This window comes from Nicotiana tabacum, chromosome 19, assembly GCF_000715075.1.
Source record: "Nicotiana tabacum cultivar K326 chromosome 19, ASM71507v2, whole genome shotgun sequence".
Classification (NCBI taxonomy): Eukaryota; Viridiplantae; Streptophyta; class Magnoliopsida; order Solanales; family Solanaceae; genus Nicotiana; species Nicotiana tabacum.
This window is the reverse complement of record NC_134098.1, coordinates 38606639-38678727: the sequence shown is the minus strand read 5'-3', so window position 1 is coordinate 38678727 and position 72089 is coordinate 38606639. Positions and strand designations below refer to the sequence as shown.

Below are 72089 nucleotides of genomic sequence, written 5' to 3'. Positions count from 1 at the left end.
CAGGTAAACAATCTTAAAATGTGTAGCATTTTTGGTAAGTTTTTTAATGTCATATGCATTTAATGAAATTATTTGCATACGGATGCAGTCAATTTACCTGTGGTCATTTCTACTCAACCTACTTGACCTACTTAACGTGTCGTCGATGGGAACCTCACTAAGGTTGATGAGGTACAAGATTTTTCCATTGGCATGAAGAACAAAAAAGATGTGGTTTAAAATACCAACGTTGAGCCAAGCTTGGATGCGGATATGGTGACTCTGGATGAGAATGAAACTGAATTCCCTTATCCAACTATGGATGTTGTAACGACCCGACCGGTTGTTTACTCCAAAAGTACGAGTTATAACATTTTTAATTCGTTTAGCCTCCAATCCTCACGATACTTCCGTAACACCTGTCTTAACTCATCATTTTATTTGTAAAGGTCCTTAAACTCTCAGGCTTATATTGATTCAATTAAGACGCATTCCAACATGAAAGAACAGGATGTAACATCGTTCCCCCCTTAGGAATATCCGTCCTCATAGGGGTGGGCATAGTTTGGGCAAACCCGAAATCCAAACCGAAATCCGAATTTTTTGGATTTTTGGTTTTGATTTTCGAATTACGGATTGGATTTTGGATTTAATTTTTAAAGTTTTTGAATTTCGGATTGGATATTGGATTTGGTACTTCGAATTTTTGGATATCCGAAAATCCAAAAAATTTATTCTTTATATTTAGTCCATTATCCATATGCCAATAGCAATAAGTTAAATACCCTACCCATAGATATTATCTTATTTATTGAATATTAATTACTAAGTTTTATTCAGAATACTTTTTATTTGGACATGGTTTTACTATTGCTACTCCTTATCGATCGTATTAATGTCTCTGTTGTATTTTCTTGATAATAATTTCATTACTTGAATGTTTTATTTGGATGATTGCGGTAAAAATGAGGAACTTTTTAGGCAATTTAATATGAGTCCTTCATTTGGATATTTATTTTTGTAAAAAGAAGAAATATCTCAACTTATAAGCTCAAAACCCAAAATTTAAAATATTTAAGCCGATTAATCCGAATCCGAATCCGAACTTAACAAATCTGATCTAATTCAAACTTAATTGGATTGGATTTGGATTGCCATTTCTTCAATCCGAAAACTGAAAAGCCAAACTGAAATTTTTATACCCAATCTGAATTGTCCGAACGCCCACCCCTACGTCCTCGACTTTTAACTTTTAAAGGCTTGTGAAAATCCCGTCAGAGTCTCCTTTGTGCACTGGACTAAAATCAACCTGCATGCAGCCAAAAAATATACTATACATGAAACACAGGGCCAATGTCTATAAATAGCAACACTTGGCCTCACATGACCGTCAATCATAAGTACTACAAGTCAAAAATAAGAGCTTACCTCAAGACCTACTGGTTTGAATCAGGTTGTGCTATAATATCCCATCTCGAGACATATCTTCAATTGAAATAGGCGGGGGTATTTAGATTTTATCTCCTCTATGGCCTCTCACATCATTTCCTCGACGTTCTTATTTCTCCATAATACCTTCACGGAGGCTACCTTTTGGTCCTCAACCTAAAGATCTGTCGATCTGAGATAGCCACTAAAATATCCTCATAGGATAGATCCTTTATAATCTGAATGTCATTTATTGGGACAACCCGAGAAGGGCATCCAATGCACTTCCGTAGCATGAAAAATGACTGAATCTAACTCCAGGGGCAATTCAAGCTCATAAGCTACTCTGCATATCCGTCGAATGACTCTGTAAGGCCCTATATATCTCAGACTAAGCTTTCCCTTCTTACCGGATCTCATGACGCTTTTCGTAGGCTACATATTTAGGAATACCAAGTCGCCTATGACTTTACATACGTTCGTACTTTAGGAATTTTTATTCTACGACCTTGGCCATCATACACTTTTTATCTGATGCTCTTGAAACCAAATACAATTCTCACCTTGGCTCTCACAGTTCTTGCTTTACTTTTCTTAAGCTTAGTTATCACCTTGGCACTTGTAACATTACTATTTAATCCTTTTACCGCACCTTGTATATATATATATTTCTGCTCCACTTGAGGGGTGAGTGATTTAGGATCGACTTCAACTTCTCAACCTCATAGATCGACTTCAACTTCTCAACCTCATACTCTAGCTTTCTAACTTATCCCGGTCTCATAAAGATTTATACTTGAATTGTCGTCTTATCTCATTCACATTATTAATCTTTTAAGTTGTGGTACTTCTGTAAAAGCTAGCGCATTTCTATTTTTAGCATGGCTTGTACTAACAGACACTTTTGAACTGAACGGTCGATCTGGAGAGCCGTTCGTCCACATTATACTTCATATACTGCGATCTTCTTTGAAGTACCGACCACATAATGTCACTCATCTCAGATCATGTCTTGTTATTCCTGCAGTATTCTAGATTATAACGCTACTATCGTCTGTGTTCTTTAGTCGAATGGTAAAAATGATGCTCCCTCACCCTGATAATGTCTCGGAGTCCTGAAACAGTGGGGGCACATATTTAGCCTACTATCTCCACTCCATCTTTTGTTATCTCTAAGGCTGGTACTCTTCTAACTGTTTTATCGTAGAGCTACTATCGAATATGGTCGTTGTACTATTTCTCTTATACTTTTGTTGTTAAAAGTCATTTTGCAATGTTCCGAGTCACGATTGCTATAATTATTTGGGTCTAATAATCGGACTCCTGATATACTTAGCCGATGTAACTCTCGAGCTTCCTCTTCTCTCTCAGCCTTTAAGTAGGCTAAAGTTATCTTCCAATCTACGGCTCAGGGTATTAGCTATTACATTGGCCTTTCATGGACGCTATGGAACATCCACATTATAATCTTCTAGTAATTCAAGCCTTTGTCTGTGATGTGGACTCAATCCTTTCTTTTAACTTATACCGGAGTCTCTTATAACTGTAAGAATGTCAACATATATGTTGGATGGATAATACCCCAAAATCTTATGCATTCATAACGTAACTAACTCTGTGTCATAGATTACATAATTCCTTTCATGCCTTCTCAATTGTCTTTAAACATAATCAATTACTTTTTCTAGTCGTTCTGCCACTTGTTGCATGAATACTTGGCTTATCTTAGTGCCCATGCAGACTGAAATTTCGTGTAACTTATATGATCTTGAATATTACTTTTGATTTTACTTCCCGTTCATTAGTCACGATAGGAGCCACTTTATTATAGATTGCATACAGTATTCTAATGAGACTTTTGTTACAAGATCATCTATTCTATAACATCGAATTCAGGTTGCTATGCTTAAGTCGAAGCGTTCTTCCTTATTTTCTCAGGTAGTCTTTCGTGGTAGTACTTAGCGGAGACCTTCTGACTCTTGTAAAGCTATGAGCTTATTACATCACATAGCCGATATAACTTTTTGATGTTCTTACTCGCCTATAACTATCCTTAATTACATACCTACATGCCCTTGTACTCGTAGGGTTACTTCTGAACTCAAATTTTGATTGCTTCCCCAGTGGCACTCTCTTTTATTTTTGTAATACTTATACGGTACCTTTAACTACCCTAACCCCTATCTGAATATTTCTCAAGGATTACGATCTTGTATTGGCAAGACTGAATCCCCCTATGTTGGGGTTCACTATGTTTATCTTGGACGATCTATTAATTTATCTATGACCTCTTGTCTAGCCATAACTAGGCTCTTCCTAAATCAACTACTAACTACTCGTTGGTCCATTCTTATATCTATATTCTGCGTAACCCCTCTTCGTTTATGTCTTTTTTTCTTAAATTACCTCTTGCACTGGCTCCTTATGTATCAAGTTTTAATTCACACTTATTTATCAATTAACATCCTGCTGGGAACCCTTACTATCTATTCGCGGCGTCGTGCTTGCAAAATGTTCTAGAGTTGTAACATATATATAGAAATCTGAATAAATGTAATCTCATTCCTCTTGCCTTTTTACCACATTCTTCCTTTTCCATGCTATATTTAACTGAACCACTTAACTCTGACTTTATACCATATCACACTATCTTCCCCTCTTTGGAAGTACTAACATTTAATGCTCTGAAGTTTTACCTGTAGATGTTTTACTTCTTCATCTTCATCATCCTTTCACATTTTCAATGACCCTTGATCGCCTTGAGGTAATTCTTTTATACCAGGGATAACTAAACTTCTTACGCACGAGGGTGACACCTAGTGTAAATGGCACACTTAGTCCCTTAAGCTTAACTCTGCTCACATCACGTGCTAAAGGGAAGCATTTTCCTGAATGACCTTTAAAGCTTATTCTTCTATTGTCCATTTTATTATTGCCAGAACATAGTCTCTGAAATTCCCACGATGTCGGTTTATCTTGTTTACTAGCCCATACTGATTTTTATTACACTTGGGTGTAACTTAGCCTTCGAGTAATCACGTTGGAATCACCAACTTATTTCTCAAAATGAGGATATAATTTTATGGCTTATACTCTTTTATATTCTCAAGGCTTGTCTCCCCTTTCTTTTCTTTCACTTGACTATAGACTCTGTCATCCTGTCATTTGATTTACCGTTATCACCCATTTATCACATCTTACTCATAATACTTCATTTACTCTTTTATTGTTCTGCTGCTAATGTTTCTGTCTATTACATTATTCTGAAAACATCAACAAAATATTCTTTCGCTTTTAGATCCCCTTGCTCCATCTCACTGGCCCTTCTGATCGCCTAACATTCTCTATTTACTAGGGATGAGAGTCATACTAAGGTACATATTTATGTCTTCTAGGATTTCAGTGCTGATCTTCTGAATTTTTTAAACATTCTAGTATTTATATTTGACTGTACTATTCTAGAGTGAACTACCTGGGTGTCTCACGTTTGCAATATCCTTCAGAAATGTTGGCTAATGCTAACAATTCATCCACCATTTTAGGTTATTATAACCCTAGGTGGATCCTGACATCCCATCCTCTTTTTAAACAACATATGTTAGCTCCCATAGGGCATAAATGAGATAGGTGTAGCCAATTGTACATACCTCTATTAATATTTAAAGTAACTCGCAATGCTTATATTCCTCTGCCTGAATTGTAAATACTGATAATATTCACTAATTGGATACCTCGTCCCCTTCTTCACCTTACTTCTTTTACCTGTTCAAACTTATACTTTTACCTTTTGATACTCCCATGGCCTGTTATTCACGGGATGTGTTAGATATTCCCATCTTAGGGTCTTAAGCAGGAAATTTGCACATATCGTATGCACGATCTGATAGGGCCTCAAATTGGGCCACATCGTCAAGAACTCTCTCTCTACACTAGTGCCCTTACTTGCTACTATATTAGCCTTTTGGCTAGCTGTAATCTTTCTAATTGCAAGCATCTCTGTATGACTAGCAAACATAAGTCCTGACTCAAATTCTTATGGCTCCATTCTATAGCACGATCTAAGATAAGAAGGAAAGACAACCATCCTAAATACCCTACAGTCTTCTATTTATAAGTGTCGTGTACAACACACATATAAATAAGACTATACTAGATATGACTTGTAGACTCTCTAGGACAAAACTGTTGTGATACCAAGTTTGTCATATCCCAAACCGGAGGGGCACGACGGGCAATCGGGCCTACCTCATCGAGCACCAACATAATGTGAATCCATAACCATGCTATCATACATAGATGCGCCGAAAAGGCCGCCATGATATAATCTGATTAAAACATGAAATAAAACTCGACAAAGAAAGGCCCAAAATGATATACAAGCTTATATACATGAGACATATGGGCCTATAAGGATGTCATGACCATCAATACACATAAGATCCATCTACAAGCCTCTAAGGAGTACATAAACATCATAAGGTCGGGATAGGGCCTCGCCATACCCAAATATGTACATCTATGCAAGCATCATACCTACCAGCTCACTAGACAACCCTGGAAGAAAGGAGTGTGACAACCTTCAGCTGAGTTGAGTCAACTATTGTAAAGTATCGTCTGAATCGCTATCACTATCTGCGAGCATGAAACGCAGCACCCCGACAAGGGGTCGTTAGTACAAAATATATATTGAATATGTAAGGCATGTATGCATATAAATAAAATATGGAATGTGAAGGAAGAGTACAGAAGTCAACTAGAAACTCATAACAAGCCTCTGAGGGCATACACTGTCACAATCATGGATATATATGCATGTCTGTAAAAATCAAGCCATTCAATGGGGCCATATAATATAGTATCAAGCCGCTCTGTGGGGCAAATCATATCATATTATAATGTACCCGGCCTCAAAGAGGACTCGATCGTACCAGGCCTTAATAGGACTCAGTCGTACTCGGCCACAATGGGCTCAGTAATACCCAACTGATCAGTGGTTGCACAATAGGTACCGTACCCTTCCGATTATAGCGTGGCTCGATAGAGTAAAATAGATACATATATAAGTGCAATGCAAGACCGACCACTAGCAATATCACGAATCCAGAAGAATGCCATCGGAAGGAAATACACAAGAACATGATCAATCTTTTGTCTGGGAAGACGTAGGACTATTCGATCTTGTGATATGAAGATTATTTCAAAGGGAATATTTACATCAAGACATGCTAAGAAATAAAGTAGCCTTACATACCTCTGTCATTTACTTAACGACTCAACGTATACCTTCCCGAAGACTTCAATCTATATTAAGACAGTAAAACTTGTAGTTAATGCCATAGAAAGACTTACAAACATGCTTCTAATCTAGTAGGCACTTATAGCAAATCAGACAGCATTTCCCCTATAAAACTCCACTTCCATCCAACTCAAACCAGCACCAAAACCATAGGAACAATAATGTATCCAAGATATTCCAACAAAATCAGATCAAAACCTAGCTCAAAACCCTTGCAAAATAGTACCCACGCACAAACACCTTAATCTTCACTTCCAATCTCAAATTTCATACGTTTCTTTCATCAATTCACTTGATTAACATATAGACATGCATAACAGCAGAAACTATATCATAATCTGTCACGACCCAAAATCTAACCCGTCGTGATGGCACCTCACCCAACCCGCTAGGTAAGCCAAATAACAATAAAACACAATATAGTGATAATGATAAGAGTCAAAAATAAAATAATTGAATTTTTATACAACTGCCCAAGGACTAGTAGTACAAGTCATGAGCCACTAAGACTTAGATTTACAAAATTGAAATGAAATAAATATAATATATGTTTGAAATGTACATGAACATAATTCGAATCTAAAGCTACCAAGGACAAGTGATAGCCATAACTGGAACACAAGTACATCTTCAATGCCAGCCCTCGCCATACACAGCAGCAAAAATTCCAAGATCTGCACGCAAGGTGCAGAAGTGTAGTATGAGTACAATAGACCCCATGTACTCAATAAGTATCCAAACTAACCTTAGCGAGATAAAAAAAAGCAAGAACTATAAATGATACTCACCAACACATGTACATATCATAATTTCAACAAGTATAGGACCACTATATGAGTAAATCAGGAAAATCTCAGGTATAACCGCTTTGATGCTCAAAATTCTTTGTTTTAAAGTGTTTTACTCAGTCAACAATCCAGCATATAAAGAAGATATGCAAGTATAACAAGCAATAATCAAGGAAATTGAAAATAAGGGTGAAATGTAATAACTAAATAATAGTCTGTTGTGGCACGCAACCCGATCCAATGACCATAAGCCAATAAGGCCTGCTGCGGCATGCAACCCGATCCAATAACAGAAACCAGCTCTCCAGATCTCACATCAACCAGAAACCCGTCTGGTTTCTCACAATTCGCGTGTACACCATCAAGAGAGAAACATGAGAGGGTGACCCTAGGGGGATGGATCCTTATCCACACGCAAGCACGTCCAATTCAACATGCTACCAGCCTGACGTAGTCACACGCTCAATATCATAATCCGACTAATGTGGTCACATGCTCAATGTGATGGATCCGCTCGGCGTGGTCACAGGCTATGGCACAGACATATCAACACAATCTGCCCGGCGTAGTTATACGTATAACAACACAATCCGCACGGCGTAGTTATACGCATAACAACACAATCCGCCCAGCATGGTCACAAGCATAACAACACAATCCACCCGGCGTGGTCCTTGGCATAACAACACAATCCGCCTGGCGTGATCACGGGCATCCAGTCCAAATCACATCACACAGAAACAAGTATACAAGAACACATGCATATGATGAATAATTATCATATTTCATGCTTTTGGACTGCTATAATAACATGCTAAAGTGTAGGCATGTGCAAAGTGTGCTATCATATCTCAAATCGGTAATGTTATTATAGAAATAGCAATTACCAAGTTTATTCAGGGAATTGGCTTTTCATAATCTCAAACATGGCTCAAATAGTTCACAACAATGAAACAAATATGAGAAACATTATAACTTAAAGCTTAACAGTCAACTCTAGGCATATCATAGCCTAAGCACTACCCCGAGCATTGATAAACACCCCGGTGCTCGCACATGGGCTCAACCCCACACATATGCGCACCCATAGTGCGTAGCTGTCACAAATAATTCAGACACCTAGTGCCTCAACCGAGTTTAGATAAGATACTTACCTCAAACAAGCCAAAACAAATATCGAGCAAGCCAAACGACACTCTAGACATACCATACCGCGTGTATCAACCTCCGAACTGCTCGAAACTAGCCAAAAGCAAATCAAAAACATCAAATAATGCCTAAGGAAATAATCCCAAATGTTAACGGTCGAATCTTTATTCGTTTACTCAAAGTCAACCAAAAAGTCAAACTGGGGCCCGCACCTCGGGACCCGATAAAACTCATAAAATCCGACAACCAATTCAATTACGAGTCTAACCATACTAATTTTACTCAATTACGACTCCGAATCGATGTTCAAAACTCAAACTTTTACTTTAGGAAAGTTTAGACAAAAACCCCGCAATTTTTTTTATAAAATTCATAATCCAAATGCCAAAATTGAAGATATTTTTATGAAATATAATCAAAACCAAGTATAAAATACTTACCTCAAGCCATGTGGTGAAAATCGCCTCCAAAATCGTCCAAATCCGAGCTTCATAACTCAAAATATGATAAAATGACCAAGACTTTCGAAAAAGAGTATTTTAAACACTGCTTTAGAGGTACCCTTCGTGATTGCGGTCACCAACCTCATGATTGCGATTCAAAAATTTTCCAGCACACATTTTATCCTTCGCGATCGCGGTCATTTATCCGCGATCGCGATGAACAAATTTTCATTACCCTTCCCAAACTCTTCTCGGACAGCCTCTAGTGCATCTATCATAATATTTTGTACAAAATACAAAATTCCAAACAGTTCGATTGTTTGAAAACTAGAACAAAGATCTATAACTTTTATTTTTGGATAATCTCCAAATTCCTTATAGATTGCAAAATATATGCTTCTAAAATCGGGTTAGTGACAACAGAATTTTCTTCTACTCGATCGCGAAAAGGCTTCCCCGATCGTGATTCACAGTGCCCAAAACAACAATTTGCTCTCCGCGAAAGCGACCCAAGGTCCATGATCGTGATGCACACCCCTGTGGACAAAAACTAACAACTAAAAATGGCCTAGAAATAGTCCGAAACCACCCCGAAATTCACCCGAGCCCCTCGGGACCCCGTTCGAACATACCAACAAGTCCCAAAATATATTACGGACCTACTCGAAAACTCAAATCACACATAATAACATCAAAACCACGTATCATTGATCAAGATCAATCTCTTAAGCTCATAAACTTTAAACTTTGAACCAAGTGTCCGATTTAAGCTTAACCAATCCAGAATAAATCCAAATTTTGCATACAAGTTTCAAATGATATATTGAACCTATTCCATCTCCCGAAACAACAATCCGAACCCGATAACATCGAAGTCAACTCCCTGTCAAACTTATGAATAGTCCAAACCTTCAAATTTCTAAGTTTCACCAAATAGTGCCGAAATCTTCTAGAAACACCCAAATGCAAATCCGGGCATACGCCCAAGTCCTAAATCACCATCCGGACCTAACGGAACCATCAAAACTCCGTTCCGGGGTCAAATACATAATAGTTAAACTTGATCAACTCTTCCAACTTAAAGCTTCAAACATGAAATTCATTCTTCCAAACTAATTCTGAATCACCCGAAAACCGATACCGACGATACACACAAGTCATAATACAGCATACAGAGCTACTCATGCCCTCAAATCACCGAGCGAAGTATAAATGCTCAAAACTACCGATCGGGTCATTACACAATCAAGTTATTTTTCACAATTTTCAGCCATAATAACATATACATATAGAGCCTTAAAACAATCCAACAAAAGATAACAACATCTCTTCCCCTTTCAAGTGCTATCTTGTAATCATTCACTCCAACATCACAACCAACATGTAATTAACCTTAAACACAACCAAAAGGATGTTACACATACCTTAGAGAGTAGATAAAATTCAAACTCTACGCTTAACTTAGGTCACACCATCATCCTTATTCACATTACAACACCATAGAGGGGTTATTCTTCACCTTTAACTATCTTTGATATTGGGTTATATATGGTGTATTTTTTGAAATTTGTTTGGAGCTTTGGGGGAACTATTTAGGAGGCCATAAAGAGTGTGAGGATGGAAGGAGGTCTAAAAATGAGCAAATCTCATCCCAAAAATAAGATATAAATAGGAGAAGTTTGGCCACCATCCAAGTGGGTCCCATAAGGGTTGCCTGTGTAGTTTTTCAAATATGCGAATATCTCTGTACTCCGATGTGATATCGACAAATAATTTAATGAATTAGAAACTAGACTTGTAAATCTTCAATTTTGTAGGTAGATCACACCATAACTCCAAGTATGTTGAGAGAAACGCTCAGTGACATTAGACCCAAATTTCAATAATATTATGGATGTATCTTGCGATAACTTTTGTCGACTTTTGTTTTATAATTTGTTTGACTTCAAAACTTAATATACGAATATTATATGATTCAAGAACCTTAAAACACATTCTTATTAGCATATTAAGCACTCCTAGTTTTACCCCAAAAGTACGAGTTATAATATCTTTGATTCGTTTAGCCTCCAACCCTCACGATACTTCAGTAATACTTGTCTTAACTCATCATTTCCGTTATAAATGTCTTTAAACTCCCTGGCTTATATTGGTTTACTTAAGAAACATTCCAACATGAAAGTACGGGGTGTAACAGTCGGTAAAAATCATATTTTCTTTATATTCCTATCTTTGTGTTGTGTTTATGTGACCCGTAGTTCGGAAAGTTCCTCTATTCCTGTGGATCGGGCAGTACGCCTCGGCAGTGCTATGAAATAGCATTATGGATCTGTTCGTACAACCTCAAAAGTATATTTGAGATGCATCTATAGATCGGGCAGTACGACTTCAGCAGTGTATACTATTTTTATGGATCGGGTCGTACGACCTCGGCATAATTCGTGCGTAATATCGCTAGGAGTCAGAATATACATGAAATTTCTTCTTGACTTGAGACTTTACATTTGCTTAATGTTCCTTGTCTGTTTGAGATAGCACATGGTATTTGAGGATTTCAAATTATTATTATTATGTTAAAGGATCATGTTAGTTATAGTTACTTATTTCATCACTACTTGTTGTGTTACATGCATGTCTATGTTTCATGTACTTTAATTATTGGACCACTAGTAAGTGTCGATGTCGACCCCTCATCACTACTTCTTCGAGGTTAAACTAGATACTTACTGGGTACATGTCAATTTACTTACTCATACTATACTTATACATTAATTGTGCAGGTACTGAGGCAGGTACTTCAAGCAGTCATACGGGCGCGCATACACACTATGCAGAGACTTAGTGGTGAGTTGCTCTCCATGCTCCGATCTGTAGCACCCGGAGTCTCCTTCTTATTATATTTATCATTTCTGATTATCTTATTTCATACAATAGCTATAGTGGTTTGTATATTCTACTAGATTACTCGTGCACTTGTGACACCGGATTTTGAGAATTTCTAGTGGATGATTATGGTTTTACCTAATATTAACATCATTTCACTTTTATGTTTCATTAATACTTTACAGCTTAGTAAGAACGTAAGTATGTCTCCATAGTTTCTACACTTAATTTCATTTACTTAATGAAACCTATGATTTCAGGAATATAAGAATGGATAATTAAGTTGATGGTTCACCGTTGACTTGACTAACGGCGGTGTTGGGATCCATCACGGCCTATGGTGGGAATTGGGTCGTGACAGATATGGAGATGACAATTGAGGTATAAGAACTAGGTGTTTCTGATAAGGAAATTGAGGTCCCTGCACTGCCCGAGGACGATAAGTTTGTGACCCTAATTGTGGTATTGGTGGTGAAACAAATTGTGATTCTGATAATAAAGTTAATTTTGGAGTTATTGGTGGTGCCAATTCTGGAGTTGAAGTAACAATAGAGCTTGGGGTGAAATTGATGTCTTATGTATTGTGGCTGAGATCGAAGAGCAGGAAGTTGGAAAAAATGTGGGTTTGATGGATCACTAGAATAGTGATGTAATTTGTGTACCTCGTCAGTAACAAATAACTGATTTTTATGTTTTGCATATATATTTACTTTTGTTATTGGATATGGATACAAACAGTTTACCTGCAGAGTTAATATTTGGTGGTTTAACTGCATATAGGTTGGTTATTTTTTGTGGATACAAACAATTTAGAAGCTGTTATAAAATAAAGAATGTAAAGTAAACACAAGTATAGAGAGAAACTGATATACTCCCTCCGTTCCAATTTATATGAACTTGTTTGACTGGGCACAGAGTTTAAGAAAAAATGAAGACTTTTGAAATTTGTGGTCTTAAACAAGTCAAAAAGGGACCCAGAGTATTTGTGTGATTATAAAAGCTTCTCATTAAGGGTAGAATTATAAGTTTAAGCAAAATTATTTTCATATTTAGAAAGGGGTCATTCTTTTTGGAACAGACCAAAAAGGAAATAGGTTCACATAAACTGGAACAGAGGGAGTATTATTCAAACTTCAAACTTATATTCATAATGAACTGAAATCCCATCTATTTATAGAAGAAAGCAAGTTGTTGTATAAGTTGCTTCTGCAAGCTGCTACTATACCAGATATAGATAATCTTCTACCGGAGGTAATGTTTATCCGTAACGGAGTACCGACAGGATAATCTCATTGTACCAGATATGGATAATCTTCTACTAGGGGTGATGTTTATCCATAATGGGGTACCTAAAGGATAAGCTCATTGTACCAGATATGGATAATCTTCTACCGGGTATGATATTTCTCCATAATGGGGTACCGAAAGGATAAACTTATTGTACTATATATATATAATCTTCTACCAGGGATGATGTTTATCCATAACGGGGTACTGAAAGGATAAGCTCATTGTACCAGATATGGATAATCTTCTACCATGGTTGATGTTTATCCATAACGGGGTACTGAAAGGATAAGCTCATTATACCAGATATGGATAATCTTTTACCGGGGGTGATATTTATCCATAATGGGGTACCGAAAGGATAAGCTTCTTTACGAGACTTATTTTCAATAGAGTAATAAATAGATAAACATATTTACGGCGGAGTCTCATAAAGATAAGCTTCTTCAGGAAGCTTATTTACAACGTAGTACTAAATGAACATCCATAATATAATATATTTATAACACTCTCCCTTGGATGCTTATTAAAAGATAATGTGCCTCGTTAAAATCTTACTAAGAAAAACCCCGTGAAAAAAATCCTACTGAAGAAAAAAGAGTACACATATTTAGTAATACGCATAACTAGTTGTCTCATTAAAAACCTTAGTAAGGGAAAAAGAGTGTAGCGAGTATTTTACTTCCCCTGATAAAAACCTTGTTTCAAATATTTGAGTGTCCGCATTCCAATCTTGTATACCATCTTCTCAACAGTTGAAGTTGGCAAAAATTTAGTGAATAAATCTGCCGAATTGTCACTTGAACGGATTTGTTGTACATTAATGTCACCATTTTTCTGAAGATCATGTGTGTAGAATAATTTTGGTGAAATGTGCTTTATTCTATCTCCTTTTATAAATCCTCCCTGTAATTGGGCTATGCATGCAATATTGTGTTCGTATAAAATTGTGGATCTTTTATCACATTCCAAACCACACTTTCCTTGATTAAAATGAATCACTAATCTCAACCATACGCATTCCCTACTTGCTTCATGAATAGCTATTATCTCAGCATGATTTGAAGAAGTAGCAACAATAGATTGCTTTGTGGAGCGCAATGATATGATAGTACCTCCACATGTAAACACGAACCCGGTTTGAGATCGAGCTTTATGTGGATCAGATAAATAACTTGCATCTGCAAAACCAACAAGATCTGCACTACCTTTATTAGAATAAAATAAACCCATATCAAGTGTTTCCTTTAAATATCGCGATATATGCTTAATCCCGTTCCAATGTCTCTGTGTAGGAGAAAAGTTATATCTTGCTAGTAAATTAACATAAAATGCTATGTCAGGTTTTGTAGCATTAGCAAGATACATAAGTGTACCAATTGCACTAAGATAAGGTATTTCGGGACTAAGGAGTTCCTCATCCTCTTCTGGAGGTCAGAACAAATTCTTATTCACGTCAAGTGATCGAACAACCATTGATGTACTCAATGGGTACGTTTTGTCCATGTAAAAGCGTTTTAAAACCATTTCTGTATAGGCAGATTGATGGATAAAGATCCCTTCTGTTAAATGTTCAATTTGCAGACCAAGACAAAGTTTTGTCTTTCCAAGATCTTTCATCTCAAATTCTTTCTTAAGATATTCAGTTGCCTTTTGGAGCTCTTCTGGAGTTCCAACAAGATTTATGTCATAAACATAAACAGTAATTTAACAAATTCTTATGTCATTTTCTTTATAAAAATACATGGACAAATAACATCATTTATGTAACCTTCTTTCATCAAATATGCACTGAGGCAATTATATCACATGCGCCCAGATTGATTTAAACCGTATAAAGATCTTTGTAATCTGATTGAGTACATTTCACGATACTTTGAACTATATGCTTCAGGCATTTTAAATCCTTCAGGGATCTTCATATAGACTTAATCAAATGAGTCATATAGGTTATGACTTGCATTTAGATGGCTTGAAATCTTCAGGTGTCTGGACTACAAGTCAGATCCTCACAATCTTTTATAATATTATAAACTATATTATATCAAATATATCATCGACGATCATTTTGTATCGATTCCTAAGCGACATAACTTGTTGAGATCTCATCACTTTCTTTATTTTCAGGTACCTGAACTTCTTCTGGAGTATCATGAAATGTTATGCCGTGGGCTCTTCTAAAGCTCATATCATCATCATTATGATCATTTTGATCATTTGCTCCTATCATTTTTCAAGGATTGTTACCTTCGGAACCGATCGGTATACTACGCTTCATGCGTGCAGTAAACTTTATCCTTCAGTAACTTTAATTTTAATAGGAGCATTTGCAGTTGAAATATGATATTTAATTTTGAATCAGCAAATGCTTCTGGCATTTGACTTGAATTATCTTCTAAGTGAAGAACATATTAATGATAATTCGATTCATATATCATATTTTTCAGCTATTTATTTCATCCCCCAAATGTTAGAAAAACTAACACATATCCCCAATCTTCTTTGGGAAACCTATCTTTGTGCATTGTGGTAGAGAAATTAATCATATACCACACATCAAAAGTTATTAGATTAGTAAATATATTTGGTTTCTGATCCTAAACTAATTGTGAGGGGAGGACTTATCATATATTGTTGGTCTGATGCAGACAAGTGCTGTTGTATGCAATTTAAAAAATCTTAGACCAACACATGAAGCTTTGTTCTCATAAGCAATAGTTTAGCTAAGGATGTATTCAATGCTAAACTAGCTTGGATATAAACCAGCATTATCAAGATGAACTATCTTGATTTCATAATCTGAAAATTATGCTCTTACTTGAGAAAAATAATTTCAAATTCCAAACTGCAGGTTGACAATAAACACACATGTAACCATCTCATATATGCATCTATAAGTAGTTCACATAATAGGTGAATGGGCCCATATTCACCTTTGATATATTCCATAATTCAGGGGTCTTAGTCCCAACTTTAGCTGGTATAATCAATTTATTATGAGAATAAGCAACACGAAAATTCTTGAAGAATCTTCTAGTTCTTCAGTATATGCTTATCTGAATTCTCAAATAGCTCTTTAAAAATGGCAAATAAAAACTTCAAGTTTATCATGGTATGTGCTATCTCTTAGTAAACTTCTAGTTTACTATGGCATAAACTTTTGCATTAGTAAACTTCTGATTTACTGTGATACATGATGTAGTACAAATTGAATAATAAGGCGGATAACTTCTCACATACATATTATTTTACCTCTTATGATTGTGGAAACATGAAGATTTTCAATCTTTCAATTTTTTATAGTCTTAGTATGATAGCCATTCGTATTAGTAAATTTCTGGTTTATTACAACATATGTTTTGACTACAATCATATAATATGAATGATAAATTTGCATAAAAGCTCTTTGGGAGCCTTCAATATATTGTCCACAATCAAATATTATTCAGGCACTACTTGTGTCATGTGTCTTCTAGACAAACAGTTAGCTCTTCAGGAGCTTTTGATAAATTTTGTACTACCAAATATCTCTCAGAAACTTCTGGTATCATGAGAGAAAATTTCTACAAAATAACATAAACAAAATAAATATGATAGTAAACATCATTATCAAAGCATAACTTTTATTTATGTGCAATAATTATATAACCATACTATCTACTACAAACAAAAAAAATTAAAATATTTACATCTCTACAGATTCATCACCGACCACATGACTTGTTTCTCCTTTCGGGAGTGCAAAGTAATCAGCTACATCCAAATGCATGAAGTCTAAATTATCTTCAGAAATAAAATTTGCTTTAGCATTTTTCTGTCTTCTTCAGGGAGGCTTGATACATCTCAACCATGTGCTTTGGCGTACGACATGTACGTGATCAGTGCCCTTTTCCTCCACATCTATAGCATGTATTTTCTGCGTTTGTTTCTTGCACCGCTTTATGCTTTTGTTCCTTCCTTTTCCATCGCTGGTGGTGAGGAGGGTTCTTTGGTGCATTATTATTACCATGATTAGAGTTTCTTCCCCGACCACGGCCATGACCACGACTGGGGCCACGTCCTCTTCCACGCTTAGCTTGGTGGAAGTTCGTCTCATTCACTTCAGGGAATGGACAAGAACCAATAGGTCGGTTTTCATGGTTTTTCATTAATAGCCCATTATGTTGCTCAGCTACAAGAAGATGTGAGATTAGTTCAGAATACTTTTTGAATTACATCTCTCGATATTGCTGCTACAGGAGCATATTCGAGGCATGAAAAATGGTGATAGTTTTCTCTAACATATCATGATTAGTAATATTATCACCGCATAATTTCAATTGGGAAATAATTCTAAACATAGCAGAATTATACCCACTGATAGATTTAAAATCTTGTAGCCTTAGATGAGTCAAATCAAAACGTGCATGTGGAAGAACGATCATCTTCAGGTGGTCATATCTATCTTTCAAATTATTCCACAGTATGACTGGATCTTTAATAGTGAGATATTTTAATTTTAAGCCTTCATCAAGGTGATGGCGTAGGAATATCATTGCTTTGGCACGGTCTTAGTTTGATGCTTGATTTTTGTCCTTGATGGTGTCTGCCAGACCCATCGCATCAAGATGAATTTCAGCATCAAGCACCCAAGACATGTAGCTTTTGCCCGATATATCCAGGGTTACAAATTCAAGTTTAGAAAGATTTGACATTATTTAGAAAAAGAAAGTTCGTACCTCTGATACTTTCAAAGTATTTGCTCGAGATGGCAGAGTCTCGTGCTAATAACGTGTTATAAAATAAAGACTGTAAAGTAAATATAAGTATTGAGAGAAACTGATATATTATTCAAACTTCAAACTTATATTCATAATAAACTGAAATCTCCTCTATTTATAGAAGAAAGCAAGCTGTTGTGTAAGTTGTTTCTGCAAGATGTTGTGTAAGCTGCTACTATACCAGATATAGATAATCTTCTAACGGAGGTAATATTTATCCGTAACGGAGTACCGACAGGATAAGCTCATTGTACCAGATATGGATAATCGTCTACCGAGGGTGATATTTATCCATAACGGTGTACTGAAAGGATAAGCTCATTGTACCAAATATGGATAATCTTCTATCGGGTGTGATGTTTATCTATAACGGGGTACTGAAAGGATAAGCTCATTGTACCAGATATGGATAATCTTCTACCGGGAGTGATGTTTATTCATAACGGGGTACTGAAAGGATAAGCTCATTGTACCAGATATGGATAATCTTCTACCGGGGGTGATGTTTATCTATAATGGGGTACCGAAAGGATAAGCTTCTTGAGGAGACTTATTTCCAATAGAGTACTAAATAGATAAACATATTTACGGCGGAGTCTCATATAGATAAGCTTCTTCAGGAAACTTATTTACAACGTAGTACTAAATGAACATCCATAATATAATATATTTATAACATAAGCATTTTAATATGATCAGAGTTATCTCAATGTGAATGTGTTTTTACTGTAATTTAAGTGAATATTGTTTTACTGTAAACAATTATCTGAATTTGAATGTATTTTTTTTGGTGTTTTAACAATTAAAAAGGATGTATTGGTATATTTATAATACTCAAAAAATTATCAACTACACTAGTGGTAAATTGTCAACTATTAATCTATTTATGCACAGTCTCGATAAATATGACAAAGACAGCAAAAAATAATACTTTACAGCTATTATAAAATAAATAAATAAACTGCTTTATATTGTATATGTCTTGTCACAAACCAAGCGACCTGCCCACTAAAGCACTATAAAATATTTTTAGATAACAAATGCGAAGGATAGATCGAACAATAGCCTCCTTAGCATAACTGGTGTATAAAACTGATAGCCTCCTTAGCATAACTTTCAGGTAGCCCCTCTATAATTTTGCCAAGCGCAAAATTGGTGTATAAAACTGAGGCTCGATAGTCAAAGAAAGTATAGTTATTAAATCGTTTTCACAGGGATTGGTTTAAATAATATTCAAATAAATCTTCAGCTTAACACTATTCAAGAAAATAAAACTTTGATTTTGAATTATTAAAAAACCAAGAGTAAAAAAACTAAGATTATCAATTACGAATGATTATTTAAAATTGGGGAACTAGGTAGCAACAATTGAATATCAGTGAGAGAAATAAGGGCATTGACAAGATATGTGCTCAACTATTATTCGGAATATAACTCTGTTCCAAGTTCAATTCTTAAGTTCTGTTGACTCTTTTGATTTCAACAGCTAATTAGTGATATTCAGCTTAAAGTAGGTACATTTATATGCATATTGCCTCATATTTTACTCATGTTTCATAAATTTCGGATGCGTAATATAATAATTTATGCTAATTTATGGTATTTTTATGTGTAGGAATCATCCGGATGCAATTTGGGACGAAGGTGCACAATTTGAAGCAAAAGGGAACAAATTGAAAAATTGTCACAAAGTAGCGCCACAAGTAGCGTGGGGCGCTACCTGTGGTGCAGTTTCCAAAAGAACAAAATTTCCAGTGCCAGGGTTAGCGCCCCACGCTACCTTGGGTGCTGGGTGACAGGAACTTGTCCTATTTCGCCTAGGACTTAGTTGTTTCGACCCAAGAAGCCCCCAACTCATATAAAAACAAACCTAAACCTATTTTGGTGAGGGGGACGTCACTTTGAGAGAGAAACACAAGTACGAAATACTTGGGAGCACGGAATTCTTCAATTCTTCCATTTGTGATGATTGTTATGAACATGAGTGGCTAAGAACCTCATTATTCTGGGTTATGGGTCGTTCTTGACTATTATAAATTGACGGCTGATTGTTTTGCTTGACTTTATCATATTAATTTATTTATTCAATCTTGTACTTAATTATTCTATTGCGTAGCTAACAATAGAGTACTATCTACAAATTTATAGTTGAACTCGAAAGTAGAAACTATAAATTGCATAGAAGAGAATAGATTCACGATTAGGATAGATATTTTCTAGTTGCCTTACTTGGTTATTTTTGTAGGAAATATACATGCGTTCTTGTCAAGTTTGATTCTATAGACATATAATCTTAGGTTGGCTTGAATAGGCGAGCGAAGCGTCGAAAGAACTTCGCGAGTATAATAAACCTTGCTAATCAACAAATTAGATAAGTCATGTGATTACATCAAACCGAGAAAGCATTAGGAGAGATGTTAATCCCATAACCCTAGAATATCTCTATCTCATTGAATTCTTCCTAAGTGTTTGTTTGCTCTACTTGCGATCTTATTTTCTTGCTTGCTTATTAGTTCATAGTAATTTAGTTATAAAGATCACAATCATCTTCTTCATACTTATTTGAGCATTAAATATATAAATAGCTTAGATTGGAAAATAGTTGATCATAAATCCTCGTGGGAACGATACTTTCTTACCACTTTATTACTTTTTGATCGCGTATACTTGCGTGTGCGTTTGGACGCAATATATTTTTGGCGTCGTTGTCGGGGATTTAGAAATTAGCTATTTGTATGAAATATGCCTTTTTTTGTTTTTGTTCGAGTGTTAATTTGTTTGACTGTTTCTGACTCTACAGGTGTTCACCTTGAATGCTAAGCAGAAGCAAAAGTTTGAACAATCTTCCTCCTCCTGATCCTGAGATCGAAAGACTTTTCCACAGGTTAAGGAGGGAGGCGGAAGCAAGAGCAAGAATTGTAGAGTTGGGCATTGTAGTCCAACCACAGCTAATCGAGATGGCAGAAAATGAAGAGAGATTGGTGATTGAGGTCGCAAGGCCTAGTCTTGCAAACATGACTCAGACTATCGTGAATCCTGACATAACTGGGCACTTTGAGCTGAAGCAATACATGGTGCAACTGATCCAATCCACAAGGCAATTTGTGGGTTTACCGAGTGAAGATCCGCAGAGGCACATACAAAACGTTTTGGAGATTATGGATACACACAACTATCCGAACGTCCCCAAGAACTATGTCAGACTGACCTTGTTTCTCTTTTCTCTGTTGGGGGAAGCAAAGGAGTGGTTGAACAAAGAGCCATCAAACTCAATCCGAACATGGGATGATCTAGCACGGAAATTCCTTAACAATTTTTTCCCATAAAGAAAACAAAGTCACTGAGAAGCCAAATTCTGGGGTTTCAACAAAAAGATAGCGAGACTCTACGTCAAGCTTGGGAGAGATATAAAAAGCTACTCAAAGATTGCCCACATCACTGTCCGACTGATGAAGTCCTAGGTCATACTTTTGTTGATAGGTTAGACGAAGCATCCAAGATGATTCTTGATTCAGCATGTGAAGGTAGTTGCATGGCTCATCCGTACACTGAAATCCAAATCCTGTTGAAAAATTTCACGGCTAATGATAACAATTGGCAAGGAGACGTGGAACCATGGAGAGCACTTAAACATAAGGCAGCATGTATTATTGAGCTTGATAATTTCTAAACCATGAGAGAAGATATAGTAAAATTAGCCATTCAGGTAAATAAGATGACGATGCAACAGGCGCAACAGATGCAGAAGGTGCAACAAATGTCTACATGTTGTGAGATATGCAGAGAAAGCCACACGAGTAACCATTATCCATTGAATCCTGAATCCATTTATTATGTGGGGCAGCACAACAGGGGTTCGATGAACCAGAATACTCAGTATGGGAACACTTACAATCCAAACTGGAGAAACTATCCCAACTTCTCTTGGGCGGTAATCAGAATAGTAACAGACCTTAAGGAAATTTCAATGTACCACAGACTCCACCATAACATGCAGAGGATACTACTAATGAGTTGTTAAAGAAGATCTTGCTAGATAATCAACAACTCTGTCTTGATAATCAGCAACTTCGTACAGAATTTAATAATTTAGAAAGGCAAGTTGGGCAAGTCGCCTCTACTCATAATGCTAGATCTAATGGGGCACTTTCAAGTGATACTGAGAAGAATCCCATTGAACAAGTGCAAGCAATTAATCTAAGAAGTGGGAAAGCATTGGAGGAGGTACCACCTAAAAAGTATGTGTCTAAAGAAGTTTTTGAAAGATTGGTACCTCAACCAGAGGTAGAAGCTGAAAAGAAATATAATAAACATAGGCAGGAGATAGAGGTAAGTCCATCACTGCCTTTTCCTCAAAGGTTGAAAAAGTCGAAAGATGAGTCCAAGTACAAAAAATTCTTAGATAACTTGAGCCAGTTGCGGGTGAATCTATCTTTGATAGAAGTGCTGCAGGAAGTTCCTAAATATGCCAAGCACTTGAGAGACATCGTGACCAATAAAATATGGTTGATAGAGTTTGAAATGGTTACACTTACTGAGGAGTACAGTGTTAGAGTACATAGTAAGCTCCCGCCTACGTTAAAGGATCCATGATGTTTTATAATCCCCATGGCGATTGGAAAACACGAGGTTGGTAGAGCCTTGTGAGATTTGGGAGCAAGCATTAATTTGATGCCACTATCAGTGTTTAAGCAGCTCGATCTTGGAGCCCCCAGGCCTACTACTATAACTCTACAGTTAGCAGATCGGTCATTAGCAGTGCCTGAAGGAATTATTGAAGATGTGCTGGTGCGAGTAGGGAAGTTCATCTTTCCTACAGATTTTATTATTCTTGACTACATGACCGATGAGGAGGTTTCAATTATTTTGGGGTGACCATTCGTGGCTACTAGTGGAGCACTTATTGATGTGAGGGAGGGTAAACTAAAGATGAGAGTGCATGATGAAGAAATCATATTTAATGTGTACAAGGTGCTTAACCTTCCTAAGCATTATGAGGATTTGTGCGTGATCTCTATGGTAGAATCAAAGTTGATAGAGCAAGAGCCTACTGGCATGGAAAAGAAAATCAAGTTAGAAGAAGTGGTGTTACGAGCTAAATATGTAAAGGTAAAAGAGAAAACGGTTAGAGAGGAAAGAGAAGAGCCTCCTAGAGCGCGCAAGAAGGCAAACCTCCATGGAAAGAGGAGGAAACGAAAGCGCCCAGCCTGAGCAGAGTAGAAGAGTCGTGCCACGACTATAAATAAGACGCTTGTTGGTAGTGCTCTCCGCACTTCACTCACTCCAGAATATCATCAACGTGCCGAAATGTCCAAACATGTCCAAAACTCACCCGAAACACACTAGGGGTCCCCGGGACACCATCCAAACATACCAACAAGTCCTAAAACACAATACAAACTTACTCGAATACTCAAATCACATCAAACAACAATAAAACCATGAATCGCACATCAATTCAAGCCTAATGAACTAATGAACTTTCACCTTCTAAAACTCTTGCCGAACCATATCAAATCAACTCGGAAAGACCTCAAATTTTGCACACAAGTCCCAAATTACATAGCGAAGCTATTCCAATTCCCGAAACCTCAATGTGAACATGATAACATCAAAGTCAACTCCAGGTCAAACTTATGAATATTCCAAGCCTTCTAATTTTCAACTTTCGCCAATTAGTGCTCAAACCTTCTAGAAACATTCAAATGCAAATCCGGGCATACACCTAAGTCCAAAATCACCATTCGGACCTAACGGAACCCTTGAAACTCCGGTCCCCAGTCAATACTCAAAAGTCAAACTTGGTCAACTCTTCCAACTTAAAGCTTCAACAACAAAATTCATTCTTCCAAACTAATTCCAAATCACCCAAAAATCGAAACCGACGATACACACAAGTCCTAATTCATCATACGGAGGAACGCATGCCCTAAAACCACCTAGCAAAGTGCAAATGCTTAAAACAACCGGTCGGGTCATTATAGAATAAGCCTCCATGTTCGCGGTAACAACCTCCCGAACGTGTAGAACAAACGCCAGCCAAGCCTGCCAAGCATCGTGACCGCAACATCCTCACGCGACCGGAAGAACTAATCACTCAGGCATCGCGAATGCACCCTATACTCCATGAATGCGTAGAGTAAATACACCCAGATCACATATACACACAACAATCGTGATCTAACCTCCACGATAACGAAGAATACCTGGATTATCAGAAAACCAACAATTCAATCCACCTCCAAAATGGCCCGAAATCAATTTGAAACACACTCGAGCCCCTTCAGACCCTGTCCGAACATGCCAACAAGTCTAAAAACATAAAAAGGACCCACTGGAGGCCTAAAATTACACATAATTTCATCAATACCATGAATCGCACCTCAAATCAAACTTAATAAACTTTTGAACTTTTAACTTCCAAAATTCGCACCGAACCAAATCAAATCAACTCGAAATGACCTCAAATTTTGTACATAAGTTCCAAATGACATATCAAACCTATTCCAATTCCTGGAACAAAAATCGAACCTGATATCATGAGAGTCATCTCCCGATTAAACTTATGAACTTTTCAATAATTGAAATTGCCAATTTTCGCCAAATAGTGCCGAAACCTTCTAGAAATATCCAATGCAAATCTGGGCATATGACCAAGTCCAAAATCACCATCAGGACCTAATAGAACCATATTAGCTTTGATCCAAGGTCAAATACATAAAAGCCAAACTTTATCAATTCTTCCAACTTAAAGCTTCCTATTTAAGAATCATTCTCTCAAATCAATTTCGAATAATTCGAAAACCAAAATCGACGATACACATAAGTCGTAATACACCATATGTAGCTACTCAAGACCTCAAACCACCGAAAAAGTGTGAATTCTCAAAACGACCGGTCGGGTCATTACATTCTCCCCCACTTAAACAAACGTTCGTCTTCGAGCATGCCAAGAGTCACTCCAAAGACAACAATCAAAAGAATAAATTCATCATACCCGTACCCACGAACGATCCTGTGCCATATTGGCCCATATAATTCTATGAACATGACCCTAATTGAAGATTCTTCCTTCAACCTTAGCCCTCACTGGGCGTGGAACCATATCCCAACATCAGAAACCTTCTATGAGATCTGATCCTTGTATGTATTCACTGTATCAATAACAACAAGCTGCATCATGCCGTCAATACACTGCCAAGATATACCCACATGATGTGCCACATAACTCATGTACTCACAACAATAACTTCTAACCACAATAGCTACTCATTACCAAACTCGTTACCAGTAATATGCCTCATATCAAAAGAATTCTCTTTCTCTCCTGGGATGCTCAAGACTATTTTCATAGCAAGGCGGATAAGAAACCCATGCCTGAAAGGGGAATTAACATATGTGCCCTCCTTAACGAGTGTCCCAAAGTTCATGATGAATTAGTCTGCAGGGTTCTTCGAAGAATCTGATGAAGCCAATTTATTTGTCATGAGGGAATTCTATGTGAATTTCCCAGAGCATGAGAATTATGTGTGTACTCTGAGTAAGAAAAAGGTAGACTTTTCGCGGGAAGCCATCCAACAGGCGTACAACTTACCAGAGTATGTTGACCAAGTGCTTGAAGATAACCTCTCGGTGATGTATGAACCATATCTATGGGTGATATTCTTAGAGACTATCTGTGGACCAGGGAAAGAGGTGGTGTGGTTGATCAGGGACCACAAATTTCACTTCAATTCACTGACTACCAAAGGGAAATGTTGGTTCCACATCATTAACAATCGATTGATGCCATCATGGAACAAGACTGAGGTGTATTGTCCCCCTACAACTCTGATGTGGTGCTTTATCAATGAACATGACTTTGATGCAGCCAAGGTTAGGATGAGATGGCAATTCATTCACCGGTGTAGATATATGGATTCTTTTTCCCGTCCTTAGTCATTCGTTTGTGTCGTGAGGCAAGAGTACTAGAAAACAAGACAACAAATAGGAAGGTAAAGCGGGAGAAGAAATGTCGGGCTGATAAATTTATTATTGGAAAGGAGCCTAGAATTGTTAAGGAGGGAGAGAGTGAGTATTTTGATGGAACTATTAAGGAAAGGGAGGTGCACATGGAGGATGTTGGAGCTAGTGCAACCAAGTGAGCAAGTTCCGGGCGCACCATTAGTCAGTTCATGGGAGGCGTAGATGGTTGCATTAGAACAAGGGATGGTTGGAATGCAAACTATTATAGATGGACTGAGTACTCGAGTGGAGTCACTCCTGGCAAAATGAAAAATTTGAGCGGAATATCATGGCATGGTTTTATGCACTTGGCCGGGCTTGTCACATGGACCCCGACATAGTCTCAAACACGGATTGACTCACTCAGGTAAGTTTCCTTCACCTTTGTATTTTACTTTTGAGACATGGGGACATGCTGCTAGTTAAGTATGGGGTGGGGGCTGTAAATAGTTGCTTTAAAAAGACCCAAAAGATTTAATTTCTATCTTTTCTAGGATAACTTCTTGTCTTGTACTTCCATGGGTTTTTAGTTTGGTTCTTTACCATGATCGTAATATTTTGAACCAAACACTTTCTAGAGTAGATTTTTATTTATTTTTATATAAGTTTGAAAAATTGCTTGTGGTCGGAAGAATTGACTGAGCTTAACTTGTGGGATTCATGATCTTGTCCTTGTAAGTCGGAAAGACCATTGGTGACTGCAGTCTGAATCGAGTGCCTATCCAAAATACTATATGTGATAAGATAAACTTTTGCTTAGTAATCATGCCCTACAGTGTCTAGAACTTGGCTTGGTTGTAACTCAAGGTGAAATCATAGGTAATAGTTGAGTTTGGAGATGATCATAGGACCTCTTTGTTAGCCCTTCTTTGCTACTTTGACCCCCCAAAGATTTGAAGATTTATCCCTATTTAGCCCAGTTGAGCCTAAATCTCTCTTTACTTGGCAACCATATTACGACCTCAACCCTTAGTTGAACCAACCGCCTCTTTGAACCGTCATCTTCTGTAAACACTTGAATGCCTCATGCATGATTCTAAAAGATGAAAAGAACTAAGTGTGGGTGTGGGGCTTGCTTTTGAGTGGAACCAAAGAATAGTGGAAAAAGGTGTACCGTCTTGAATGTATGTGAGGTACATGAGTAGAGGATTGTGAAAATTAATCAGTTGAAAAAAAATAATATTTTTAATACTCTTATGCTGTGTAGAGTGAACATAAGGTAACACTCCCCTGATGATGGTAAATCCTTGTTATGTTGTGCTTAAAGAAATAGGAACTAGGTGCTATTTTGAGTTGGAATTTTTGGAGCAATTGTCACTTTGAAAGGTGTAGCTCACGTATGAAGTTGTAGGTATTAAAGTGCTTAGAGAGGTGTAGATACTCGTATCCAGATTATATCCGACCCATCCCATAGTCCACTTTACAACCAAATATAAAGCCCTACATGATCTAAATGAAACTGTTCCTACATTAGTGGAGAGTCACACGATACCCAAGCTTATGGTACTCTTGAAGGCATGTATCACTTCTTTTGATAGGGTGAGCGATTGTTGCTTTATGGCCCTATGTTTTTTTCTCATAAATAGTGTGTGAATGGGCTTTTTTCCTTCTTGTGAGGTGTATTGTGGATTTGGTGCCGATTTGACCACGACACTAATGGGATTTCATGACAGGGGTTAAGATTAATGTGACCATAGGATGGTATCTAGTTGATTCTAGCCGGCCGCCTGTCTAAGAAGGCTTATTTCTGAATTTGCTCGGGACGAGCAAAATTTAAGTGCGGGGGTGTTTGATGAGCTTAATATTACTTAAAATTTTAGACCATTTTTTGTCTCTAATCGGGTTGATTTGATAAGGACTTTGCTTGAATTATAGTCTAATGTGTTACCTACTGGTGCATGTGTAGATGATATGAATATGGGAAAAATAACGGACGATTCAGGAAAAAAAGAGCTGAAGATAAGGAAAAGGAGTTGTGGGCCCAAGCAGATGAAGGCCAGAATGCACACATGAGCGCGAACATGAGGCAGACGGCCTGGAGGACGAGCGCGCCCAAGCTCCTATGTGCGCGACAGTGCACGTCTGCCTACGGGAAGTTTAAGTCAGACCTATTTTTGTAATTTTTGAGTATTCCCGTTGACCTATATGAAGCCTAAGCTCGTCCTAAATTAGGTGTCATGTATTTTAGAGCAGCACTTGAAGAGAATATGGCAAAGAAACAACAGAGACTTTGAACACTTCATTTGATTCATCAATACGAAAATTTATTTGAATTCGTGGCTTGTAATCTTTTCTTGTTCTTTTAATACTATTGTGATGAATAATTTCTCCAATATGGAGTAGCCCTTCTTAGGGTTATTGACAGATATTGTGTCTTGATTATTATTCGAGGATTTGACTTTTGTAGTGCTTGAATTCGTTGAAAGAGTTTTGAATTAAAGTGCAAGGTTATTTGTGGTTTCACTTTAATCTGAAGAGAAGTATTGTTGCAAATATCATTGTGTTACATTGTTTGGGTGAATTTCATGACTCTCATAGGTAATCGAAAGAGCTTGTAGAGTTATCAACTAACTCAATCTAAAGGAATAGTTGAGAGACCTTCTTCATAAGACCGTTCGTTCAACGCATTCTTGCAAATGTTCATAGCCCTTGTCATTAGGTTGTTTAATGGAACTCTCATTCATTAGAAAGAAGAATTTGAATCCTAAGTATAATATAATTGTTGGGTCCAAACGCACACACAAGTATACACGGTCGACAAGTAATAAAGTGATAAGAAAGTATCGTTCCCACGAGGATTTATGATCAACTATTTTCCAATCTAAGCTATTTATATATTTAATGCTCAAGTGAGTGTGAAAAAGATGATTGTGATTTTTATAACTAAATTACTACGAACTAATAAGCAAGCAAGAAAATAAGATCGCAAGTAGAGCAAACAAACACTTAGGAAGAATTCAATGAGATGGAGATATTCCAGGGTTATGGGATTAACGTCTCTCCTATTGCTTTTTCGGGTTGATGTAATCACTTGACTTATCTAATTTGTTGATTAGCAAGGTTTATCAAGCTTGCGAAGTTCTTTCGACGCTTCGCTCGCCTATTCAAGACAACCTAAGATTATATATCTATAGAATCAAACTTGACAAGAATGCATGTATATTTCCTGCAAAAATAACCAAGTAAGGCAACTGGAATATGTCTATCCTAATCGCAAATCTATTCTCCGATGCCCGGATTCAAGAACTTACTCAATTTAATCTTTTAGGCAATTTATAGTTTCCACTTCCGAGTTCAACTATAAATTCGTAGATAGTACTCTATTGTTAGCTAAGTAATAGAATAATTAAGTGCAAGATTGAATAAACAAATTAATATGATAAAGTCAAGCAAAACAATCAACAGTCAATTTACAATAGTCAAGAACGACCCATAACCCCAGAATAATAAGGTTCTTAGCCACTCATGTTCATAAAAATCATCACAATATTGTGTTTAAACATAAAAGCTATGAATACTAGATGAAGGATGGAAGAATTGATGAATTTTGTGCTCCCGGGTGTTTCGTACTTGTGTTTCTCTCTCAAAGTGACGTCTCCCTCTCCAAAATAGGTTTAGGTTTGCTTTTATATGAGTTGGGGGCATCTTGGATCGAAATAACCAAGTCCCATGAGAAATAGGACAAGTTCCCGTCACCCAGCACCCAGGGCAGCATGGGGCGCTAGCCCTGGCACTAGAAATTTTATGCTTATTGAAACTACGCCACAGGTAGTGCCCCACGCTACCTGTGAAGGCGCTACTTTGTGACAATTTTCCAATTTGTTCCCTTTTTCCTTCAAATCGTGCACCTTTATCCCACATTACCTCCGGATGATTCCTACACATAAAAATACCATGAATTAGTATAAATTATTACATTACACATCCGAAATTTACGAAACATTAGTAAAATGTGAGGCAATATGCATATAAATATACCTACTTTAAGCCGAATATCAACACCCCACACTTAATCTCTTGTTCGTCCTCAAGCAATGGAACTATAACTACACCCCAACAACGTACACATCAAATATGGAGGAGCAATTCAATTTTTCAATCATACACTCTACCTTTGACTATGGTCGATACCGGTAATCATGCATGAACATACAAAATTCACATTCTTCCCGGTTTAAACATGCCCAGGTATACATAATGCAATTTAACCAATTGAAACACCTATCTACAACCACCCTACCTCAAGAGCTGACTCGTTACCACTAAGCACCATCAACTCGTGCACTCACCCAACACAAGAAGTTTACAATATTACCAATCCGTCATGAGATCATGTGCCCTCACCAACAAACAAGAAAGTGAATATAGAAATAGTCCACACATAATTGAACAAAAGTCACTCACTTTCACAAGGAATTCATGTGTATCCCGTGGTCGTATCATAAGTTTGCCCGTAGTGTACACCTCTACTAATTTAAGCTATCCAAATTTAGGATTAATTAGGACTTTAAGGTTGTAATGTAGGCTAAGGGACGGGTAGGATACACTTAGGAATAGTGACTAACCCTTCTAAGCACTATAGTACACTGCACTCAAGAATTGAGTACATTTTCTTCTCAACCAATTCACTCGCCACAAACCGTGCAAAACATAGCCCTTTCTTTAATTAAGCACTTCTACATCCCCACTAGTACAAATTAGTAAGATTAGGAGGTGTGTGTTTTTCCTCTTTTTGGATATCAACGTTATTTGTCTATTCTATTTTTATTTTATTTTTGCAATTTTCTTTTCTCTTTTTTTTCTTCTTCCTTTTCCTACACACCCTTCATATATTAAGGTTCATCGGCTAGTGGTCTTTTTAACAACTTTAGTGCACCTTATGGGCGCTTCCAAGGTTTCACTCGAAAGCTACTTCCCAAATATCTCACCTTACTTCTTTTAGCGACTAAGTGTTTTCGGAGGTAAAGGTTCAACAAGCTCAAGTTAAGAACAAAATAGGGATACGACTTGTAGTGTGGGTGCCAAAGAAAAGGTCTATAAGCTCAAAGGGGCTAGCAACGGGAAAAATTTATTTATAAGTGACAAGCACATCAATGATCAAACAAGAAGTGCCTATGTCATCTCCTAGACTAGCACAACTTAATAATTTCGCTTCGATTAACACACGGAGCAAGTTCTAGACTACATAAAATAGCACAGAATAAAACAAATCCTTATGCACGCATTGCACATGACTCAATCAAGAAGGTCATGTTCAACTCTCAAGTCAAAAAAGCACATATAGTTGAGAAATATTTTGCAATAATACACTAGGTGACATACAAGTCAAACAACTGAGAAAAATGCGTCACAGTGTAGGCTATTTATTTTACTTAGGCCTGACAATTCAAATCAAATATAAACGGAAGACAGAGCGCATGCCATAGCCTAATGTGCTAGCACCAAACATGTCAACAGGTATCTCAGAGCACTCAGTTTTCTTCCTATCCTACTCCTAAAAATTTGAAAATAAAATTCCCGGTTCAGGATACACCCTTGAAAAAGAATCGGCGTCCAAAGAAAAACCAAGGTATACAACCTAACTATACTAAAAAAAATAAAAGAAAATCCTTTTAGTATTTTTAATCGGACTTTAATCCCTTAAAAAAGTTGTCCAATAGATCCATCGTCGGAAAAAGTCTGAGCTTTTTCTAATATTTGTTTTTCATTTTTTTAAAGTCTACTACTCTAAACTATACTACTTCTAACTGGGTTATATAAAACAAATAATGAGAAAATATTTTCATACAATTACACTCAGAAAGTAATTCCCCCATCCCATACTTATGACATGCATAGTCCACGATGCATGATCATATAGAAGAATATTAAAACAAGGATGAGAAATACTCTCTGAGATCCTCTAGCGCCTAGCTAGCACATGATCCTCAATATAAAGGGTCGGGACGACCCCACAATTAAGCTCAAACACGCTCCTCGGCTTCAATTTTGGGTACTCAGACTTCCCCTAATCTGCAAAATAAAAACAAATAAAATGTAACACTAAAAAAGTTAAAAATTAAAATAAATAAAATACATGCTGGTCATAGTCACAATGGGCTACTCAAACGTCACCCCATATAGTGTCATCAAATATTCATTCTAAGTATCCCTCTCATGTCATCAATTCTATTGACATTACAACTTTCACCTTTTACAAGTTCAACCCTCGAAGTCGAGGTGAATTTCCTCAGGTGACTAACTATTGCTAAAAGCACACATGAAAACTCACATAATTTCTATTGTGAAATTAAGTCAAACACTTCTCATGCACAATTTCCCTTTCTCATCAAAATTATGTAATCAACCCTAAAGTGACTACAATACCAACCAAATCAAGTGCAGAGCACACCAAAACATACACACAAACTTGTATTATCCCCAATCGAAACATGTACTTTTAATCTCGAAGAAGAAGAGGAAAAGCAGAGTAACCATACCTAAGATTCAGCAAAGGAGGCACAAGATCTTGACTTGTAGCAGAGGGGGAAGAAAAGAGAGAGAGAGGGAGGGAGAGGGATGATTTTGAGAAGGATGTGGGAAATTGGGTTAGAGGGGTTAGGGTTGAGTTAAGGTAATTTTTTCTGTGGTTTTGAAAATAATAAGAAAACAGAAGAAAAGAAATCTTCTAACTAATAAAAAAGGGAACAAAAACTTACCTAGGTGCAAGGTTGGGTGCACGCTCGGGTCGAAACATGCGTTGTCGCACACATATGTCAAATGGACTATAATGTGTGCACGCTCAGATGTGCGCTCAAGGCCCATCGTGCGCGTCCGCGCATGTCCAACGCACTCAAATGTCGAATTTTGTGTGCTCAAATGCGCATTTGCCTCTCTAGGTGCGCTGCAGCGCACATACAAGTGCGTAAAATGCATAGCTGCATCTTTACTTTGCCCATCCAATCACATATACATCCCTGCAACTTCATAAGCTCTCACTATACACTAAATCTCTACTCTTCTCAAGAGAAAAACTAAATCAACCTAATTTTACACTACAAATAAAGAAAATAACAAAAACTTGCAAAGGAATTAAAGGTAGTTCTGACTTATAGTCATCATCTTGACTCAGTCGGGCACACTCAATTGAGTATGATGCTAGAGGATTTCTTAGAAAATCCTCCAACAAAATAAAGTTTTAACCTGTGTCCATTCACATTGAAAATCTCTGTTTCATCTATGTTTTGGATCTCAATCGCCCCATATGGCGATACATGTTTTACCACATATGGTCCGTTCATCTTGACTTGAATTTTCCGGGGAATAATCTGAGTCTACTATTGTATAGCAAGTTTTTTCCCCTTCATGAAATTCTTTTGGCTTAATCAGACGGTCATGTCATTTCTTCGTCTTTTCCTTGAAAATACGCGCATTTTCATATGCGTTCAATCTGAATTTATCCAGCGCATTCGTCTGTGACAATCTATGTTGTGCAAGACTTAGATCAAGATTAAGCAAATTAATTTCCCGATAAGCCTTATGCTCTATATCCACAGGTAGATGGCGTGATTTTCCATATACTAGCTTGAAAGATGAAGTTCATATGGTCATTTTGAACGTTGTTCTATACCCATAGAGCTTCATCTAACTTTATTGTCCAATCTTTAAGAGAAGCACTAACCATTTTTTCCAGAATTTATTTCAGTTCACGATTAACTACTTTCACTTGCCCACTAGTCTGGGCATGGTACAGAGTTCATATTTTATGAGTCATCTCATACTTAGATAGTAGTGTTGCAAGCTGTTTGTTGATGTAGTGTGACCCATTGTCACTAATAATGACTCGGGGTGTCCCAAAGCGGGTGAATATATACTTGCACAAGAATTCACATACCATACGACCATCATTAGTCCTAGTAGGGATTGCTTCGACCCATTTAGAGACGTATTCAATGGGTACTAGGATATACTCATATGAATGGGAAGATAGGAAGGAACCCATGAAGTCAATGCCCCAAACGCCAAAGACTTCACATACCAGAATAAAGTTCAGAGGCATCTCATCCCTCTTGCTAATGTTACCTGTCCTTTGGCACTTCTCGTATGCAACCACACCCTTGCGTCTTTGTATAGGGATGGCCAATAGAACTGTCACGCCCCAAAATCGAGGAGCGCGACCGATGCTCAACCGAGTGAACTCGACCGAGCAAGCCTGTTAGATTTCATTCTACCCAAACTCATTCACGAATAGAGATATACATATTTTCATTAATCAGACGAAAATGTGTTCATGTCTACAATTCCAATTCATTTCCAATAGTTTCATCATTTTTAAAGTCTCAAATGGACAAGTAATACGTCCACAACATAACATAGTTTGTCTTTCCCCAGCACCAATACACAACCCACACTATGTCTATGTATCCTCTATAGATAAAGAAGAGTATAATGATAATGCCGGCAATAAGGCCCCGGCTATACCTCAAACAGAATACACAAAGTACAAAAGATTCATGACCCCGAAATGAAGTGGGGCTCACCAAGTCAGCTGGGAAGAAGGTGCACTGCTATCACTGACCAATATCTCCTGCTGTGGAACCACCTGCATCCATTGAAATATGCAGCGCCCCCGGCAAAAGGGACGTTAGTACTATCGAATAGCACTAGTATGTATAACTAAACACCCTCTCAATAGAATGACAAATAATACAAATAAGATTATCATAATATCAATGAAAGCCTTAATCAACATCAAACCTCAATTTAGGATCAAGACAGTGTTCAAATTAATTTCCATATCTCATATGGGGAGATTTTTAGTATCGATATACCATTGTCCACAATACAATTATTCACAATACCAGTACCACCGTACTCTTAGCACGGAGTTCGATCACGACCCGATCGGCTAGGCCATCTCATTAGAGACATCAACCACAATTTCTCTCAATATCAATATCACCGTCCTTAACACGGAGTCCGATCACGACCCGATCGGCTAGGCTATCCATTAGGGATATCAACCACAATTACCATTTCAATTACAATTTCCAGCACAATCACCACCATGTGTGCGGCATGGTGTCCGATCACGACCCGACCGGCTAGGCCGTCTTATTTGAGACATCAACCTTTTTATATCAATCATCGCATTTCATAATACTTTCACATCTTTTCATTTCATTGGCACTAATGGCCATAATCATAAGGTCATTCTTGGCACGTTGGCCATATTCAGTATTTCATGCTCACCTTATCAATTTGAAATATCATTATCATCATCAACAATAAATACAACTCAAATCAAGGTGTGTAGTACACATGTGAGCAATTTAGAGTCTAAGGCATATAAAGATATTTTATAAAATTTGGCATAATAGCCTTCATTTGAACTTGACTTAAAGTCGAAACATTATTAATGCACAACCCGTATTTTAACAAATCCTCAATTGGTAACATAACATGAATAAAGCATTTAGAATGCTTGTTGAATATATATCCTTCAACCCAATCTTACTCGGAATGGCCAGTCTCATAATGAATCACTCGGGACTTACATAATTTACATGAATATCGTGGGATTCAATTCTAAGAGAAGAGTTTAGCCAACATACCTCACTTGAGCTTCCTTACACTCTAAATGTTCCGAAATTCTTAGCAACTTCAATCAATTTTAGAAATATAACAAATTGAACTAAAATTAGGAAGATGATCATGGTTCTAGCTCATTTGAGCATTTTATCAAACACTAGATGTGCATTAAGGTTTCAAGGTCCTTTCATGGAGGATTCCATCATCCCACAACCCAACCTTTACCATTTTTAGCTCCACAATCTTTCTACACCCTTTGATAACACATGCATGTAAAATAACCAACCCTCTTGCCCAAAAATTATCTTGTTTATTATCCATTTCTACACAAAATTTGAAATTGAGGGTTAGGGTGTAGAATCTTATCTCTAGGATTGTCACGCCCCGAACCTAGGAGCGAGACAAGCACCCGGTGCCTCACCTAACCTGGCGTACCAAATTGCGACTAAGGGACTCTGAACATATAATGTCATACTTTGGCCATGGGGCCACCTTGCAAGCCAATTTGCAAAGCAAAATATAAAACTTAATGGAAACTAGCGCTAACTAAACATGAATATAAAGCTAGGCCGACAAGGCCGTCATAGCTACTACAGCTGACAAACCATCAAATATACATACCAGGCCTACAAACCCAACATACTGCACTAACCAACAGGATATGTCTACAAGCCTCTACTGATAGATGTACTATGATCGGAACAGGGCCCCGACCTACCCATAACATATATACAGATATACATAAGATGTACACAAAAACTCTAGACCTGGCAACTCCGAAAGACGTGGAGCTTACCGATCAGGCTGAACTCTGGAAACACCTACTGAGGAGGTATACCCGTCTGTCTATCTGAACCTGCATGCATGAAATGCAGCGTCCTCGGAAAAGGGACGTCAGTACGAAATAATGTACCGAGTATGTAAGGCAATAACATAACTGAAAATCGACACTGAACTGATAATATAATAACTGGAAGTAACTGGGAGTCAAAGATGATCTGGAGATATACTTACCTGCTGATACTGACTCAACTCCTTCAATGTAGTAAGTAAAATAATTGTACGGCCTTATAAGGCTCGGTATATATAACTGTTGTGCCATAGTAGGCTCGCTCATAGGCGCTCGGCCATACTAGGCTATGTATCTCGACCATGCTGGGCTTGCTCATAGGCGCTCGGCCACAGTAGGCTCGGTATATAACTTTCCATCTGATCAGAGGTTGCCCAATAGGGGCCTGCCCATCGATTATAGCTCGATAGTAATGAAAATACTGTAATACTGTATATATAGGCTTGCTGCTCTCTTGACTGGAAGAAGACAATACTAAAATTGAATATAGAGTCTCGATAAGGAATAATATTGTAACTTATGAGACTAGAATAGTGTGAATAAATTCATGAATATGAACTTCTCTTTTGTCTCATTACTAACACATGTAGCTACGAGATCATGCCAAAATGAAGGAAGGCTTAGCCTTAACATACCTTATCACAATCTTTCCAATCACCAAGTTGAACTCACCTCTTTGCACCTTAATCTACAAGAACGATAATAATACTATCGTTAAGTTACGAAAGGTACAACTATCGCACAACGAACGACAAACTTATTTTGTATTAAAACGGGCAGCATCTCCCTTATAATCCTTACTTCCTCCAAATTCAAGATAACACCAACAATACAAGAACAGAATAATAACAACATATATACATCATTTTCCAGCCCTATATACACCATCAAATACTACAAAACAGCCCAACACACCCCAATCTCTTCGTACACAAAACGACCACCGTAGTAGTGTTAAACGACCCGAAAATGTTATGATGAACGACCAGCCAACCACCCTACATTTATATGGTGTTTCTACACCCCCTTCCTCCTCCAAAACTCCACAAAACAGTAGTAAAACACGCAGCCCAACAACAACACAAAACAGTCCACAAAACAGTCCGCTACACGTGAATAACTCGAACTCAGGGCTTCCGATCACCCTCCCGTGAGTTCTTACAAGTATAGAATGACTTACCATGAATTTATAGAAGAAAAACTGGATGAAATAGAGCAATAAACTCACCTTATTTGTTGGATAACTCAGCTCCTATCTTGGTTCTTCAAACTCTAGGTTTTACCTCCAATTAGAACTTGAAAGGGAGAGAAAATCAATTAGGGTTTGTGGAAAATTTTTGGGAGGATTCTTTGCAAAGCTTATGTCTGGTTATTATGCTCTATTTTAAGTCTAATATATGAAGAAAATAGGCCTTTAAAAGGCCTCTTTGGACGACACGAAATGGCCCATTTTTGGGCTTTCATTTAAGCAAGTAGGTGACACACCTACTTGTCACCTAGCAGCTTGCGCAGTATCGCAAAAATGCCCATATCTCACTACTCCGATGTCGTATTGACAAACGGTTTAATGCATTGGAAAATAGACTCATAGATCTTTAATTTGATGGATGGAACACCCCATAACTCTAAGTATATTGGGAGAAAATTGCATTTACATTTGACCCAAAGTTTCAGTAAAACTTATGAGTGTAACTTGTGATGACTTTCATCGACTTTTGTTCCACAACTCGCTTGACATTAAAACATAACACACGGATGTCATACAACTAATATAAATCATAACATAATCTCCTTATCATGTTAATCACCCTAGTCTCATCCCAAAGGTACATGTTATAACATTCCCAACTTGTCGACGTTCGACGAAACATTGTTTTATTCAATTGCTTTAGCTTCTGAACTGTCCAACCCTCTTTGTACTTGTTGTTCATGATCTTCAATATTTGTAACCTCAGAGGTAATATGATTAACTTACTTTATATACTTTTAAATATTAACTCATTTTTGGTCCTACATTAGTTTGCTTACGACGCATTTTTACGCACGAAAATATAGGGTGTAACAAGGATGAAGACCTAGTGAGTTTCCCTTCGCAATCTTCCAAAACTTGGGCAAGAATTGAAGAGCAATTATTGGAGAACACCTTATCACTCCAGGGCACCCTATCTCACTCTAAAATGTCACATAATATCTCAAAATGACCCAAAGAGTGTATTTAACGAAATAGGGTCGGGTTTTAAAAACCCAAAAATAGAGCTCCGGAACAGGTTTTGCGGTCGCATATGCGACCGCATAATGCTTATGCGGACCGCATATCGGTCGCATAATTTGTTACAAAATAGCCAAAAGAACTGCCTGTGTATGCGGTCACTATGCGGTCTGCATAACTGTTATGCGGTCGCATAATGCACCGCATAACAGTTATGCGGTCGCATAGTCGACCGCATAGCTGCTTCCAGAATAGCCCTCATCTGCTCACTTCTGCGGCCATTATGCGGCCCGCAGAGTGATTATGCGGTCGCATAATGGACCGCATAAATACACAATCCTCAAACACGTAAGCCTAGTTTGGCACCATGAAACATCATTTTCTTTGCAAATTTTACCAGGCCTTTCACTTAAGTACTTCGAAATTTTTCGGGGTGTTACATTCTCCCCCGCTTAGGATCATTCGACCTCGAATGAGGGTAAAATCCGTCATTAGCATCTTATGCAACTCGGTTTGTTTCATACCACTTTCGAGCAGCCCCAAATTTGACTAAATCCCAAAATGTTCAAAAATTTCGCCAGAGTTTCCCTTGTAACTAGGCCTATCCACCTGTCAGAGGGCCCCAGAAACACATCCTAACAATATATACGTATTCCAATGAAATAACATAATACAAAACAACACTAAATGTGGTCTCATAAGCAATATATATCCAGAAAGGAACACCCTTAATGTCGATTGTTCACCTGATACAAAATTCATAAAAAGTAAGTCTTATAATTCTTTCCTAGATCACAACTTTAAATATATGTTCATTCAAACAAATAAGGATACTTTTTCTTCATTTCTCCCTCGGTCTCCTAAGTAGCCTCTTCAACTTGTTGGTTTTGCCACAATACTTTCACGGAAGCAATTTTTTTATTTCTCAATTTTTGGACTTGCCGATCAATAATAGAAATCGGAATATCTTCGTAAGTCAATTTCTCATTTACCTCAATGGTCTCAACCGGAACAATGAGTGTCGAATCTCCAACTACTTTCTTCAACATAGACACATGAAACACTAGGTGTACTAATGACATCTCAGGTGGTAGCTCTACCTTGTACGCCACCTCACCGATCCTCTAAATGATTTTGTATGGTCTGAAATACCTCAGACTCAATTTCCCTTTCTTACCAAACCGCATTACACCCTTCATGGGGGAAATTTTCAAGAACACCCAATCATCTTCTTTGAACTCCAAATCCCTACGACAAACATCCGAATAGGATTTCTGACGACTCTGAGCAGTCTTTAACCGCTCCTTAATGACTTTAACTTTTTCCATAGCCTGATGTACAAGGTTTGGCCCTATCAAATCTGCTTCCCCAATTTCGAACCACCCAATGGGAGATCTGCATCTCCTACTATATAAAGCCTTGAACGGTACCATTTGAATGCTAGCATGATAGCTATTGTTATATGCAAATTCTATGAGTGGTAAATGATCATCCCAGCAACCTTTGAAGTCTATAACACAAGCACACAACATATCACCAAGCGTCTAAATAGTCCGCTCTGCCTGCCTGTCAGTCTGCGTGTGAAAGGCTGTACTAAGATTCACTTGAGTACCCAAACCTTGCTGAAATTTCTTCCAAACTTTAGTAGTGAATTGTGCTCCCCGATTAGAAATGATGGAAACTGGGGTGCCATGCAACCTGACTATTTCTTTGATATACAACTGAGCATACTGCTCCGTTATGTCGGTAGACTTAACCGGCAAAAAGTGTGCTGATTTCGTGAGTCGATCCACAATCACCCAAATTGATTCAAACTTGTGCGGAGTGCGCGGTAATCCTACCACAAAGTCCATATTAATTATTTCCCACTTCCATATTGGAATTTCTATGTTTTGTGCCAACCTACCGGGCCTCTGGTGTTCGGCCTTCACTTGCTGACAATTTGGACATCTTGCCTCAAAATCCGCCACATTCCTCTTCATATCATTCCACCAATAGACTTCCTTAAGATCATGATACATTTTCTTAGAACCTGGGTGCACAGAATACCTAGAAGTGTGAGCTTCAGTCAAAATTCTTTCACAGAGACCATCCACATTTGGAACACATTGTCGCCCTTGGTACCTTAGTGTACCATCATCCATGCCAAGAGAAAAGGCCATGGTTTTATGTTTATGAATCCCCTCTTTCAATTTCGCCAACAATGGATCGTTATATTGCTTCTCTTTGACTTCCACAACAAGCGATGTTTCAGCCATATTTTGCACAATTACCCCTCCTTCACTAGAGTCCGCAAGACAAACTCCCAAACTAGCCAATCAGTGAACTTCTTTGGCCAATGGCCTTTGATATGCCTCCAAGTGTGCTAAGCTACCCATAGATTTTCGGCTAAGAGCATCCGCCACAACATTAGCCTTCCCGGATGGTATAAAATATCAATGTCATAATCCTTGAGTAATTCAAGCCATCTTCTCTGCCTTAGATTCAATTCCTTCTGTTTGAAAATATATTGAAGGCTCTTATGGTCCGTGAATATATCAACATGGACCCCATATAAATAATGACAACAAATTTTCAATGCAAATACCACTGCCGCAAGTTCTAAATCATGTGTTGGATAGTTCTTTTCATGATTCTTGAGTTGCCTAGAAGCATAAGCTATCACCTTCCCATGTTGCATTAATATACACCCAAGCCCAATTCTTGAAGCATCACTATATACCACAAATCCATCTATACCCTCTGGTAGAGTCAACATCGGTGCCGTAGTCAATCTTGCTTTCAATTCTTGGAAACTCTTTTCACAAGCATCTGACCATTGGAACTTAATTACCTTCAGCGTCAATTTAGTCAATGGAGAGGCAAGAGTAGAAAACCTCTCCACAAACTTTCTGTAATAACCAGCTAATCCTAAGAAACTGCAAATCTCTATTGGAGTTGTAGGCCTCGGCCAATTCTTCACAGCTGCAATTTTCTGAGGATCAACCTTAATTCCTTCATTAGAGACAACATGACCCAAGAATATGACCGACTCGAGCCAAAATTCACATTTTGAAAACTTTGCATATAATTTGTGCTGATGCAGGGTTTGCAGAACTACCTTGGGATGGTCAGCATGGTCTTCCTGACTTCGTGAATATACAAGAATATCATCAATGAATACTATCACAAAGGAGTCGAGAAATGACTTAAAAACTCGATTCATAAGATCCACGAAGGCTGCTGGGGCATTTGTTAGCCCAAAAGACATCACCAGAAATTCAAAATGCCCACACCGGGTCCTAAAAGCTATTTTCGGAATATCCCGCTCCCTGATCTTCAATTGGTGATACCCGGATCGTAAATCAATTTTGGAGAAGTACCTAGCACCTTGCAATTGGTCAAACAAGTCATCTATCCTTGGCAGTGGGTACTTATTTTTTATTATTACCTTATTAAGCTGCCGATAGTCAATACACATTCTCAGTGACCCATCTTACTTTCTTATAAAAAGGACCGGTGCGCCCCAAGGCGACACACTCGGCCGGATGAAACCCTTTTCTAACAAATCTCTCAATTGTTCCTTTAGCTCCTTCAGTTCTGCCGGTGCCATTCTGTAGGGTGGAATAAATATAGGATGCGTGTATGGCATCACATCAATCCCAAAATCAATCTCCCTGTCTGGTGGGATCCCAGGGAGTTCATCCGGAAAGACTCCCGAAAATTCATTCAAAACAGGCAGACTCAAGTGTAGGTGCCTCAGCATCGGTGTCCGTAACCCGGACCAAATGGTAAATACATCCCTTGTTGATCATTTTCGTGGCCTTTAGGTAAGAAATAAACCTACCCTTCGGCACTACATCATCACCCTTCCACTCAATAACTGGCTCATTTGGAAATTCGAACCTAACAGTTCTGGTTCGGCAATCAAGCTTGGCAAAACAAGAATAAAGCCAATCCATCCCCATTATCACATCAAAATTGACCATTCTCAATTCAATAAGATCGGCCACGGTGTCCCGACCACGCAATGTGACAACACAATCCCTATAAACCCCGTGCGGCCAAAATAGACTCACCAACCGGAGTAGATACAGAGAACGACTCATAAAGTTGTTCTGGTTCTATCCTAAATTCCATAGCAACATAAGGTGTGACATATGACAAAGTGGAACCGGGATCAATAAGAGCATATACTTCATGAGATTGGACAGTCAATATACCTGTGACAACATCTGGAGAAGCCTCTGAATTCTGGCGACCCCTCATAGCATAGAAACGGTCGGATCCTCCCAAACTCTGTGCTCCACCCCTAGCTGCACCACGCCCTGCAGGTGTTGGAGTGCCTCGAGCTTGAGGAGGTGCTGCAGATGTAGTAGCTGCAGAACTGGCTGGCTGTGCCATGCCCCTGCCCACACCCTGGCGGGACGAACGACAACCCTCTGAATGTGACCCCTCAATCCACATCTGTAGCATATGGGTAAATCCATGTAGCATATTCCTAGGTGCATCTTTCCATACCTAGGGCATGTGGGCTTCCTCTGCTGCTGGAATCTACCACCATGACGACTCTGCTGATTGGATCCCCTGTTGCCCTGACTGGGCCTGAAATAGCTCAATTGTTGCTGCTGACTAGGCCCTGATGGCGATGCACTAGCCAAAGACTGAGCAAAGGACTGTGATGGCCCTGACGACCCTCCTCTGAATGTTGACTTGCCCCCACCTGAAGAACCACCAAAGTTGCCAGTAGACCGGGCCTTATTACCCTCTCGCTCCATTCTGTTCCTTAATTTGCGGGTCTCTGTGGGTTGAGAGAATACCACCATCTTTCCATAGTTCATATCAGAATTCAAGGTAGATGTAGCAGCCTCATTAATTACCAAGGGACTAAGGCCTTGTACAAATCGACGAACTCTAGCCTCCATAGTGGGCAACATGTAAATGGCATATTTAGACAGGTACGTGAATCTCATATGGTAATCTCACACACTCAGGCTACCTTGCCTCAAGTTCTCAAACTCAGCAGCACGGGCCGCCTTAGTCTCGGCAGGCAAGAAATGATCAATGAAGGCATCGGCAAACTCACCCCACCTCGCCGGAGAGCTCCCTTCTCCACGGGACTCCTCCCATAGTTCAAACCAAGAATATGCCACCTCTTTCAGGTGATAGGAGGCCAATTCCACCGCCTCTATCTCAGTAGCACGCATGACTCGGAGAGTCTTGTGTATTTTATCGATGAAATCCTGGGGATCTTCCTCTGGGTTAGTACTCGTAAACACTGGAGGATCCAACTAGAGCAACCTGTTCACCCTGGAACCAGTAGAATCCCCTGGTTGACTGGAAGAAGTGGGTGCAACATTTGACCTCTAGGTCTGGGAAGCCACTATTTAAGCCAACATTTGTATGGCTCCCCTAAGATCAACATCAGAAACACTAGAATCGGAAGCTAGAACTGGAGGTGGAACTGGTATATCAGTTGGAGAGACTGTTGCACCCTGAGTAGGTGTAGGGACAGGTGCGGTCTGATCAGCTATAGTAGAGTGAGGCATTGCAGTAACTAGAGGAATATTCTCACTCCTCAGGTGCTCACCCGCATCATCAATTATACGATCAACTGTCACTCTTGGGGTGACATTGGCTCTTTGGCCAGTTCTTGCCTTCTTCTTAGGTGCCATGTACTGAAAATTAGAGCAACGCAGGAGTTAAAGGAGGAACAATCTTACAACCAGCTTTATCGCACGATCAAGAACATGAAAGAAGGGTATTATTCCTAAATGCCCATGTAGCATCCTAATTATAGATGTGGTCGACAACACACCGATAATAAGGACTCTACTAGACACGGCTCCGAGACATCCTAGGACACTTTAAAACCTTAGGCTCTGATACCAAGTTTGTCACACCCCAAAATCGAAGAGCGCGACCGTCGCTAAACCGAGTGAACCCGACCGAGCAAGCCTATTAAATTTCATTCTACTCAAACTCATTCATGAATAAAGATATACATATTTTCATTAATCAGATGAAAATGTGTTCATGTCTATAATACCAATTCATTTCCAATAGTTTCATCATTTTTAAAGTCTTAAATGGACAAGTAATACGTCCACAACATAACATAGTTTGTCTTTCCCCAGGAACAATACACAACCCACACAATGTCTACGGAGCCTCTATAGATAAAGAAGAGTACAATGATAATGCCGGCAACAAGGCCCCGGCTATACCTCAAACAGAATACACAAAGTACAAAAGATTCATGACCCCGGAATGAAGTGGGGCTCACCAAGTCAGCTGGGAAGAAAGTGCACTGCTATCACTGACCAATATCTCTTCTGTGGAACCACCTGCATCCATTGAAAGATGCAGCGCCCCCGGCAAAAGGGTCGTTAGTACTGTTGAATAGCACTAGTATGTATAACTAAACACCCTCTCAATAGAATGACAAATAAAATAAATAAGATTATCATAATATCAATGAAAGCCTTAATCAACATCAAACCTCAATTTAGGATCAAGACAGTGTTCAAATTAATTTTCATATCTCACGTTGGGAGATTTTTAGTATCGATATACCATTGTCCACAATACAATTATTCACAATACCGGTACCACCGTACTCTTAGCACGGAGTCCGATCACGACCAGATCGGCTAGGCCATCTCATTAGAGACATCAACCATAATTTCTCTCAATATCAATACCACCGTCTTTAACATGGAGTCCGATCACGAACCGATCGGCTAGGCTATCCATTAGGGACATCAACCACAATTACCATTTCAATTACAATTTCTAGCACAATCACCACCATGTGTGCGACATGGTGTCCAATCACGACCCAACCGGCTAGGCCGTCTTATTTGAGACATCAACCTTTTTATATCAATCATCGTATTTCATAATACTTTCACATCTTTTCATTTCATTGGCACTAATGGCCATAATCATAAGGTCATTCTTGGCACGTTGGCCATATTCAGTATTTCATGCTCACCTTATCAATTTCAAATATCATTATCATCATTAACCAAAAAATACAACTCAAATCAAGGTGTGTAATACACATGTGAGCAATTTAGAGTCTAAGGCACATAGAGATATTTCACAAAATTTGGCATAATAGACTTCATTTGAACTTGACTTAAAGTCAAAACATTATTAATGCACAACCCGTATTTTAACACATCCTCAATTGGTAACATAACATGAATAAAGCATTTAGAATGCTTGTTGAATATATATCTTTCAACCCAATCTTACTCAGAATGGCCAGTCTCATAATGAATCACCCAGGACTTACATAATTTACATGAATATCGTGGGATTCAATTTTAAGAGAAGAGTTTAGCCAACATACCTCACTTGAGCTTCCTTACACTCTAAATGTTTCGAAATTCTTAGCAACTTCAATCAATTTTAGAAATATAACAAATTGAACCAAAATTAGGAAGATGATCATGGTTCTAGCTCATTTGATCATTTTATCAAACACTAGATGTGCATTAAGGTTTCAAGGTCCTTTCATGGAGGATTCCATCATCCCACAACCCAACATTTATCATTTTTAGCTCAACAATCTTTCTACACCCTTTGATAACACATGCATGTAAAATAACCAACCCTCTTGCCCAGAAATTATCTTGCTTATTATCCATTTCTACACAAAATTTGAAATTGAGGGTTAGGGTGTAGAATCTTACCTCTAGGATGAAGACCTAGTGAGTTTCCCTTCTCAATCTTCCAAAACTTGGGCAAGAATTGAAGAACAATTATTGGAGAACACCTTATCACTCTAGGGCACCCTATCTCACTCTAAAATGTCACATAATAGCTCAAAAATGACCTAAAGAGTGTATATGGGATATGGAAAAAGGTTATGTCGTTATATATGCACCACCACCTGATCAGCTGGTATATGTTGATGATTTGCCCACAGTGGCCGAAATGATATGATGGGATTCCCTCAGAGGCTTGATGATGTTATGAACAGATATACCTATGCATGGTATGACATTTATACGCATATGCATGATGTTATAAAAAATAAAATGATTCACAGAGCTATGCAGACGTACATATCGAGTCTTTTACTCCATGTTTCTCTCATGTCTATTATTTACCGATTTTCATTCCTTACATACTCGGTACATTATTTGTATAGACGTCCCTTTTATCTGGGGACGCTGCGTTTCATGCCCGCAGGTCTCGATAGACAGGTCGAGAGTCCTCTAAGTAGGCGATCAACTCAGCGGAAGATGTTGGTACACTCCATTTGTTCCGGAGTAGCTTATGTGGTCAGAATGATTAGGACATGTACTGATTAGTATGGCGGGGCCTTGTCCCGACCTTTATGATATTTATGTACTCTTAGAGGCTTGCAGACATATGCCGTGTACGTGAAAGATTGTACGGCCTTGTCGGCCTATGTTTTGAGTTTATAAATGATGATGTTGGCCTATTAGGCTTGTATGTCACGTGTATATGATGATGTAATAAGAAAAATACGTTACATTGGTACTCGGTTGAGTAAGGTACCGGGTGCCCGCCGCGGCCCATCAGTTTGGGTCGTGACAGTAGGCTTAGTAGTCGAGTGAATGATTCGAACTCGAAGTAATGTAACCCGTAGGTGTAATGGTCGAGTGAGTGCTTACTCGAACTCGAAATAAAAGTAGCCCGTGGGCTTAGTAGTCGAGTGAATGATTCGAACTCGAATTAATATAGCACGTAGGCATAATGGTCGAGTGAGTGCTTGCTCGAACTCGAAATAAAAGTAGCCCGTTGGCTTAATGGTCAAGTGAGTGCTTGCTCGAACTCGAAATAAAAGTAGCTCGTAGGCTTAATAGTCGAGTGAATGATTTGAACTCGAAGTAATGTAGCTCGTAGGCATAATGGTCGAGTAAGTGCTTGTTCGAACTCGAAATAAAAGTAGCCCGTAGGCTTAGTAGTCCAATGAATGATTCAAACTCGAAGTAATGTAGCCCGTAGGCGTAATGGTCGAGTGAGTGCTTGCTCGAACTCGAAAGAAAAGTAGCTCGTAGGCTTAGTAGTCGAGTGAATGATTCAAACTCGAAGTAATGTAGCCCGTAGGTGTAATGGTCGAGTGAGTGCTTGCTCGAACTCGATCATGTTTGCATAATGAATCTTGGATATAAGATATCGGTAAAGAAGGGAGCTTTCTTTGCAAGTCATTATACATGCGTTCATGTTTTGCATCAGGGCTCGGGCCAACTACATGAGCATGGTTCGTTTTGACCATTTGGCTCTTACAACGTTTACTGTCGAGACATTGTTTGTCATGAAATAATGAAGTAACTTCCTTTGCACCGAACTTGATAATCGTCACAGATATGTTCTATGATAGAGCCCCCCGAGTATTCGAGGTTGATTGTAAATAGGCCTCGGATACTCAGTAGTAGTATCATTTTAGGTTTTACACGTTCCAATTGCTTGGTAGTTGATTGCCATTTTATCAGACCGGGCTTGGGGGATTTCCGCTATATGGCCGGTATTGAACTCTGGTCGACTTTTGCTTGGTAGTTCTTTTAGACCTAGAAATCAACTGGTCATCTTCGACTCTTATTTTGGATTGATATCGATTGTGCACATTGGCCCAAGTAATAGCTGGGTACTCGATCAGATTATGCTTCAGCCGCTGTGAAGCCATCGAGCATCGCTCGTTCAGACCTTGAGTAAAAGCTTGAACAGCCCAATCATCTGTGACTGGTGGCAGATCCATTCGTTCCATTTGAAAACGAGATACGAACTCCCTTAGCATCTCGTTATCCTTTTGTGTTACCTTGAACATGTCCGACTTTCTGGTCTCGACCTTTATTGCTCCAGCATGTGCTTTTACGAAATAATCTAGACGCATAGCAAAAGAATCAATAGAGTTAGATGGTAAATTATGATATCATACCATTGCCCCCTTTGACAGGGTTTCACCGAATTTTTTTAATAATACGGATTCGATCTCATTATCTTCCAAATCATCGCCCTTGATGGCACACGTGTAAGAAGTGATACGCTCGTTGGGGTCGGTCGTTCCATTATATTTGAGAATTTCGGGCATACGGAATTTCTTGGGGATTGGTCTTGGGGTCGAACTCGAGGGAAAAGGTATTTGCACGAATTTTTTGGAATCCAACCCTTTTATCATTGGTGGAGCTCCCGGGATCTGATCGACCCTAGAGTTATATGTTTCTATTTTTTTTATCATTTTCTTCGACTCGCTTTGCGAGTTCCTCGAGCAATTTAGCAATTTCGGGAGTAGTCCCCGATTCTTGCTCATTTGACTTCACTATGGCTGGCTTCGTTCTGTGGGTGATTTCTCGAAGCGGATTGGGCTCCGACCTGCTTTGTACCTGAGTTTGGCTCTGCAACTAAGTTGTCACTATTTGCTGGGCTTGTAACATCTCGAAGATCATCCGTAAGCTGACTCCGATCTCCTCCACATTATGGGTGTCTCGAGCTACGGATCGAGTTCCGCCCTAAATAATTTTTTTCTGGTTCGGAGCGTTGGTTCGCCTCAAGAGCCACTTGTGAATTGACATCCAGCGGTACGTCGACTCAGATTTCAGGTACTTCGACTCGGGCTTCAGTGACATCGTTAAATGGCCTTCCGGCCTTGGGTATTAAGTTGTTGGTTTCGTCTTGAAGGCCGGCTTCGTGGTCGATAGGTAAAGACACCAATCGAGGGTTTGCCATTGCTGATTTGAAGTTGTAAACTGGTGTGTATTGTAGATTTGTATCAAACAACCATTGTTACACTTAGCCCCACGGTGGGCGCCAAACTGTTTACCCGAAAAATCGGATAGAGTTAAATTTGTGTATGGTTCTAAGGATATGTGATATAATTTGATACAAATCGTATAGAGAAATAGAAATACATGTATTTTTGACTATGAGAATGAGAATAGTGAGAAGAAGAATGAATAAGATAAAGGAAAATAAACACAAGGGGATATCTTTCAATATGAGAAGAAATCTTTTGTTACCCTCCCTCTCTGCTTACAATCTATGCCCCATTTATAGTAGAGGGATCCTACTTTATATACAATAAAAAATACGTAGTGGATGAATTATCTGAATTGTCTCTTCCTCGATTCCTGCCAAGATTCTCTCCCCTAGTGCGGTTGCAACGGCTCTTGTCTGCGAGCTTGATACTGGCTCGAGCTCGGTATTGGGTCAAGCCCCTGCCTTGGTTTGAGTTCGACTTTCAGGGTGAGTGTCAATCGATCTGTGCATCTCCGATAACTTTCACGTTGCCTTGCGGTTCGATTTGGTTATGGGCTCGATAATGATACCGAGCTGATCTATCAATCGATCTTGGAGCTCGAGGCTTGTTTGTTCTATCCTCGGAACTCATCTGCCGTGTATCGGGCCGATGCCGAGGCTGCTCAAATAGAGGCAAGAGAGGCAGCGGATACTGTCGATACTCGAGCACATTGGGTTGCCGAACTTGCTAAGTGTCGGTCTCGGAGGGAGACCCTCGAGGAGATACATGCTCGAGGTTTCGACCTTGCTGAAGAGATAAAAAGGGCTAAAGAACTTGATGTTGATGCTGAAGCCTTGGCTTCTAATGGCGATGATGATGACGGTAGCAAGAACGGGTCCGAAAATGGGGGGGAGCCCGTTGGAGAAGAGACCGCTCTCGATGATAACCCAGAAGCTTAGCCCTTAGCTTCTTCTATGTTGCATTTATTTATGTAAACCATCTTTGTATATCCATACAAATATCTTTTTCTTTTACTGACTTGCTTCGTGAAGATTTCATTCATGCCTTGCGGATGTTTTCATGAGGATTTAGGTGATTTCATCGAATTTGGCCTTCGTAGCCTTTAGTAGTCGAGTGAACGTTTGGAACTCAAAGTAAGATAGCCCTTAGGCTTTGATAATTGAGTGCGTGATTGTTTCGAACTCAAACTCAAAGTATATTAGCCCGTAGACTTTTATGATCGAGTGAGTGATTGCTCGAACTCGAAGTAAGATAGCCCTTAGGCTTTAATAATTGAGTGAGTGATCCGAACTCGAAGTAATGTAGCCCGTAGGCATAATGGTCGAGTGAGTGCTTGCTCGAACTCGAAATAAAAGTAGCCCATATGTTTAGTAGTCGAGTGAATGATTCGAACTCGAAGTAATGTAGCCCGTAGGCGTAATGGTCGAGTGAGTGCTTGCTCGAACTCGAAAGAAAAGTAGCTCGTAGGCTTAGTAGTCGAGTGAATGATTCGAACTCGAAGTAATGTAGCCCGTAGGCATAATGGTCAAGTGAGTGCTTGCTCGAACTCAAAATAAATGTAGCACATAGGTGTTACACCCCATATTTTCGTATGTGAAAGTACGCCATAAATAAATTAATGAAATCTCGAAAATGAGATGTTACATCCCTTATTTTCGTACGATAAAGTTTCGTCGTAAGTTAATCGACGTAAGTTCGAGAATGAGATTATTGTGAGATTATAAGTACTACGTTATTTCAAACAAATGATAAGTTAACTAATCCACTAATTAAACGTACGGAGGCCGAAATCTATTTCGACCGTACACATAAGTGTAATGAACATAGAACATGGACAAGGAATAACATCTTAAACACAAATTTTAGTACATACACAAAGTTTTATACTTTATTGGTTCCGAAATATTAACCACGAGTATGATGAAATGATAAAGGTTATTTTATGCTTAATAAGAGGTACTCCTATTAGATTCGAACCTTAAAAATAAAATTCTCTTGGGCAAAGAACCTCATTAGTAGGTCAATTGGGTTTATTGCACATGTTTCTTTTTAGGGAAAAGGCCCAAAAATGACCTTGTGGTATTCGAAATGGATCAATTATAACCCCGTTTAAACTTGAGTCCACAAATGACCCTGCCGTTATAGAATGGGTGTAATAATGCCCTTGTGTTATTTGAAATGGATCAATTATAACCCTCATTTAAATTTGAGCCCGCTAATGACCCTGCCGTTAAAGAATGGGTCTAATACTGCTATTTTCCTCAGTTAGTAATGATTAGGAGTGTAAATGGATATTTAAAAACCAACTAAACCGACAGAACCGTACCGTGCCGAACCGATTTTTATGTTTCTTTTAATAAAATCGTAGGTTTTTATATAAACCTATAATTGTACCGATAATTAGGGTAGATTTTTTATTTTATAAAAATAAACCGAAAAAATTTTGAACCGTACCGAATAAATTTACATGTGAATATATATTCCACATGTAAATATATTCGAACCATACCGAATAAATTTACATGTGAATATATGTTTCACATGTAAATATATCGGACCTATTATTAGACCCAGTATAAATATATGTTTCACATGTAAATTTATTCGGTACGGTTCGATATTTATATATTAAGTTTAAAAATGATAATGGGTCTAATATTTATAAAGAATGGGTCAAATAAGTTTAAAATTTGAGCCCACTAATGACCCTGCCGTTAAAGAATGGGTCTAATATTTATATTTGTAAATAATAATGCATTAATTTAAATAATGTACAAATTTTAATATATTATTATTTTTAAACTTAATATATAAATATATGTTTCACATGTAAATTTATTCGGTAGGTTCGATATTTTTTCGGTTTATTTTTATAAAATAAAAAATCTACCCTAATTATTGGTACAATTATAGGTTTATATAAAAACCTACGGTTTTATTAAAAGAAACCTAAAAATCGGTTCGGCACGGTATGGTTCTGTCGGTTTAGTCGGTTTTTAAATATCCATTTACAGCCCTAATCATTACTAACTGAGGAAAATAGCAGTATTAGACTCATTCTTTAACGGCAGGGTCATTAGTGAGCTCAAATTTAAACGAGGGTTATAATTGATCCATTTCGAATAACACAAGGGCATTATTAGACTCATTCTATAACGGCAGGGTCATTTGTGGACTCAAGTTTAAACGGGGGTTATAATTGATCTATTTCGAATACCACAAGATCATTTTTGGACCTTTTCCCTTCTTTTTTTTTTTTTTATGTCAAATTAATAATGGTGCATGTAAAGGATATAAAATAAAAAGACAATCTTTGAAGGGTCATTTCATAAATTTGAACCATTGTCATTATTTAGTCGTATCATTGAGGGTGTTAAATTCCATGTAATGGAAAAAACTAAAAGCAAAATATTTGTTTAAGTTTCTAGCTTTACGTGGTGTTTGCAAAACTTCTGCAAAAATTCGGAGAAGACACTTCCCCCTTTTTCAGCGCACACAACCTGCTCGAGTCTCTAACCATAAGCAGCACATTTATCAGTGACAATTGGATTTTCGATCTGTATATTGTACTAGTAAGTAGCCGCATTTGTTGTTAAAGCACATTTCCATTATTTTATTTTAGTGAATTGCTAAATTCATAGTAGTAAATAACTAATTTAAACCAAGAATTTGAAGGAATAATCAAAAGGAGTTAATACTTAATAGTGTTTCGTTGGTTGTAAGGTCTGCTACATAGTTGCGGAGATAAAATTCTGGTCGTTGGTGAGATTTTGTGTTATGTAGGACTGGTTGGTACATAATTTGGAAAGTGGATACAGGAAAAATGATGTGCCTGAAACAAGAACTTCTGGTTCTTTCTGAATTGGCACGACATAGATCACTGTTACAAATTGGTTGAATTAGGCTCGCAGATTTAGGGATTAAAGTTTCAAGTTTTCAGAACCCCTTAATCATTTTTTTTTATGACTGAGAAATCCATCTGGGGCCAACCCTTAGGACCAACCACCACCTTTGAAACTCGAGGATAGTGGGCGCGCCTAATATATTCTTCAGGAACTCACCTGTTCAAGAAGAGAAATACTGTGGCACGAGCAGAGCTCGAGCTGTACAGCAATGGAGAATGTAGAACAGAGAAGGAATTAGAGAGGAAGGGAGAGAGTTTTATTCATATCAGTCATGAAATGTACAATTGAACAATCAATGAAATACAGCTGATCCCTATTTACATTTTCAGTTCTAAGTTCTAACTTCTTCTTAACAGCTAATAACTTGCCGATGTGGCTAACTACTCCAACTAACTGAACCGCTGCTCCAACTAACCGAGTTGCCTATTGAGTCCCAAATGCTTGTAACACTGCCCCTTTACCCTTCTCTACTTAAATACCAGACTTAGTTCGCATGGCGCAGGGCTCGAACCTGTGACCTAAGTCACAAGTCTCTCAACCTTTTACCACTTGAACTAAGCCCTGGGGGGCAACCCCTTAATCAAATTTACAAATTTACGGAGAAAAAAAGAAGAGTTTTTCCCTTTTTTTCCTTTCTCTCACTTTCTTTTCTTTAAAACGATTTAATGTTTATAAAAGTTGTGCTATTTTACCTATCCACGGATAGTGTCTCATTTGCTTCACAAACTTATTTTGCTCTCTGTACTTTCGCCCTCGACTTATAGCAGTGGATGAAAACAATAATGCAACAGATGATGCGGAGATGGTAGAGAGTTCAAGTGGAAAGGAGTTGACCACAAATTGTGTTGAAGCTGAAGGGCGTTTGAATATGGAACCTTATGTCGGTATGGAATTTGAAGCATATCCCCTTAACCAAATTTGCGGAAAAAGAAAAAAAAGAAGAGTTTTTACCTTTTCCTTTCTTCTGCCACTTTCATTTCTGCAATGCAAATACAGATCTTGAAACGACGATCTATTAAAGTTGTGCTATTGTAGGTAGCAACGGATAGTTTCTGATATTTGTTTCACGATCTTATTCTGCTTCTGTATTTTTCTCGTGTCATGGCAGTGGATGAAAACAATACTACAGCAGATGATGGGGAGATGGTAGAGAGTTCTAGTGGGAAGGAGTTGACCAGAAATGGTGTTGAAGCTGAAGGGCGTCCGAATTTGGAACCTTATGTGGGTATGGAATTTGAATCAGAAGAAGCTGCTAAAGCATACTATAGCACATATGCGACACATTTGGGGTTTGTCATGAGAGTAGATGCATTTCGTCGATCTATGCGTAATGGGGAGTTGGTGTGGCGCCGACTTGTGTGTAATAAAGAGGGTTTCAGTAAAAGTAGACAAAATCAGAATGGACAAAGGAAGTGCAGAGCAATTAGGGAAGGATGTAAGGCAATGATAATAGTGAAGAAAGAACAATCTGGAAAATGGGTTGTTGCTAAATTAGTGAAGGAGCACAATCATCCACTGGTTGTTAAACCTGCTAATACCCGCATAGGTTCAATCTTGTGTCAAACACCGGTAAGTACTTCAAACTAATTGATGAAATTTGGTTGTTGACATATATAAAGACAATTCTCTCTACACAGCTACTTCTCAAGTTCTCTACACACTGTTTTGTATGAAATGCATTTCTCTTTATTGCCATCATTCCTTTCTCTTTTTCTCACATTTATTAGAACAGAAGTCGGCGGTTTACTTTACCGGTTGAGACTTAAGTTGACAACTTCTACTTTCTTGTTCCGCTTTGTTGCTAAAACATAATCACCGCTTCCATGTCTTTCATCTTTGAGTTCTTACCTGATGCCAATAATGATCCTCTTCTACAAATATTTAGTTCACTGCAATTTAGGATGCCTGTTAGTGTGGCATGACTTTCTCCATGGAAAATAAGCTAGTTCTTGCAATGCATTGACTGTTACCCCTTCCTTACTAGATATTCATATTTGCACTAAATTATTGAAGCTATTCAAAGAATGTCTTGTTGGATTCTGTTCGGCAATACTTCTAGCTTTAGGAATTTAGAGAAACTTCTAGTCCAAAATGTTTATCCTGCAAGCAGCTTCCTTGCAATGGAGCACAAAGGGCTTGTTAGTGAAGGAGATATTGCTCTATTGCAATGACATTGTGAAATCTTTTCTCTTATCATATAATAAAAGGCTAAACTACAGGAGAACCAAAAATTTGTTACTGTTTAAAGTCAAACAGAATAGATGTCTATTACCGGTCATGTGATCTAAGATTTCTGAATCAAGAACCAGAGCCAAGGGAAGAAGAATGCATGAGAGACTCAACTCTTATGATCGATTGACCGCTTAGATAATAGGATCTGCGGTGTTCTCGAGGTAGCAAATACACACTTCACGAACTTTGTTGGAAAGTTTTTGGGTGAACAAGGTAATTGTCGGAAAGTTTTTGGGTGAACAAGGTAATTTGAACTTTGCTGTTTTCTTCCTTTGGCTCTGGATTCTTGGTTCAAAAGTTCAGATCACATTACTCTCCAAATATAAGATTCACAAGAATTAAGAAACTTCTTCAGATCTCTTGTACAAGGAGCCTTATTATGTTGTGTTAATCACCACTTCGATAACTCTTTTCTATTGTTTCAATATGATATCCGTGCTTACACAATCCCCAGACTTACATGGCTTCCACCTAAGGCAAGACTGGCCTCCCAACCAAACATTTCTTTTTCTATTTTCAAAAAGTCTTTCAATTCTGTCTGTTTTTGGTGACTGCTAGAGCGACACCACATCTCTTTAGTGTCTATCTTTGTTTGTCCGCCCTCATTCGACCCGATTCTGTTATTAGTCCTCAAGATGAACACAATGGTGAAGATCCCCTCTCGAAGTCCTTCGCACATCAGGCTTGAAGTCTCAGCTCCATTAGTCTGTCTATCCCATGCACCATCAAGTCTCAAGGACTCTGATATCAGTCCATGTCAGCTGACATGTTAAGTCAATATTCTGCATCTGTCTGTTCATTTGTCAACTAGGGTATTACAGTTGCAGTACTGTTAGTCAAACAAAGGGTGGTCTACTTAACTGGCACTATATGTCTGCTAGGTAATGTTCCTTTCGTTCAGTGGAGGATGATACATTTGTCTAATGTACATTCTGGGCCCAACATTTGCAACAAGTATGACCCTTTATAAATTGTCTTTAGCTCGAGCTCATGTCCTACCTGGATCCTCACAGGGCCTTATTAACATAGATTATAACCTCGCTTTCAGCCAGTATCTGAGCGCGAATTCCCCTTCCTTTCTGTTGATATAGGCTCAGATAGCTATTGGTTGGACCATAGACAGTGGCGGGAAATATGTGAACGTATGAACCCAATCCATGAAGGATCTATTACAGATACTTTCTTTATCTTAGATCTGATATGTGGCTATCATTTGAGGTTCTGAGGGTAGTGCATAAATCATTGGTGACTAAGCGATCCACTCTCAAATTGTATAAGCTTACTTGATTGATATCTCTTAGTTAGTTGCCTCTTGTCATACATATTCAGCTTAATCAGCTAGATTTATTGATTAATAAGTCTTTATCCCGATAAATTGATCTTTTCGTATTCAACAACTATGCCTCAATCCTAAACTATTTGGAATCATCTATATTGATCCTCTTTATCCATTCTGCTCCATTTGGCTAACTTCATACAAATATTCAATAATTGTCCTTTTAAGACAAAATTAGGAATTCTATAACACTTGACTAATTTTCTTTTGAAAATGTAATCAAAATTTAATTAAAGAATAGCATCCAAAGAGTGCAATGATGAGTAGTATCTACTTCCTGTACATTTTCATTTTCTCACTGGAAGGCTAAAAGACCTAAACATATGTGCTTTAAGTTACAAATATTCTCCTTTTTGTCTTCATAGTATCTCTGATTTCTTGTATTCCATATAGTCCACTATATTGCTGCTGGTTTGGTGTTCCACAATTTTTTGTCGTCCTTCGTTAGTCCTCTTCAATTCCAACAATGCAGCAGGTCTTTAGGAGATTCTGGCTCGCACCATTGAACTTAAAGCAAATTCAAGAGCATGTATCAGATCTGGTTTGTGATTCTGCAATGGATGAATGAGTGTTTTGCGTCTTCATAATCTTCATCACACATTATACATCTGTTGCAAATAGCTATATCTTTTTGTAGATTGTTTTGGGTCCAGCAAGCCTCTCTGGCCACTACCCATGAAAAACATTCTACTTTGTAAGGTGCTTTATTTCTCCATATCGATTTCCATGGCCATACTTCTTGTTGTCTATTTTGAGACAAAACTTGATATCCAGACTTCACTGAGAAAAGGCCACGCCCTTGTTCCTTTCAACTATCCTATCTGGAATTAACTGTTGTACTTGAAAACTCTCTATCATCTGCAAAAAACTACTCATTTCCTCCATTTCCAAATCACTACACCTTCTCAAGGAAATGTTTCATCCTTGGGTACACCGCTAATCTTTTACAGTCGCATTGTGATTATTTACTATGTTGAAAATGGCAGGGAACTGATTTTTGAGGGGCTATGTCCTAATCATCTTTCTTTCAAAAATAAAGTTTTTCTACCATCGTCTACCTTGATGTACATGTGTTCTGAGAATATATTCCATACGTTTCTAACTTTTTCCCAATTCCCAGCTCCATATGAGTGCCTCGATGTTATCGTTATCCAAGAATTTTCTATCTTGTACTTCTCTCTAATCATCTGCCTGCACTCATTGCAAAATCTCCATAACCACTTCATAAGAAGACTATTGTTGTGCACCCTTAGATTCTTGACTCCCAAGCCGCCTTCCTTCTTGCCGATGTCACATTCCCACTTAACCAGATCGAAAGACTTTTTGTCATTGTTTCATTGCCACAAAAAATCCCTCCTTAAGTTATCGATTCTCTTCTCCACCTTGTTTGGTAGAGGAAAGAGCAACATAGTATAAGTCGTTAGTGCGTGCAGAAACTATCAATTAGAAGCAACCTTCCCCCAAGATAAGTATGGTCTTTTCTAATTTGCTAGTCTCTTTTCACACTTTTCAATCACCCCTTCCCAAATATTGTATTCTATGTGAATGGCATCCAAAGGCATACTTTTCAATCACCCCTTCGTTAATGTTGGGCACCTCGTTTACTGAAAGAATCCGACTCTTGGCATAATTTATGTGCAGACCTGATATTGCTTCAAAGAGCAATAAAATTGTCTTCAAATATAGTATTTCTTCTTCACTTGAGTATTTTTAACTTACACTTATAATTCCAAACCAACTAAAAAGACCCCTAAGCAGACGTCAGACCTAATGTTGATGTTCCGACATGACTAAGTTGTAATCTCTCAACTAGTGGCTATCACCCACGTGGCTCCTTTGCTTCTATTTGTTCTTTCCTTAGTCCACATCGATTCTGATATTTTTCCATAGCTTTTCGAAAATGCTGGTATATAAGATTATCCATCCTACTTAATGCACTTAAAAATAGCAGAAATTTCGTGGCAAAATCGCTGAACCCTTTTGGGCTGGTAGGCTAAAGGCTTGGCTTTGTATAATCGCTCTGTCTTCCTTATTTTATACTGTGAAAGTCACACAGCTGGAATAATTTAATACTGATATCTGCATATTGTGCATGTATGGTTTTCCACATGTGGTAACTGCTCTCTTTGGAATAATGAATGCATATGGTCAACTGGTGTCAGAGGGGCTCTTTCGCTGTGTGAATAAATAGAGCATTAGTTTGTTATACATATAATTTGCAGAATGTAAATTGAACCAAAAAAAAATGTGTGCAGTACTGCAGTCGCAGAAACCCAATGGACACATGAATTGCAGTTAAAATGGCAAAGATGTGTTGCAAATTTCTTCTAATATTTCCATTAGTGATTTATCACTGCTTTAAGGGTTGTTGCTAAATTCTTCTAAGATTCTATTAGTGCTTTGTCATTGCTTCCCCCTGCCCTCCGCTCTTTCCTATTAGGCAATATCATCTTCTTTAGAAGAAAAAACAGTTTGATTGTGTGATGTGCCTGTGCTGTTCCTGATATTCGGTGGACCAATTTCAGGATGATAAAGATGTGAAGATCCGGGAATTAACAGCAGAGTTACAGAAGGAGCGTAAAAGATCTGCTGTTTTGCAAGAGCAGCTAGCTATGGTTTTGAAAGATATGGAGGATCACTCAGATCAACTATCAAAGAACATTAACGACATTGTTAAAAGTGTGAAAGAATTGGAATCAAGAAAAATTGTCTCTCCAAATGGCGGATAGCTTCTGTAGCCTCTTTTCCTTTCTTTCCTTTTTTTCTTTGGGAAATAGTAACATAGGCCCGTAAATCATTCGAAAGTCTAAGTTAAATCTTTTGTACTACTTTAGTCCGAAACGAAATACTTATACTCCTACTTAGTTGTTGTAAAGTTCCCTTTGTCATTTACTACTAGGAAGGAGTCAAGTTCAAGGACATGTTGCCATTTAAGGGTATAATCTAGAGGTCAATAAAGTGACAAAAATGTCAGGTGATTCTTCCTATCTTTCGAAGTCGTGTTTTGCTTATATATGTTGGGAGTTTTATTTGGTACGTAAAAATAAGTACCTCTACTAAGTAGCATTTATGTGAGAAATTATCTATGTTTTTTTTAAGTGAACTCTGTTGGGATTGGAGGTTGGTGTATGGGAAATGGAGGGAAGAAATGTGAAGGGAAACTGAGTTGTTCCCTTATGCCTTGGAAACGAGCAATTGTCCCTCATTGGTAGTGGAAAGAAAAGAGAATGTGCTTATATTAAGAAAGGACTTCCCTTGGTGTTTGGAAAGAAGGTAAGTCTCGCGCCGTCGTCGTCGCTCGGCTTCGATCAAAGATCGATTGATTGATTAATTCAAATATTTAACTATCAAACATCAACCCGAAATAACCCAGGATCTGCGCGGCCCGATCCATTTCTTTCCCGGGATAATTTTAAATATTCCCGCATGTTCCAACAGCCATGGCTGTTTCTTAAAGGTTGCAAACTTTCAGAAACAATGCCAGAAAATGGCTATAAATTCGCTTTGATTCAAGATTTTTTCCTTACGAAATTTTCTGAACTTCAAACTTCTTCTTCTGCACAAATAAAATCCAGTGTGATTTACATCCATTGAGTTATTCGCAGTTCATCAGCGTTTTAGGTACCGATATTCCGGTGAGTCAAATCGTTCTATCCTGGGAGGATAATATTCCAACACCTCGGGTACTTGAGGGAAATAATTTCTTCAGTGGGCTCAATTTCATTCCAAGATATATTTTCAGATTCTGGTTTCTGATTATTTCCAGTTTCTGCTTTACTTCTGTTTTTTCCTGTTTCTGCTTTTGCTACAGGAAATTTACTGTTTCATAATATTATAGTTAATGCAGACTAATAACAATTTTAAGGAAATTAATTTTATACTTTAATCTGTATTCTGATTCTGGAGATTAAAACATTTGTGGTTTTCTACTCCTTGTAAATTTTTCTGTTTCTAATTTGAAGATATAAAAACCTCATCGGAGTATTAAAGTTCATAATTCAGAAACGATTTGAAGAACATAAAAAATTCATCGTTTTCTTGTGAAACAGTATATAAGAACTTCTATTTTGTTTATTAAAAGTACTGTTTATTATTAATTATAGTAATATTTACTGTTTTATTTTTCTGCCATTAATTAAACTATTCTGTTGTTGTTTGTCAACTATTGACAGTGAGAAATGGCAATTGAAATTGAAATTCCTTCTGCGATTATTGTGGCAACGATAATAGCCTCGTCAAGCTGAACTGTTGTGCCACCGGTGGAAAAATCGGAGAAATTTTCTGGAGCCAACTTCAAAGGATGGCAACAAAGAGTGTTCTTTTGGCTTACCACACTTGGTATGCAGAAATTCACCAATGAAGACCCTCCAGTGCCTGCCGCCGAAATGCCAGATAATGAAAAATTTATGATTGTTGAAGCGTGGAAACAAGCAGATTTTCTTTGCAAAGGCTATATGCTAAGTGCTTTGGAGGATGATTTGTACAATGTCTACGGTGCTATGAATACTTCGAAGGAATTGTGAGATGCACTTGAGAGAAGTATAAGACTGAAGATGCGTGCTTGAAAAAGTTTGTGGTTGTCAAGTTTCTAGACTATAAAATGATAGACAGCAAAACCGTTGGAACCCAAGTTCAAGAGCTTTAACTTATTTTTCATGACCTTATGGCTGAAGGTATGGTAGTGAATAAAGTATTTCAGGTGGTTGCAATGATTGAAAAGTTGCCTCCTTCGTTGAGAGATTTCAAAAGGTATCTAAAGCAAAAGCGCAAAGAAATGAAGTTGGAAGATCTTGTGATTCGTATCAAGATGGAGGAGGATAACAAAACAGCCGAGAAGAAGTCGCATGGAAATTCAACGATTATGGGAGCGAATATCGTTGAAGAGGCTGCTCCAAAAAACAAGAAAAGGAAGAGGTCTTCTCGGCAGACTAAGGAGCAGAATAAGAAAAAATTCAACGGCAACTGCTATAATTGTGGAAAAGCTGGTCACAAAGCCCCTGACTGACATCTCCCGAAAAAGGATAAGAAAAAGGGGCAGGCCAACATAGTGGAGAAGAATAATGACATTGATGATCTGTGTGCAATGTTTTCGGAATGTAACTTAGTTGGAAATCCGAAGGAGTGGTGGATTGACTCTGGAGCCACTCGATATATTTGTGCTGTCAAAGAAGCATTTGCTACTTACTCTACTGTTGGTCCCGAAGAAGAGCTTTCCATGAAAAATACTTCAACAACCAAGATTGAGGGTTATGGGAAGATATTCCTGAAGATGACTTCCAACAAGGTGTTAACGCTCAACAACGTTCTTCATGTTCCTACTATTAGAAAAAATTTAGTTTCAACTTCCCTACTTGTTAAGATTGGATTCAAATGTATTTGTATATGACAAAGTTGTTGTAAGCAAAAATAATATGTATGTTGGAAAGGGCTATATCATATAGGGCCTTTTCAAACTTAATGTAATGGTTGTTGACAGTATTAATAAAAATTCAGCTTCTTCTTATTTATTGGAGTCAAATGATTTATAACATATTTGCTTAGGACATGTCAATTACAAAACCTTGCGGAAGTTAATTAATTTAGAAATATTGTCTAAATTCAAGTGTAATAAATCAAAATATCAAATATGTGTTGAATCTAAGTTTGTCAAACATCCTTACAAGTGTGCTGAAAGGAATTCAAATGCTTTAGACTTAATTCATATTGACATTTGTAATATGAAGTCAACACCATCTCGTGGCGGGAAAAAAGTATTTTATAACTTTATTGACGATTATACTCGATATTGTTATATTTATTTACTTAATAGTAAGGATGAAACCCTTATTACTGAAGGTATGGAGAGGTATGTCCACCATCTCTAACTAATTCATGGTGATTATTTATGTATGAAATATGTGTTAGGACTTATGGGATGGTGATTGGAAGCCACAAATGCCTAACCTAGGTTGTGCTGGTATTGTAGAGATTATAAAATAAATTAATTGATAAGATTTATGGGTTGGAAGTGAATTGTTGGGCATGCATGTGCTAATGGAAGTTGTGGATGGCCTAGAGACGATTGTGAGGTGAATCATTGGTGTGAAAGGTGGTTGTTAGGTGAAGAAATTCCATTGGAGGAGGTTGTAGAAAGATATGCACACTAGATATTTGATAAAAAGTTTAAATGACTTAAAGTATAGAAATCTTGCTAATATTGGTGCAATTGTGTTGCATTGTTGTAGATTGAAGTTGTTTAGTATGGTGAAACATCATTGTATTATTAAGGGGCGAATTTTAGGTATGTTGGCTAAACTCCTCTTTTAGAATTGAACCCCACAATGGCCTTGTAAGTCCCGTGTTACTCATTATAAATTAATTATTCCGAATAAGCCTTGTGTCAAGAGATATATGCGCTCAATTTTTATTCCAAATATACTTGTTATGTTGAGTTACAATTTGAGAAGGTGATTAAGCATTGGTTGTGGGTTAATATATTATGATTTGAAAACGTGATTCTAATGAAAACTAGCATGTCGAATTGTGTAAGAAATCACATGTGCTTAACACCTTTAATTTGGTCAGTTGCTCAAATGTATATTTAAAGTCTTGAGTAGAAATGCCTTGTTGTTGACAATCTATAAGGATGCTTGAAAATGAAGGAAATAATTTGGAGATATAAGGTGTGGCCAACATGCCAAGAATGAAAGTTATACTTGTGGCCAATGGTTCCGAGAAAATAAAATGATGTGAGAAAGGTTATGAAATAGGCCTTAATCCAACTGTTCCAAATTGACTTCCAAAATAGATGTACCTAAAAGCTTATGTGTTCAGGTCATGCCCAAATGTGGCCGTCTTAATTAATTCTATATCTTGTAAGTATTTTCAAAGTGTTTTGAGATCTTATATATATATTCATAAGTTGAAATGGTGTATTGCCCTTTTTGGGAAAAAGTATTTCAAGAATGAGTGATGTATTAAAGATTTTCTATTGTGACTTAATTATGTTATACCCCCTTCTTGGGAAGAAAACCTTGTATGAAATCAATGTAATCAAACACTTATTTCTCATATGATGAAACCTTATGAACCTACTCTTTCTAAGGCCAAACGTGCCAAACAGTTGATTGGAAGAGAACCCCTTTTACAAACTATTATCGTTTTGAGAATTTAGAGTTGTGGTATTGTGATTATACCTCCACCCACATACATTGGGGTGAGGCGGCGGGGCCGTTTTGTTTAGAGATTGTAGTATTGTGATACACCTTCACCCGCATATATTGGCGTAAGGAGGCAGGTCTGCTTTGTATAGAGATTGTGGTATTGTGATAGACCTCCACCCGCATATATTGGGGTAAGGCGGCAGGGCCGCTTTGTGTAGAGATTGTGATACACCTCCACCCGTATATATTGGGGTGAGATGGTAGGGCCGCTTCGTGTAGGAATTGTGGTATTGTGAAATACCTCCACCCACATACATTGGGGTGAGGCGGCAGGGCCGCTTTGTGTAGCGTTGAGGGTGTCATGATTTCACCTCCACCCGCATACATTGGGGTGAGGCGCCAGGGCCGCTTTGTGTAAAGGTAGTGGTAGAGGATCCCCGACTTAAGAATTTATAAATGTTATTGAAAGCTTTTAATAAATTTATTGTGGCTTTAACGGCTAACTAAACCTTTTATTGTTACCATGATTCATCATATTCATATTGTATTTCTAAGTCCTTGAATAGGTGTTTTGGTTTTCATACTAGTACTATTCTATATGTACTAACGTCCCATTTTGCCGGGGCCGCTGCATCTTCAATGGATGCATGTGGTTTGTCAGCGGGCGGTTTTGATCCTCGTTAGTAGTTACTCTCTATTCAGTAGATTTTGGCGAGCCCTACTCTATTCCAAGTTTCATGTCATTTGACGTTGTACTTTATGTTTTGAGGTAGAATTGTGGCCTTGTTGCCGGCACTTCCATTCTTCTTTTCTGTTGTACTTAGAGGCTCCGTAGACAGATTGTGGGTGGTATTCGATGTTGGAAATTGAACTATAAATATTGGTATTTGGCAAACATGTTTTTCATTACATCTATAAACTTGTAATATTTTGGGAATCATAAATGAATATCCTTTGAGTAATGGAAAAAGAATGAGGAATATTTGATTTTTTCTCATGTCTATCACCTGTATTGATTCTTATATTGTTAATGGGTAAGATTGGGTAGAAGGCATCTAGTAGGCTTGCTCGGCCGGGGTATCTCGGTTGAGCGTCGGTCGCGCTCCCGAGGTCGGGGCGTGACAATTGCGAAAAGAAAAAAATCAAACATTAAAGGAAATGATGAATTCTTTATTAATAAGTTCCGGCTAACCGCAAAGTTTGTGGGGGAAGCTATCCTTATAGCTAACTAAATACTCAACAGAGTACACCACAGCAAAACACAATCTATTCCATATGAAAAATAAAAAGAAAAAAAACCTAACTTGAAATATTTCAAAGTGTGGGAGTGTTTAGCAAGGTACAAGTACCTTTACTCAAAAGGGTAAAAATCGGACCAAAAAATATGGATTGTGTTTTTATTGGATATGCTACAAACTGTAAAGTATGTCGGTTTTTGGTTCATAAATCTGATAATCCCGAAATTCATGTTAATACGGTAATTGAATAAGAGAATGCTGAATTCTTTAAAAATATTTATCCGTATAAAAATGAATGCGAGTCGTCAAGTGAAAGATCTAAACGACCACATGAAGAACTAAAGGAAAATACTCCAAGTGAATAGGATCTAAGGCGTAGCAAACGTCAAAGAACATCTACTTCCTTTGGACCAGATTTTGTGACATTCTTGCTTGAAAATGAGCCTCAAACTTTCAAAGCAGTTATGTCATCTTCTGATTCAGCATTTTGGAAAGACGTAGTCAATAGTGAGATTCAATCGATTTTAGATAATCATACATGGGAATTGGTTGATCTTACTCCAGGAAATAAGCCTTTAGATTCGAAATGGATCTTTAAGAGGAAAATGAAAGTTGATGGCACTATTGACAAATATAAGGCAAGACTTGTTGTCAAAATATTATAGACAAAAGGAAGGCCTTAATTACTTTGACACTTAATCGCCAGTAACGAGGATAACATCTATTAGTGTGTTAGTGGCATTGGCGATCGTGCATGGTCTTGAAATTCATCAAATGGATGTTAAAACAGCTTTCTTAAATGGAAATTTGGAGGAAGAAATTTACATGAAACAACCTGGGGGTTTGTGGTTCCTAGTAAAGAAAAGAAAGTGTGCAAACTTGTTAAGTTGCTTTATGGACTTAAACAAGCACCCAAACAATGGCATGCTAAATTTGATCAAACAATGTTGGCAAATAGTTTTAAAATCAACGAGTGCGACAAATGTGTTTACATTTAAAACACTCCAGGTCATGAATTCATTATTTGTTTATATGTTGATGGCATGTTGATAATGAGCAAAGATATGGCAGATATAAATGCTATTAAGCACATGCTGGCTAGCAAATTTGACATGAAAGACTTAGGAGTTGTTGATGTGATCTTAGGAATCAGAACTCACAAGACTCCACAAGGTCTAGCATTATCACAGTCTCACTACATTGAAAGGTACTTAACAAATTCAAGTATTTGGATTTCAAGATTACCAAGACTCCAATTGACGTGAGTAATGCACTTTAAAAGAATGAAAGTAAAAGTGACTCACAATTGGACTATGCAAGAGTATTGGGAAGTTTGATGTATATCATGAATTGTACGTGACCAGATATAGCATGTGCTATTATAAAACTGAGTCGGTTTACAAGTTCTCAATCAATTACATTGGATGGTAATGAAACGAGTTTTGGGGTATCTGAAACATACCCAAGACTATGCTCTGAACAAATATCCCTCCGTGATTGAGGGACATAGTGATGCAAATTGGATTACCGGATCATCTGAAGTTAAATCCACGAGTGGATATATTTTCACAACTGGGGGTGGAGTAATGTCTTGGAAATCATCCAAACATACGTAAGTCGCCTGTTCTACGATGGAATCTGAATTCATAGCTTTAGACAAGGCCGGTGAAGAAGCTGAATGGCTCCTGAATTTCTTGGAAGATATTCCATTTTGGCCCAAACCTTTGGCACCTATATGTATACATTGTGATAGTCAAGCAGCAATATGTATGGCAGGGAGCGTTATGTATAACGAAAAATCTCGTCACATACGGCGGAGACACAATACCGTTAGACAACTACTCTCTAGTGGTGTTATCACGATTGAAGTCAAGAGATAACGTGTCGGGCCCACTTACAAAAGGCCTATCTAGAGAGTTAGTTGGAAGATCATCGAAGGGAATGGGGTTAAGACCTAGGAAGAGTCATCATGGCGGTAACTCTACCTAGCAGACTGGAGATCCCAAGAGTTAGGTTCAAAGAGATCAAACAAAGTTATGAATGGCGGTTCAACATTGTCAAATAACTCAACCCATTCTCGTGATGAAGACAATGTTCAGAAATCAGAGTAAAGCATTAAGGATTTTTGATGAGTCAATAAAGCTTAAAGCTTCTTAATGATTTGCTAAGTCTGGCAGGAAATGACCAGATAGTGTGTCTATAGGACTACACGTTTAGAAATCACCTATGTGGGTGCGAAGTGTAAGCCGCTTCAAGGGAAATGAAAGTAAATGCCCATTCTCTATGCACTCATGAAATCAGGCGATGTTCATGGCTGAAACGAACACAACCATAAGAATCATAGATGGTTAAGGGCTAATTGTGTGACTTATGTTGTCTAGGTATATGACAAAGCTCGGCGGTTCAAAGATATCAAATCTAACGATTAACCGAGTATATCCGATATAAGTTCACTACAGAAAGTTCGAAGGCTTGCTCGGCTCGGCTTCAGCTTCGATCAAAGATTGATTGATTAATCTTTTTGGATAAATTTTCTTTTAATTATTTAATTAATTAATTTAATTATTAAATCCAATATTTAATTAGCAAAAGTCAACCTGAAATAACCCAGGATCCACGCGCGCGACCCGTGACCCGGTTCATTTCTTTTTCGGATAATTTTAAATATCCATGCTTGTTCAAACATCCATGGTTGTTTCTGAAAGGTTGCAAACTTTTAGAAACAGTGGCAGAAAATGGCTATAAATTTGCTTTGATCCAAGATTTTTTCCTTACGAAATTTTCTGAACTTCAAACTTCTTCTTCTTCTGCATAAATAAAATCCAGTGTGATTTACAGCCATTGAGTGGTTCGCAGTTCACCAGCGTTTTAGGTACCGATCTGGTGAGTCAAATCGTTCTATCCTGGGAGGATAATATTCCAACACCTCGGATATTTGATGGGAATAATTTCTTCAGTGGGCTCGATTTCATTCCAAGATATATTTTTAGATTCTATTTCTGATTATTTCCAGTTTCTGCTTTACTTATGTTTTTTTTCCCTGTTTCTGTTTTTGCTATAGAAAATTTACTGTTTCATAATATTATAGTTAATACAGATTAATAACAAACTCAAATTAAAGACAAAATTGAGTTAACTCTAATAAAGTAGTATCTTTCCGTCCCAATTTATGTAACACATTTTGCTTTCTGAGATTCAAATTTTTTAATTATAATAGTTTATTTGAACATAGAATTTTAAGTTTTTCAAAATAAAATTTAGATATTTAAAAATAACGTAAAAAATAATAATTGCGGTCAATTTGACTCTCGAAATCTAAATACCGTCTAAACCTATTACATGGATAATTAAACCAAAAATCAGAAAATTGCTCTCTCACCAATGTATAAATTCGAATGTATTACATCGCCTTTAAGGGGTCACATATGAATATTTGGAAGCAGCAGATAAACGAAAAAAACAAAAGAAAAAGTCACTGTAGCGGCACATGACCTCGATGATGTCGTAGGTAAAGCAATTTCTCTCTCTTTCCTCTTCTTATCATTCATCGTTTTAGTCGAAAGAGTTGGTTAGCACTTCAGAAGTTGAATTGAGTTTCTTTTTTCACTCTGTGGACGCCAATTCTTGAAACATTATAGACCCACAAACTCCTTTCTTGCTCCTGTGTTCTTAATTAGATTTAGAGACCCAACAACCCCCCCTGATCAGTCAGTAAATAATGAAGCTGGAATCTTTTGGATATCCAAGTAAATAGGGTTTACTTTGTCCACTTATCATTTTTTTTCAGTCGAGTCCTTATTTTGTTAGCTTGAGCTTGAATAATCCCCAGATTGATATAGGAGGAATATTTTAGTTTTATGACTCCTTTTTAGAATCTTTTGTGGATGTATTAGGCTTTGTTGCTACAGTTAAAATTTAGCTCAAGAAACTCAACTAGGTGGACTTGGAGGTATTTTACTTGGTTGAGGTGAGAATGGTGTGAATTAATGAGTTGTTGTAATTGTGTGTATTGACCATCTTAAAAGGGAAAATGGACGGTTCTGTGCTGGCATCTTTTTCCCCTTTAATGAATAAGAATGTGAATATTATGCAAGCTTGTGTTTGGAGAAAACTTTTGAGTTTGTTTTTCTTGTAACAATTGTGCTCTGAGTTGAGCTTTTAGCTTTCAGTGACCTAATTTTGATGCATTTTCCTACTTCTTTGCTTGTTTAATTTGATTAATGAAGGGAAACAGAAAAGTAGAACAATGCATATATTGCTTTTGTTCAGTTCAAGCTTTTGATATCTGACGGCAGGACCCCGTAGGATAACCATATGAATCTATTCAAGAAACTTTTGTGCGTGGTGGTTATTTCCTAATCAATTTTAATACAATTATCATGTGTGCACACTACTTCCTCCTTGTACTTGACTTGATTATCAGTAATACCCTGAAACGCTTCTAGAAAGTGTATGTGAAGGAGTATGATCATCATTAGATTTTTGTCATGTCTGATAGGCAATCCTTGTTACTTGAATCCTTCTTAGTTAGTCCTCAAGTTTCAGAAAACAGGAATGACAGCTTGATGGATGATGCATATCAGATATATTTTCCTCATTTCACGTACTATTTGATTCTCCAAGAGCATAAAATGCTTTATTTTGCAATTTCTTTTCCTTGTTGTTTTCTACGTCTGTGGTCAAAATGGTGCACCATGAGTCCATGAGATTGTTTCTGTTTATACTTATTTCCATTTTGTGCTTTCCTCTTGATTCCTTTTTCTGCTCCAAATATGCAGGAATGATGGATTATGGGCTTTTATAAGTCTGATGTGGCAATGGGGAGCCCATCTAGCCCTGCATTTGGTTTGGATGAAAGAAAAGATTTTCCACCAGTTGAGAGCAATGATGATCATGGTTATTTTGACGAAGAGCTCACAACAGACATGGATATGTATGTCGCTGAAGATGATAAATGCTTAGGGCATTCAAATGGAGAACAAACATCAAGTGACAATGCTATTGAGCCACAGATTGGCATGGAATTCAACTCCAGAGATGATGCTAGAGACTTTTACATGGCATATGGCAGGCGGATAGGCTTTACCGTGCGGATTCATCATAATCGGCGGTCTCGGATCAATAATGTGGTTATTGGACAGGATTTTGTCTGCTCGAAAGAAGGTTTTCGTGAGAAAAAATATATTCATAGGAAAGATAGAGTTCTTCCTCCGCCACCTGCAACTCGAGAAGGCTGTCCTGCCATCCTGAGAGTAGCTTTAAGGGAAAGCAAGTGGGTTGTCACAAAATTTGTAAAAGAGCATAATCACGCTTTAATGTCGCCGAGTAAAGTTCCGTGGCGAGGATCTACAAGAAAATTGGTCAGTCAGGTAAATGTTAATAAGCAACTAGGCATTCAACAGAATTACGTATGATGCATTTGACAAGTTACGGTTCTACTTATGAATGTCAATACACATACTAAGTTGACTGACAGCAGACCAGTTTCCCACGGAATTGACATTTGAGTTCATGTACTACAGCAAGCATACTTACATATACTCTGTTATATATGTTTGAAAGAGGGAGAATGACTCGATTGGCAGGCCAATTTATCTGTGGTCTATTTTGTTTTTGCAACAAGGAAATGCACTATACAACAACAACAACAACAACAACAACATGCCCAGTGAATTCCCACAAATGGGGTCTTGGGAGGGTAAGATGTATGCAGCCTTACCCCTACCCTGGAAGGGCAGAGAGACCATTTCCGATAAGGAAATGCACTATGTTGGAACTTAATCATTCTGCTATTGCCCCTACTCAAAGCTGTTGAAAAATCTTTTGCCTAAGATGATCTCTTTATTTCTGTGGAAGAATTCACCACACGTGATCTTATATATAATTTTTTCTTCAATGACTTACGATTTTGTTTGTTTTAGGATGAGAAGGATCAAAGAATTCGAGAGCTGACCCTTGAACTTTATAATGAGAGGCAGCGATGTAAGCGGAGGTGTGCAGCTTACCAAGAACAACTACGAACGTTGTTGAAATTCATTGAGGATCACACTGATCATTTATCAAGAAGTGTTGAAGAAGCAGTCCAGCGAGTGAAAGAACTTGAGAATGAACAGCTAGAGGAATCAGATTAGCATACCAATAGTTTGTACACATTTTTTTCTCTCTCTGATTCTAACTTGTTACTCTAGGACAAATAGGAGTTATTTTGATCTGGGGTTGAGCTACTTGAATGTAAGGGCCCAAGAAACTCCGTATTGTATCATCATTTGCAGGAATTCAGTTGTAATTGAATAAATAAAGTAGCCTTAAAGACAAAGACGTTTTCATCTGTTCATCAAGTTCTTGGGACATGCTAAAGCCTAATAGATTAAGACTAGGGGGAAACGAAAAGAAATAAAGGGTGTGTTTGGTATGGAGGAAAATGTTTTCTTAGAAAATGTTTTCATGAAAAATGAGTGTTGTTATCACTTATTTTCCCTTGTTTGGTTGGTGAGGGAAAACCTTTTTGCGAAAAATATTTTCTAGTGTTTGGTTAGAGAGTAGAAAATATTTTTAGAAAAATAATTTTTTATACTACTCACCTCACCATCTCCCCTTCCCCAAGTCCCTATGTTTCCTGTGCTCTCCCCCCAAATACCTAATATTTTCATGACTCTATTTTCTTCAAGAATTTAATTATTCTTTTAAAAATTCACACAAACCCAAAGGAATTAATGTGTTGCTTTACTATTTTACGCAAAAAACAACGTTGAACTTGTGCTCCAGAACTAAAAAAATTACTCTTTTTTGGTTGAAAAAGAATATACTATTTCTACAACATAAAAATAAAGTATTCATTTTGTTAAAATAAAAAAAAATATTTTTTCTACATCA

General features: G+C 37.8%; 2 protein-coding genes and 1 non-coding gene across 7 annotated transcripts; 2 read left to right on the top strand and 1 right to left on the bottom strand.

Annotated features, from left to right (window-relative positions):
• Positions 1–21350: 21350 nt before the first annotated feature.
• LOC142173998 (small nucleolar RNA R71) lies at positions 21351–21457 on the bottom strand. Its single transcript, XR_012703363.1, has one exon. It is a non-coding gene; the product is annotated as a small nucleolar RNA R71 (small nucleolar RNA).
• A 31264-nt stretch (positions 21458–52721) lies between these two features.
• Positions 52722–59823, top strand: LOC107775401 (uncharacterized). 3 transcript variants are annotated; one of them, XM_016595123.2, is made up of 4 exons: positions 52722–52935; positions 54033–54152; positions 54377–54837; positions 59362–59823. In XM_016595123.2, the coding sequence occupies exons 2-4, from the start codon at positions 54071–54073 to the stop codon at positions 59563–59565; spliced, it is 747 nt and encodes a 248-aa protein (XP_016450609.1). In that variant the 5' UTR covers positions 52722–52935; positions 54033–54070; the 3' UTR covers positions 59566–59823. The 3 variants fall into 3 exon arrangements, with proteins under 3 accessions (XP_016450609.1, XP_016450610.1, XP_016450608.1); XM_016595124.2 differs by having other exon boundaries at positions 52747–52935; positions 54060–54152; XM_016595122.2 differs by having other exon boundaries at positions 52798–52935; positions 54036–54152.
• An 8811-nt stretch (positions 59824–68634) lies between these two features.
• Positions 68635–71532, top strand: LOC107775403 (putative protein FAR1-RELATED SEQUENCE 10). 3 transcript variants are annotated; one of them, XM_016595126.2, is made up of 3 exons: positions 68635–68724; positions 69995–70585; positions 71138–71532. In XM_016595126.2, the coding sequence occupies exons 2-3, from the start codon at positions 70007–70009 to the stop codon at positions 71345–71347; spliced, it is 789 nt and encodes a 262-aa protein (XP_016450612.2). In that variant the 5' UTR covers positions 68635–68724; positions 69995–70006; the 3' UTR covers positions 71348–71532. The 3 variants fall into 3 exon arrangements, with proteins under 3 accessions (XP_016450612.2, XP_016450613.2, XP_016450611.2); XM_016595127.2 differs by lacking the exon at positions 68635–68724 and adding an exon at positions 68745–68962; XM_016595125.2 differs by lacking the exon at positions 68635–68724 and adding an exon at positions 68746–69183.
• The last annotated feature ends 557 nt before the right edge of the window (positions 71533–72089 follow it).

Excerpts from the sequence above, each read along its gene's own strand:
- LOC107775401 (XM_016595122.2), top strand. Across the intron at positions 54,153-54,376 it reads GAATATGGAACCTTATGTCG|TGGATGAAAACAATACTACA; the intron begins GTATGGAATTTG and ends GTGTCATGGCAG. Across the intron at positions 54,838-59,361 it reads CAATCTTGTGTCAAACACCG|GATGATAAAGATGTGAAGAT; the intron begins GTAAGTACTTCA and ends GACCAATTTCAG.
- LOC107775403 (XM_016595126.2), top strand. The coding sequence starts at position 70,007 with ATGGGCTTTTATAAGTCTGATGTGGCAATGGGGAGCCCATCTAGCCCT. Across the intron at positions 70,586-71,137 it reads CAAGAAAATTGGTCAGTCAG|GATGAGAAGGATCAAAGAAT; the intron begins GTAAATGTTAAT and ends TGTTTGTTTTAG.